At 40.6% G+C, this 72,089-nt stretch overlaps 3 protein-coding genes across 5 annotated transcripts in view; 1 reads left to right on the forward strand and 2 right to left on the reverse strand.

Moving 5' to 3' along the window:
* Window positions 1–930: 930 nt before the first annotated feature.
* LOC116694722 (UPF0687 protein C20orf27 homolog) lies at window positions 931–28,094 on the reverse strand. 3 transcript variants are annotated; one of them, XM_032524589.1, is made up of 6 exons: window positions 27,869–28,094; window positions 26,755–26,827; window positions 25,575–25,711; window positions 17,883–18,036; window positions 9,616–9,741; window positions 931–1,843 (listed from the first exon to the last, which is right to left on the reverse strand). In XM_032524589.1, the coding sequence occupies exons 2-6, from the start codon at window positions 26,771–26,773 to the stop codon at window positions 1,755–1,757; spliced, it is 525 nt and encodes a 174-aa protein (XP_032380480.1). In that variant the 5' UTR covers window positions 26,774–26,827; window positions 27,869–28,094; the 3' UTR covers window positions 931–1,754. The 3 variants fall into 3 exon arrangements, with proteins under 3 accessions (XP_032380480.1, XP_032380478.1, XP_032380487.1); XM_032524587.1 differs by having other exon boundaries at window positions 26,755–26,763; window positions 27,869–28,065; XM_032524596.1 differs by lacking the exon at window positions 27,869–28,094 and having other exon boundaries at window positions 26,755–27,273.
* A 5,037-nt stretch (window positions 28,095–33,131) lies between these two features.
* Window positions 33,132–58,277, reverse strand: LOC116701335 (dual specificity testis-specific protein kinase 2). The gene is made up of 10 exons (XM_032534979.1): window positions 58,098–58,277; window positions 56,713–57,531; window positions 53,473–53,594; window positions 50,949–50,997; window positions 47,446–47,592; window positions 45,061–45,143; window positions 44,079–44,169; window positions 42,389–42,472; window positions 40,638–40,748; window positions 33,132–36,168 (listed from the first exon to the last, which is right to left on the reverse strand). Exons 2-10 carry the CDS (start codon window positions 56,917–56,919, stop codon window positions 34,879–34,881), a joined length of 2,184 nt encoding a protein of 727 aa, XP_032390870.1. The 5' UTR covers window positions 56,920–57,531; window positions 58,098–58,277; the 3' UTR covers window positions 33,132–34,878.
* Window positions 58,278–69,939: 11,662 nt separating this feature from the next.
* LOC116694706 (thioredoxin-related transmembrane protein 2-B) overlaps window positions 69,940–72,089 on the forward strand; it is a 6,775-nt gene continuing 4,625 nt past the window's right edge. The window contains exons 1-2 of the mRNA XM_032524563.1: window positions 69,940–70,236; window positions 70,679–70,739. Of these exons, the coding sequence (XP_032380454.1) occupies window positions 70,048–70,236; window positions 70,679–70,739 (250 nt within the window). The 5' untranslated portion in view covers window positions 69,940–70,047. The remainder of the gene's footprint in view (window positions 70,237–70,678; window positions 70,740–72,089) is intronic.

The raw sequence follows: 72,089 nt of genomic DNA on the forward strand, positions 1-72,089 counted from the left end.
TATTAGATTAATTTAATTTTGTCCATATAGTTGTGGGGGGAATTCCTATTCTTCTGTCTTATTTTCAGCAGGCTCCACAGCCGGTGGAACAACTTTGCACAAGTCAAAAAAGTTCTATTCTGTTGAAATGTTTTGGGGTTTTCAATCACATATCTTGTTGGATCACTTTATTTAGTAATCAAAAACTTGGTTTACTCCTGAAATAAATAATTGTGGTTGCAGCCTCCCTATTCTAAAGTTACAAATTCAATAAATAGCAGACAATATAGTAAAAAACAATAACATTGACACATTTCTGTTGCCACTATGGTCTATTATTCATCCAACCTGATTTGATTTCATTTCTTGACATACAATATAAATGATGCTAATAAAGGAAAAAATCTTTTTCTCTGTTAGATCATTAACAGTGTATAAAAACAACAATACATATACGTACAATACGTATTATTATGACAGTATCTGCTGCCTCTTTTTTATGTTAAACAGTCATATTGTACATATTTGTTTCTATATTTGTTTATTTCATTTTAATGTTTAATATGTTTACATATGCAGTGCTCCAACCACCAATGCAAATTTCTTGTAAGTGTTACTTGCTTGGCAATACACAATTTCTTATATACACATAACAAAAAACAGTCAATAGAACAGATGCTTAAGACAAACGGCTATTAACGCTCTGAGAAATTAACACGCTTGTAGCATCCATGCTGTTTCCATATTGTGACTTAAAGCTCATGAACACACTGAAGTTGGTAGGAATGACTTCCCAACTGGGGAAATGGGACCATTTAAGTTGCATGTGAATGCACCGTTGGTCTGCACTTTCCAAGCGCCATTCTAGTATATTGGGATTTGACCTTTTTTAATAATAAAGATTAAATACACTGATTATTGTGTCATTACCATTGTGCATGTCTTATGTTTTTTATGTATCTGAATCACAAACAATTTATTGTACTGTGTTTAATGAGTTTTCATGGTTCTTGGCTCCCTTCTATGGTAGGTGTGTTAAGGGACAGTTACTTTACAGTCTACAACTAAATGTGTGGTGTTTATCATGAATTTTATTTGCAATGACTTGGTGTATAATGTAAATAATAATAAGAAGAAGAAGAAGAAGAAGAAGAACAATAATAATTGTTTTAATAATTTAACATTTGTCAAATGACCATCCAGAGCTGGTCATATTATAAGCTTTTTTGGGGAAAGGTCTAGTTATAACACATATTTTAAACATTTAAGCAATAGCTTATGACAACAAGGGGCGTTTTTGTTGAAGGATGACATTTTAAGTTGAAGTATTGCCTTGTCTCCCGCTCCATCCTGCTCACACCATGAGTTTGAAGCATGCCTGCGTCACGGGACGAAGAGCTTCTTAAGCAAGGAGGGGAAATTTTCTCACTCCACGCTGCCTACATCCTCTGATGTCATGTTCCATGTGTTTCCACTGTATCTGGGGGATCAAAGGGGATTTTCCAGCCTTGGCTAGACAATAACAGTGTATTCTATTGTTTTCTATGATACTGAATTTTTAAACCGTTTCAGTATTTGTTTGACCTGTCTTTTTCCAACAAATATTTAAAAATTTCACTATAGCAAAACATAGTACCACACATTATTTACCAGTCAAATTAAGCTGTTTTCAATTTGGGGACCATAGTTTAGTGTTTCTATACTATCACGGGCCAGTCACTGAATCATTTTAGATACATATGCATGACATCTGAGTATCTTTTCATCATATCTTCTCACAGACGCTGCTGTGCTTTGTGTGGGCGTCTTTCCGAGGACTCAGGCACCACCCCCTCCAGCAGCATGGGAGTCCCGTGTTGTGGGTCTGTACAGAGGAAAACAAATAGAAGAGGACAGTTTGCAGTCACTAACAGTATTATACTTGTCAGGTGTCAGGCTCAGTCAGAGCTGAGGTAATACAGTCTTTGTCCGTAACCCTATAAATCAGGACACTGATATCCACAACTCAAATTTCTTTCATTTACAAGGAGCAAAGAAACTTTAAAATTTAAGAAGCTGAAATTTTACTTTTTTTGTTAAAAAATTACTCAAACCACTTAATCAATTATCGAAATAGTTTAATAGTAACGATTAATTTAATAGTTGACGACTAACTGATTGATTGAATAATCTTTGCAGCTTTACTGCAATACAATCTTTTTGAGTTTGTTTGTTGTCAGTTTTGTTAGGTTGGTTTTTCGAGTGAATTTAAAATGTGTTGACTTTTGAGTGTGCTGTTAATGCATTTGTAACATGCATAAAGGGCATTTGGGAGCTGCCCACGGCTGGAAAACCTTTAAAGGGGTGATAGAATGCAAAACCGATTTTACCCTGTCATATGTGAATACCGACAGTTTGGTGGGTAAATAGGACATACAAAGAAGCTTTAAATCCCATTGACATGCCTTTCCTCTGAAAATCCCACATTTTGAATCTGCCGCTGAAAACGGGCGAATCTCAACAAAGCCAAAAGATGACGTCAGGATCTCAGAACCATTAGCTTTGTCACGCCCATTACCGTATAAGGAGAACGGTCCAGCCCCAACATCTACACACAGGCCTGACCTGAGACCAGCTCCTAATGGAGCTAGCGTTAGCGCAGTTAGATGTCCGACTGAGAACGCTGCTTGTGTACTCTGACGGGATTTACTAAGAAGAAAGTTTGGAATATTTCCCAGGATAATGACAATGAACCAGGGTCGTAAATGCAGAGTTCCAGGCTGTACAAGGAACGGTGACACTTCTCATAGCCTTCCCAAGGAAGCAACCACTTGACGGGCTCGGCTGCTGTTTTATAAGGAGATCCCAGGGAACGTTTTCACCAAAGACAGTTTTCAAAACTTTGGACAATTTAAAGCAGGATTTGCTAAGCTGCTGTTGCTGTTCCGACTGTCTGGTCATCCCAACCACAAGCTGTAAGTAGGATTTCGTCATTAACAGTAACATTGGCAATGCTAAGGTATCCTGTAGCTAGCATAGGCTGAATGTGTGTTGATAACTGTATGGCAAAGGGGCTAACGTTTCATTTTCCTAACTGTTCCATTCGAATAAATACCCCGTGTTGTCATGTAGCTCCATCTATAGTTCACCATGCATGTTTGTCCACTTTGTCAGGTTCATTTTTATTGTATTTCAGCAAGAAAGCTAACTGCAGCTGAGTAGAATCATGATCGTTTGGTTGCTAGCTAGCGCTAAGCTGTAACGTTACTCAGCTAGCTAGCTAGCTCTGTTATCCCGTTTGCTTCGACAACAGAACTGGAAACGTTATCATTTCATATGATATCTAGTCAATCTCGTGAAAACAGTGTGTATATAGACTGCAATGTATTGATTTGCAGTTTTTTTTTATTTCAGAGCAACGCTATGTCACAAGGACAAGACGCGAAAGATGCAGCTTGCCAAACAGATGCTCCGAGTGTGTCATCTCGGGGGACACAACTGTCTCATAAGACATCAAGACCGCACATATCATACAAGGTAACCTTTCTAATTATTCTTACAAACCAGACGTCTTATAGTGTTTGTGTAGCATTGTGACTGGGTAGCATTTAGCAGAGCAGTGTTATCTAATGTTATCATGATGAGTGAGTGACTTTTATCAAATATGTGAGCCATTACCAACACATTAGTGAATTATTTAAAGTAGGAATAAACTATTCATCTGGATTATCACTGATTGGTCTGATCTCAATCAATTGCATTTCCTTTGTGGGGGGGGGGGGGGGCTGGTGAAAATAATTTGGACAATAGGCAGGAATGTGTTTGTATACAACAGGTATGACTGATGCTAGATGGTGTGTGTTGACGATGCCTTTTGCAGGTATGTACACGCCCTATGAACTTTGTCATTCAACAAAACAAGTCTTTAGAAAAGGCAAATGTGAATGGGGACAAATTGTCTGCAGAAACTGGTTTTGTTCAGTGAAGGAGTGAGACACAAACATGGTCTAGAGACATCAAGCCTGATGGCCGGCCATATAAATGTAAATCATTTCAGATTTAAGCTGCTCCCACTGTAAGACACTTGTAACAACACTGGTTAGAGTCCTGCTTTGGCACAGCTTAGAGGTTTAGCAACTGCTTTTGCTATGAGTCAACTGGAGTATTTTGTTGGTGTGTGTAAAAGGTAATACAGTTATGTTACAATATTTATGTTTTTGTTTGATTGTATCTTGCAGCCACAACGGAAGACAGCCAAGGGAAACTAATGTACAGACGTCTGTTCCCAAAGGCCAACAGGGGAGGTTACACCGTCAAAGAAGTGAAGACAGAGACAAAAGTTTGTAAGTTTAAATATTTTTTTTATACAAACAAAAAATACTAAATTGCATCTTATCGGCACTCAAAATAACTTTTCACACACTGCAAACAACAAATCTGAATGTGCAATGATATAGGTGCTAAAATGACTTTTCACACACAACAGGCTATGTCTTAGACCTGATGCGACTGGTGTTTGAGGAGATCATCCACGACCCCCTTCCTTATCTGGAAGCAGTCCTGTGCCCCAGGACCTGTGTGCTCAGCTCGACAGGCACCCAACCCGACATACTGCCCTGAAACATCCAGAAACTCCCTCCACGCTGCACGACACAAGAGGGGTCACGGCACGGACACTTCTACCAAGAAAACCCAGCACCAGCTCACAAAAGTCCTATAAGCCCTGTGTCTGCATTGCCTACAAAGAGAACAGGGTGTAGTGGACAATCACATTTTTTAGATTTAAGAGTAATGATGATTGTTTTGAAACAAAATAAAGTAATTTTGTTGTCTTGATAATACTGTGTTTTTGTAATAATGCTGAATCAATAATCAATGCGTATTGTTATAAACATTTTATTTAGATACTTGAACTGCTAACAGTGGTATCAAATTGGCTTCACCTTTCCATCCATCTGATTCTCAACTGGCCATGGTCAACTCTGTAAATATTCATTGCATTTTGCAAAGAATATATATTGAGGCACGGATGAAGGCCAGGATGGTGAGCCATACAGGTTATCTCCTCAGGAATCTAGGTCATTCTTATTCTTCTGACCTGTAAAAACAAACAATGAGCCTGTTGTTATTTCATAATGTTGAATGAGCAGAAAGCATAAAGTAGCTTGAGTTAATGTATCTCTAGTTTTATTTAACTGAGGTATTTATTGGCAACATATTTTCTCTCTCCTGGGGCATGTGTGCACAGTTTCCACAAGAACACCTGCCAAGGTAAGATACTACATTAGATTACTACATGTTAAGAAGGTAATAATCTCATAGTCAGATGATCTAATCTGCATGATAGTAGTTCCAAGATAACATTAGACGTAGCATACAAACTGAACAGAAAAAGGCTCCTGTCCAGCTAAATGGACGTCCTGTTGTAAGATAACATTACTTCTGGGTGGTAAAGAATGTACGTAACTCATAATCACAATCAATCACTATTCAGCAGGAGAGTATACGGTAACAAATGTTACAATGTGACTAAGAGACTTTCGTTGAGAGCAGCTCTATGAACTGGCCACTAACTTTTCTGCCAACTGGACATCTTGACTGAAATTGCGAGGGTACAAGTTGTAAAATTTGTCCATGTGCAATTAATAAGTTATGTTGCTTACAATACTAAAAACAAGGCTAATACAAAGTTATTCTTAGGCTACAACATTGAAGTGGGAGCATTACACTAGTGTGACAACAAACCTCTAATGTTGAAAAAGCAAGTAAATGCTAAATGACAAAACTTACCAGTCTGAAGAAGTAATTTCCAATTTACTGGCAGGTTGCTCCTCGATGTCAGATCCTTCCTCTGATTCAGGCTCAAACAGATACGGTAACCATGCTATCGCCACCTTGGATGTTTTAGTCATGTTTGTGTGCCGCAGCAAAGCTCGTTGCACACCAACCAATCAGCGCGCAGCTTATTTAAATATTCATGAGCAGACCATATAAGGCAGAAAAGCTCTCGTTTCAAGCCAGGTCAATTTAGCAGGGTGGTGTGAGGGCCAAAAGAACAGCTAAAACAACATTTTTAGCCCAACAAATGTTACATACCCTATCAGGAGACCTCAAAGAACAGCGTGATATACTCTATACAACCATTCTATCACCCCTTTAATTACATGGATGCCTTTGTGGATTTTAAATCAACCCTGTGTCATCTTTGTGTGGAAAGTGCGTGCAGATGAATCAGGCAGACCTTGAAAGACCTGGGGCCTCATTTAGAAAACCTGTTACGCAAGAAAACGTTGCATTAAGTTCCTTGCAAAAGTTGGGATTTATAAAGAATTTCCATGCGGAAAACTGGGCACGTATTTACGCAAGGAAATTCTTCCTTTTGACCATGCGTGTTGTGGTGCATAACGCTCCCAAGGCTTTGTAGACTGGGCTTTAGTGACCTCCGGTGGTAATACAAAATATCACATGGACAAAATACTCTGGAAGCAGAGCACACAGCCTGCATCCAAAACACCTGCGCCACTTAACCCTTGTGTGTTCATATTTTTGTTACACAGCCAATGTTCCTCGGTCTGGTGGACCCACCACATTATTAGGCTTTTAAATCAATACAGACATAACAATTTATGTAAAAATGATGTTTACTTTAGCTCAATTACCATCATTTATGGTTTATATTTGCGATTTACCCCTGTGAGATTATCAGATGATTATTTTTGATTTTTGAGAGAAAACAAGAAAATTAAACTATAAAAAAGGTAAAAATAAATAAATAATAGAAACAAGATGTTTGATCATTATTATTATATTATTATTATTGGTGCTTATTTCTTAGAAGTTAATCAGAACAGGTGAAAGTGCTTGAAATGTAACAATTTTGTAACTTTGTGTGGTAGTACCATTTGCAGAAGGACAACATTCCTGCACACCTACACTCAGACACGCCATACTGTACAGATGCACAGACACACACACAGCAGGCCCAGTTAGGAGAAGGACACAGTTAAGTTTAATAGCACCTAGATTTAAATACACTAGGGTCCAGTAGACCCGAACACCTCATGTGTAACAGTTATGTGCAGTTTGTGTGCAGTCATTAAAAATAAGTTATGTTTTATGTTCTTTACAGAAAATGAGCAAAGGTCAATGAGTTTGAGTTAGAAGAAATAGCATAATGTTTCTGTTGTAGCCAATTTTGATGTGTGTTCTCGTTAGTGGAAAGTTGTATAGGGGAGATGCTCTTCCACCTGCACACTAGGGAGCATAGGCAGGAAATCACAGTGGTTACGGAACGCTATATGAAGAAGTCACAGGTTTAATAGCGTGAGTGGAGTTACGATCTGGGAAGCCACACAGTTTTTCAACTGTGCATGCGTGCATGTGTGTATTTTCTGGATGGATTTTGTTATGCCCCGTCGTTAGCATCGTGTTTATTGTTTTTGCATACGTGTGAACTCAATTTACATCAGTAATGCAAGCAGCAATGTTTTTAAAGTAGCAGACATGATTTTCAAATTACTTCAAATTCCCTCAAGTGGCTTTTTTGTGGTACGATCGCCATTACAAAAGTTGAAAAACTACGCTTCAATGGACGGATTACGCGGATGTTGGGAAGGCAGAAGCACAGCGCCCCAGCTGATTCCACTCAATGAACATCGACAGGAGAAATTGGACACTGATCAATGAAAGTGGGCTAAAGCAACACCGAAGAATAACGGTAGGATTGTTTTGGAATTGTTATTAAGCTGTGTGGAAGAGACTGGACTTTTCACAATCAGGATACAGGTAAATCCTGCTTCAATTCTAAAATAAATCTTTCGGTAGCTTGTCTAAATCATTATCAAAATGAGTAACATGCATTTGAATGCACTTGTCAATCAAAGTGAAACGGAGAATGAACTAGTATATAAAGACCAGTTAAACTCACGGTTAAAGCTTTGGAAGTAAAAATATTATCATCACATCAAAAAGAAAGGAACCTTAGGATAAAGAAACTCAATAAACTAAAAAAGGAAGATGAGCAACTGATGCTTTCAAAAAAAGTGTCCAAGGTAAAGATCACATGATACTTTTCTAAAAAAAAAAAATGAGTGTGGAAACAGAGTTGCATGATTCATTGAAATCATTGCTATCAAAGGAGGATGTGTCAAAACAAACAAATGTTTTGAAACCAAATGAACAGCAATACAGAAATAACTAAAAGGATTAAAGAGTGGTTGCTTGACACTAAGGAGCAATGCTAACATGATGATGATGATGATGGTGCTGATGACAATGAAGTTGACAATGCTGCGGTACACATGACTGTGATCACTGATAATATTGGTCCAAATGACAGTGTGTCTAATGTTGGTGGTAAAAGGTACACATCAGCTTCCTGCTCCAGCCACAGGTCTTTAAAGTCATCAACCTCCTCTGCATACCTCAAAGCAGAGGCTGAAAGGGCCACTCTTCTTGCTATGGCAGTTACACTAAAAGAAAAGCTTGAACTGGAAGTACAGCAGGAACAAATTAGACAAAGGAAGGAGGTGCTTGAATTGCAAAGTCAAATTGTTGCTACAGCAAAGGTTATGGTGCTTAAGTACAGAGGTTCTGATCTGCACATTCTGATGGAATTAATTCATATTTTAAAAGGTCCAAAATACAAATCCTCTCTCAGATTCTCTGCTATGGAATTTGTTCCACAAAGTTCAAGCCATCATTTCAATCATCCACCAAAAGGAGGCAGCAAAGCCACAGTGTCAATGGGGACACTCCCCAAGAAACCAGTGTACAAGGTGGAACAAAAGCTAATGCTCTGGATCACAAATCAAGCATGCCTCAATAATCTCAGCAAACATATTATACCACACATCACACACCCTTTAAGAGTTTGTTCCTGATCTCAGCTCATACATGTATAAGGAGCCAGAAACCTTTTGTGATTGAAAGGGGGTCAACTACTTATTTCCCTCTTTAAAATGCAAATCAGTTTATAACATTTGACCTGCTTTTTCCGGATTTTCTTATTATTCTGTCTCTCACTGTTCAAATAAATCTACCAATAAAATTATAGACTGATCATTTCAAAGTCAGTGGGAAAATGTACAAAATCAGCAGGGGATAAAATACTTTTTTCTTTGTACTTGTATGTACTTTCTGCAGTCTGACCAGTTCACCACCTCACCATCTGTGTCGCCAATTCCCAATGTCTCCAAAATGTGCGTACGCATGGGTCAGTTTGCGTGGAGGACCGCACATTTTCCCGTCAAGTTTTTTTTTTTTTTTTATATAAATATAAATAACCTTTGTGTGAGAAGTGGCATATGCACATTTTCAGCCCTGTTTTGTGCATACGCCCCATTTATAAATGAGACCCCAGAGCCTTTTTTGTCAAAATAAACTGTATAACTGTGCTATAAATGGGCAATTCTTTAAAGCAAGTGCCTGACTGAATTATGGGTGGAGGTGAAACAACAGAAACAAAATAAACATTGGTAACATATCTTTGGAATAACATTTTGCTGTGTGTTTGGGAAGTTAATCTGGCAGTGGCATTTAAAACTTGCCGTTTAAATAAAGTTTGTGATTTGTGAACTCATAACCCGAATAGAATATGTTTATGAAGAGCACTTTGAGTGTGAGTGCATGCATGCATGTCTGTGTGCTGGTACATACCAATGACCTTGGCCTGGAATCTGACCTTCAGACTGCTGCCCTTTCTCCCTCTGGTTACCAGAGTGATCTCCTCCTGCAGCACCCCCTCTTGGTGAGTCCTGTACTCACATGTTACCTTAACTCCTCCTATGAGGGGAGGAATCAACATCTGCATTATCCAAGTTTACCCACTGTAAATCTCCACTGGATAACTTGCTACAGAATGTTTGGAAATCAGCAACTTTGCCCCTTTAGTGTTTAGCACAGCCGCGTCATCCTCCCCAGCTCCACCGTCAAAAAACATCACGTCTGATTTTAAAAAATAAAACAAGATGGCGACATCCACATTGCGAAAATTCAAGGGTTCAAAACAGCTGTCCACAAACCAATACGTGAAGTCTCAAACACGCTGCTATATCTGGCTTGATCATGTCTTTGCTCAGAAAATTGATGATGGCACTAAATAAAAACCAATGGTGAGTGCGTGTGAGAATATTTTCTTTTTTAACAAGATAAAAAGTAAGAAGTTTTCCTATTCTTTACCATGAATTGTCTGGGAACGGTGAATGTTTGTACAAAATGTGTGCCAATAATCTTTTTTTGTTAAATAACAGTTTTCGAAAGCTTGGTAGCTAACGCTACTTTAGCTTCGCTGTTAGCGACTTTAGCTTAGCAGTTAGCCATATCTGGTTAAGTGACTGGAACTTGAGAAAAGGGTTGTGCTACATTTCCTTCGCTTAGAGCTCGCATCAACGGGGCATAGGCATAAGCATTTGTGTTACGTCTTTCAGTGACTTTCGTTAAATAATAGTTGTTTTGAACGCTTGGTAGCTAACGCTACCGTACTTTAGCTTAAAGCCCATGTTGCAGGTTTAATTTTCCAACGAATTTGCACTTATTGATTGTTGGTAATAAACATTCAAACTGTTATCCACTGTATATGATATTGAAAAGTATCACATAACATAAAATAACACGAAAAAGTAGGTCATATTTTACAGTGGTTTGCTTTTCTCCCACAATGCATTGCATGACTTCACACAAGGGAGACGATAGGCCAGCCAGCTTAGAGAGACCATTGAGAGTTACGAGAGAGATAGAAGACAACAGTGTAAGAAAGAGTGTTCAGCAACAGATTATAGATAATACATACATATACATAGATAGCCTATATATATAGCTGGACATATAGACAGATAGACAGTATTGATAGATATATTTAAAGAGAGAGAGATAGATAGCTATAGCTAGCATACCGGTATAGCTAGCGAGCAAGCTAGCTGTAGGTTAGCTAGCTAGGTAGGAAGGTGGGTACAATTTGTCCGTGTTAGGCGGGCTGATTTTTCAAAGACGGACGTAACCAAGAATTCAAAGATCTGAAAGTGAAACACAGCTTAGACGGGGGATGTTGTTCGGCTTTTCACAAGTTTAGAGCTAGCTAACGCTACACCGCCTATATATGCGTCCATGTTGTCAACATCATACATGTGGCATTAGTGCACCTTTTGTACCATAATTGTATTGAATGGAATAGTAAGCATCGCTCCTACGAGATGGGTGGGTTTTTGTTACGTTACACACAAAGCTAACTGGCTATAGTTAGCCTGTACGGATGCTAGCGGATTAACGTTGTGTAGCCAGCAACTTCAGCAGTAGAGTTTCGGTAAGCTAACCACGACAGCGTTGTTGCCCACAATCAACCTGCAGTGATGTTTGAAATGGAGACACGCATATTGTTTCTTTCCCCTGAGATCCTGGACATTATTTTCATTTATGACGTTAAAAATAAATGAAGAGTAGCCCGAGTGTGAGCTGTAAGAGCTTCCCGACCGGAGGCTCACTTGCCTGCAGCACCCGCTCTCCAACGCAGCTTCGCCGCCACACACACAAGCACCGGCCAAACAGCGACACGTTTTCACCGGAGGTTAGAGGTAAACACTTAGAAATAACACTCGGGGATGCCTTGTATTCCTATATCTAGATAAGTGTACCAGTACTTATCTGAACTAACAACATGATCCCTGTCAATAGATCGAGAGAAAACGTTGACGTTCACTCGGTGCTGTTCACTGACAGTAAAAAGTAAAGTCATTGTATGCACTGCTGCGTTGCTAAGTAAAGGAGATAAATGAAGGAGACTTCCCCACAATCTTGACAATTCCTCATTTGCCCTCTCACGTCTGGCAGGTTCGTAATTATTCGGCTGCTGGCCGTTCCTCCTCTTCCTCATCCCAGTCAGTCACCGTAGTTCTAGTGCCGGGCTGAGACTTAACTCCCTTGAGTGACGTCATCGCCGAATTGACTCCATAAACCCGCGAATACCAAAAATGACCAAAAACTAACTTTTAAAACTATTTGGAGACATTTTTAAAAATGATTTACATATCTTGAGTGCTTTTTGTACCCAAAAACAACAGTGGGGGGTTAACTTTTCCAAAATGGGGTTTAAGCAGTTAACGGGTTGCTTTTGTCATTCTCTCTCTACTTTTTCCCCGGGTCGATGTGTGGATGTTTTTGGGTTTCTCCTCTGCATCCTTTTTAAAGGGAATGGATGTGAAACCCCCCCCCCCCCCCCCCCCCCCCAGGTTTCGGCCCCGGGGGGGCCTAAAAGATTTAGCCTCTGGTTTGCCGTCCCCCGGGACCTCCTGAGCCGCCAGGGCTAGTCCTGGGGGGAAAGTGGGGACACGGAAAGGAAGGGGATGTGTAAGCTTTCCCCAAAGGCCCCGGGGCCGCCACCCGCCCGTTAGCGTTTTTAACAGTTTTTCCCCCCCCCCCCCCCCCCCACACCGCCCCAAAAAAAAACCCAATCGATTATCGGGGCTCCATTTTGAGAAACCCCTGAATTTTGCGAAAACCCGGGAGCCATAATTAAAGGGGGGCCCGGGGGCAAAAGGGGGCGACATTGAGTCTTATCAAAAAGTGGGGTAAGGATAAAAGTAAAAAACAGCAAAATTGTTTTTAAATTTGACAAATTTATTAGTACATTTTCCTTGGGCAACCAAATTGGGACCAGGAGGAGGGCCCCGTCTTAAAACTTTTCTGCTCCCCCATTTCCCGGAGTCACCAGTAAAAAAACCCCCCCAAAAATCAGATCTCTCTTTTTTAAAGGGGTAATAGTAAATGAATTAATTCAGATTTAAATTGATTTTTTTGTCCCTTTCAGAAACCCCCTTTTGGGGGGGTGGAGGGTATTTTAGTCTAAAAGGAATTCCCTCCCCCCAGTCATATTAATACTCCTTTCCTCGAGGGACAGGCCCAGGAGGGGGGAGTTGCAGCTATCTTTGATTCTTCTACTAATCAAACTCTAAAACCCAAACGAAATTTTAAATCTTTGAAAATCTTGGGTTTTTATTTTTCCCCACCCAAGTTTGGGGGAAAACACTGCAACCCCGTTTATTTGTTTAGTGGGACCGGGGCACCCGGTCCATACCTGAATTCTTTTCCGAATTTGCAGAGTTTTTGTCAAAAATTTTGTGCTAAAAACGGGCAAAAAATTATTGTAGGAGATTTTAAAATTAAAATGGACAATGAGAATGTAGCCAACACGGGGTTTATCTCTCTTTTGGATTCTTTGGCTTCTCCCCAAAGTGTCATAAACCGACTCCCGGGTTTAAAAACCCCACCCCCGATCGGGGCTGGGAAAAGGTGGGTTTAAAATTTAAATTTTTTAGTGGGTTTCCCCCCGAAACCCCTTTTTAAACTGGGCCCCCTGTTTTTAAACTTTTGGGGTTTTACGCTGAAATTTCCAAAAACCCCTTAGGCAAAACCTTCTATACAAAAGGGCTGATGTGCTTTTACTAAAATTTAAAGGGTGCGATTCCCTTACATTTAATTCATTTCCCTCTGCCTGTTTCACTAAAAGTTTCTAGAACAATCATATTTCCCTCGTTTTTGGGGGTTTAGTTTTTGTAATCGAACTCTAAAAGCCACACTTGATAGGACAGTTTTAACTCGTGTCCCCGACTAGTTTGTTTGAGAAAAGAGTCTGGAAAAAAATAGAGGTCAGCACAGTGCAAACAGCGCTGGCAAAACATCAAAGGGGACCAAGAAAAAGCCCAACCAAAAGGGGTATCCGTGGGGTGAAAAAATGTTTGCCCACTTCCCCATTTTCCCTTCCTTTGCATGTTTTTCACACTTAAGTGTTTCGGAACATCAAACCAATTTAAACAATAGTCAAGGACAACACAAGTAAACACAAATGCAGTTTGTAAATGAGGTGTTTATTATTAAAGGTGAAAAAAAATCTAAACACATGGCCTGTGTGCAAAAGTGATTGCCCCCTAAACCTAATAACTGGTTGGGCCACCCTTAGCAGCAACAACTGCAACCAAGTGTTTGCGATAACGTGCAATGAGGCTTTTACAGCGTCCTGGAGGAATTTTGGCCCACTCATCTTTGCAGAATTGTCCTAATACAGTTACATTAAAGGGTTTTCGAGCATGAACGGCCTTTTTAAGGTCAGACCACAACATCTCAATAGGATTCAGGTCAGGACTTTGGCTAGGCCACTCCAAAGTCTTCATTTTGTTTTTCTTCAGCCATTCGGTGGTGGACTTGATGGTGTGTTTAGGATCATTGTCCTGCTGCAGAACCCAAGTTCGTTTCAGCTTGAGAACATGAACAGATGGTCGGACATTCTCCTTCAGGATCTCTGGTAGACAGCAGAATTCATAGTTCCTTTTATCACGGCAAGTCTTCCAGGTCCTGAGCAGCAAAACAGCCCCAGACCATCACACTACCACCCATATTTTACTGTTGGTATAATGTTCTTTTTATGAAATGCAGTGTTCCTTCTACGCCAGATTTACTTGGACACACACCTTCCAAAGAGTTCCACTTTTGTCTCATCGGTCCACAGAATGTTGTCCCAAAAGTCTTGGGGATCATCAAGATGTGTTGTGGAGAAATTGAGACGAGCTTTGATGTTCTTTTTGCATCAGCAGTGGTTTTCTCCTTGGAACTCTGCCATGCAGGCCATTTTTGCCCAGTCTTTTCCTGATGGTGGAGGCATGAACGCTGACCTTAACTGAGGCAAGTGAGGCCTGCAGTTCTTTGGACGTTGTTGTGGGGTCTTTTGTGACCTCTTGAATGAGTCGTCGCTGCGCTCTTGGGGTAATTTTGGGCGGCTGGCCACTCCTGGGAAGGTTCACCACTGTTTCCATGTCTTCGCCATTTGTGGATAAGGGCTCTCACTGTGGTTCGCTGGTTTCCCCAAAGCTTTGGAAAGGGCTTTACAAACCCTTTCCAGAACTGATAGATCTCAATTACTTTCTTTCTCAATTGTTCCTGAATTTCTTTGGGTCTCGGCAGATTGTGTAGCTTTTAAGGATCTTCTGGTGGACCTTACTGTGTCAAGCAGCTCCTATTTAAGTGATGCCTTGATTGTGAACAGGTTTTGGCAATAATCAGGCCTGGGTGTGGCTAGAGAAATTGAACTCAGGTGTGGACAACCACAGTTATAGTATGTTTTAACAAGGGGGCAATCACTTTTTCACACAGGGCCATGATGGTTTGGATTTTTTTTCACTTTAATAATAAACACCTTCATTTACAAACTGCATTTTGTGTTTACTTGTGTTGTCCTTGACTATTGTTTAAATTGGTTTGATGTTCCAAAACACTTAAGTGCCAGATCCTGAAGGAGAATGTCCGACCATCTGTTCATGTTCTCAAGCTGAAATGAACTTGGGTTCTGCAGCAGGACAATGATCCTAAACACACCAGCAAGTCCACCACCGAATGGCTGAAGAAAAACAAAATGAAGACTTTGGAGTGGCCTAGCCAAAGTCCTGACCTGAATCCTATTGAGATGTTGTGGTATGACCTTAAAAAGGCCGTTCATGCTCGAAAACCCTTTAATGTAACTGTATTAGGACAATTCTGCAAAGATGAGTGGGCCAAAATTCCTCCAGGACGCTGTAAAAGCCTCATTGCACGTTATCGCAAACACTTGGTTGCAGTTGTTGCTGCTAAGGGTGGCCCAACCAGTTATTAGGTTTAGGGGGCAATCACTTTTTCACACAGGGCCATGATGGTTTGGATTTTTTTTCACCTTTAATAATAAACACCTTCATTTACAAACTGCATTTTGTGTTTACTTGTGTTGTCCTTGACTATTGTTTAAATTGGTTTGATGTTCCGAAACACTTAAGTGTGACAAACATGCAAAGGAACAGGAAATGAGGAAGGGGGCAAACACTTTTTCACACCACTGTATATCCCTGTTTGGTTGGCTTCTTCTTGGTCTACCTTGATGTTTTGCCAGACTGGCTGTTTGCACTGTGCTGATCCTCTATTGTTTTTCCCAGACTCTTTTCTCAATCAATCTAGTCGGGGACACAGAGGTTAAAACTGTCGCTATCAAACGTGTGTGCATTTGTAGAAGTTCTGATTACAAAAGACTCAGACCCACAAACACAGAGGTAAATATGAGTTGACTTCTAGAAACTCTTAGTGACACATGCAGATTGGTAATGAATTAAATGCTAACGGAATCGCATCCTTAAATTTAGCTACAGCACTATCAGACATCTTGTATAGAAGGTTTTGCCTAATGGCGTGTAATTCAGCAGTATAAACTCAAAAGTTATCAAACAGTGGTCAGATAGAAAGGGATTCTGTGGGAACACTATTAAATGTTCAATTTCAACACCATTTACCAGAACAAGATCGAGGGTGTGGTTAAAACGGTGAGTCGGTTTATGACCACTTTGAGAGAAGCCAATAGAATCCAAAAGAGAGATAAACACAGTGTTAAGGCTATCATTCTCATCGTCCATATGAATATTAAAATCTCCTACAATAATAATTTTGTCCGTTTTTAGCTCTAAGTTTGACAAAAACTCTGCAAATTCGGATAAGAATTCAGAGTATGGACCAGGTGCTCGGTACACTATAACAAATAGAACTGGTTGCAGTGATTTCCAACTTGGGTGTGAAAGACTAAGAACAAGACTTTCAAATGAGTTATAATTCAGTTTAGGTTTAGAGCTGATTAGTAGACTAGAATTGAAGATAGCTGCAACTCCACCTCCTCGGCCTGTGCCTTGAGGAATGTGAGTATTAATATGACTGGGGGGAGTGGATTCATTTAGACTAACATATTCTCCATCACCCAGCCAGGTTTCTGTAAGACAAAATAAATCAATATTAGAATCTGATATTAATTCATTTACTAGTACACCTTTAGAAGAGAGAGATCTGATGTTTATGGGGTTTTTACTAGGTGACTCCTGGAATGGAGGAGCAGAGAAGTGTGTTAGACTGGGACTCTGCCTCCTGGTCCCAACTCTGGATTGTCAAGGATAATGTCCACTAATAAACTTGTCAAGATTTCTAACAATCTTGCTGTATTTACGTTTATCCTTAGCCAGCAGTTTCAGATAAGACTCAATGTTGCCCGCTCTAGCCCCCGGGATGCACTTAACTATGGCTGCCGGCTTCGCTAACTTCACGTTTTTCAAAATGGAGCTGCCGATAATCAGAGTTGGTTTCTCAGCGGGTGTGTTGCTGAGTGGGGAAAATCTGTTAGAAACGCTAACAGGCTGGTGGCGGTCCGTGGCCTTTGAAAGCTTACAACTATCTCTTCCTCCGTGTCGCACATTCACCCAGGCACTATGTCCTGGCTGCTCAGGAGGTCCTGGGGGACGGCTACCAGAGGCTAACTCAAGTTTAGGCCGGCCCGCGCCGACTACCGGGGGGGGGGGGGGGTTACACATACCATTGCCGTTAAAGGATGCAGAGGAGTAACTAAACATCTCACACATCGAGCAGGAAAAAGTAGGAGAGAGAGATGACATAGCTAACAGTTAACTGCTTAAAGCCCATGTTGCAAGTTAACCACCACTGTTGATTATTGGGTACAAAAAGCACTCAAGATATGTAAATCATTTTTAAAAATGTCTCCAAATAGTTTTAAAAGTTAGTTTTTGGTCCTTTTTGGTATTCGCGGGTTTATGGAGTCAATTCGGCGATGACGTCACTCAAGGGAGTTAAGTCTCAGCCTGGCACTAGAACTACGGTGAGTGACTGGGATGAGGAAGAGGAGGAAAGGCCAGCAGCCAAATAATTACGTACACTGTACTGTACACGGGAGTCCTGTGTGTGCACTATACGCTATAATAATAGGAGTGTTAAATATGTTCCTCATTTGAACAAAACTTGTTTACATTTTTATTTTTATAAGTTGTTTTGTGATCAGATGCCAGGGTGTGTGTGACTTTTTCCAAATTGGCACACATGTTCTGCACTATTAGGGTGGCAGTAAACAGTATTAGTACTACACTTACTCTCTACTATTGAGTCGATACGATTGACCCGGAGGCTGGGGAACCTCCGAGTTGGAGAGGAGGAAGGAAGACAGGAGAGCTCTTTGCCCAGTGTGGGGACATCTGGGATGGTGAAGACAATCTCATAACAGTGGTGGCTCTTCAGGAAACCAGCCTGGAGAGAAAAACGACAGGAGGGGGGAGAGAGATAAAAGGAGAATTAAAGCAAATTTTGAGTTTAATAATAAGTTAACGTGTTTATTTAGTAATATGTCAGATTTAAACTGATTCTATGAATACATGGATTAAAGCAAAAAAAGAAAATCTTCAGTTCCCCATCTAAAATTTGCAATTGTAATACAAGTTACATTGCATTATCTACAAAAGATTGTTTTAATTTTCATAATTTTCTTGCATTAAAATTTGACGGCTTTACATCTTTTTTGTCATGTAGTATGAAAAAAAGGTAATCTTTCATGCAGCTGTGGTTTAGTGGTACAGTGGTTGCCTGCCAATTGGAAGGCTGGTGGTTTGATCCTTGGCCCTGCAGTCCCATGTCAAAGTGTCCTTAAGCCGAGTTGCCCCCTTATGCTGTAAATGTGTGTGCCTGTTTATCTGATGAGCAGGTGGCATTTTGTATGGCAGACTTGGCTACAGTCTATGAATGTGTTTGAATGGTTCCTGATGATGGATTCATTATGTATATTTTTGATATAAATAACTGTTCCTGACATGTGTTACAATGTGTTACATCCCTGTACACTCTGGGACGGTTGTACATAACAGTGGAGAGACTTTGTTAACATATATGTTTTTGCAACCTGTATATATTTCATAAAACCACTTAAATATACATTGTTTCAGCAGTTGAAAGATTAAAGTTTATAACATAACAAATTGGATATTCCAGTGTAAATAGTTTTTGATGTACTGCTAAAAATTGCAAAAAGTGTTTTACATAAATTAAGAGTGGCCCCCAGTCTGTCTGTGTGCCGACTGTATCCTGTGTCCGACGTAAAAGGCATGCCGACATAAGGACCGGCAGCGAGAGCTATGCAGGAGAGAAGGACATTTTTAAAAGTTTCTGTGTTCAGCGCTTAGTACATTTGAAGCTTGTAATGGAAGCTCTGTGGTTTCAAATTTTGTTTATATTATAAATGCTTTATTTCAAGTTTTATGTTCGATAGGAGTCACATTACGTTGCTGCTGATGAAGACCCAACATTTACTGATGTTGCTTCATAATAAAAGCATTCAAATACCAAAATAACAGGGGACTTTTATTTTGAAGAGCTTATAGGAAATGAAACCGTTTCATTTCACCGTCAACGACATACAGCGCTGTGTAGCTCTGGCAATGTGAGACAAATTTACAGAAGGGAGATGAATAGTAGCAGGACGTTTTGTAGAAATGTCCATATTGGTGAATTCAGGGACATTTTATGAAACAAAAAAATTTTATTTTCAAGGCAACAGAGCTGCAGAGAGCTCGAGACAGCCGGGAACACATCACTAACTGTAATACCATCCAACAGACACGGTTCCCTCTCAATGGTTTCTGTGACATGAGTTATACTGGTGGTGAGTGGTACAGGGGACTGTGCTGTCTTCTTTTCTGTTCACCTTATACACCACAGACTTCCAGTACAACTCAGTGTCATGTCACTTACAGAAGTTTTCTGATGACTCTGCAAATGTTGGTTGTATAAGGGATGGATAGGAGAGAGTACAGAGCACTAGTGGACAACTTTGTGGAGTGGGCTGATAAGAATCACCTGCTTAATGTGGATAAGACCAGAAAGATGGTTTTGACTTCACGAGGAAGGGAATGGCTCTGCAGCCCCTTTGTACTCCTCAACCATCTCCACATCTCCACCCAGAATGCAGATACCTAGGTGTCAACATTGACAATAGGCTGAATTGGAAAAGCAACAGCATTGCTGTTAACAAGAAGGGGATTGGCAGACTCTATTTTCTGAGGAAACCAAGATCCTTTGTGTGCAGCAGAATGTTCTACCAGTCTGTTATGGCCTCTGCCCTCCTCCGCAATCTGCTGGGGCAGCAGCATCGGAGCCAGCGGCACAAACAGACTGAACAAACTGATCAGGAAGGCTAACTCCATCATTGGCTGCAAACAAGAGACATTTGAAGCTGTGGTGGACAGGAGGTCGCCATACAAACTGTTATCTATCATGGATAACCCCGATCACCCTCTCCCACCCCACACTGGTCCAACAGAGGAGCATCTTCTCCAATAGGCTCCGACAGCTTCTGTGTTGCACTGAGCGCTACAAGAAATCATTCCTACCACACAATACAAGTTTTTTATACTTCATCACTAAATGTTAGATAATACATGACATGAAACCTATGTTTGTGCAAGTTGCACAAACATAGGTTTTACTTCCATCTGTATTAATACTATATAAGTAGTTGTACATTTTTATTCTCAACATGTATATACTTTTAAATTCTTTCCTCTGAAATTATTAGGGGTTGCGGCCCAAAGAGGCTGGCGGCTGAGTTTGCAAGGCAACGTGGCTCCCAGTACAAGCGCTTGGAACCCTAACATAATCGTAAGGATCATTATTTTTCCGGAGGTAAAAGTGGTACTGTAACCTACACCATACAAGTTACGCAAGTGAAACTTTTAAGGATGGTATAGAGCATGGGTCTCAAACTTGCGACCCAGGGGCCAATTGCGGCCCGCGGGATGATATTTTGTGGCCCCCTTCTTGACGTCAAAGTTAAGTCTTAGTGCAGCCCGCGCGTTCTGAAACTTTTTGTCATTGCGCTTGTCACTTTTGGGCTACCATAGTAGTCTTCTGACAGAGGCGTAACGGTCAAGCTAGCTAAGTACCTGGGAAAGTATCAACGTTGGTCACTTGTTTGAAACGTGTTTCGGAGTGACGGAAAATATATTACATCACCCAGTTCCAATCATGTGTCTCTCATAAAGTGCCGTAAAGAGAAAGGTTGGCGACGAGCACAGGCAATTTCAGGGAAAGTGGGAGACGGAATATTTTTTTGTTGAGCACAGGGGCACCCTTAAATGTCTCATATGCACAGAGAAAGTTGCGGTGTACAAGGAATACAATAGCAGACGTCATTACTCAACTAGACATGCTGAGGAGTATACAAAATACCAGGGAGATGAGAGAAAGAACCAGGTCTAATTGAGGCAACAGGATTTATTCAAGAAAGCAAACAAAGAGAAGGAAGCAGCAATTAAAATATGCGGAAATAATGAACAAACAACTTTTTGTATAACTCAATGTGGTGATGATTGGCCCTTATAATCAAGGTAGACGCATGTTGGCCTATAATTCAATAAATGTAAATGGGACAATATGCAATCCCATTTTTTGCATATTGTCCCATTTACATTTGGAGCCCAAAGGGCAAGGTTTGCAACTGCAAGGTTGGTGCTCCACAAGTCATCGTGGGTGACTCGCATCAGAGAGGCTTGGACCCCATCAACTGCTTGCAGTTCTAGTTATCTTTCTTTTGGAATATTTGTTCTCATACTCTATCCTATTTAGCCCTAAAATTTCCAAATTTGGGATCAATAAAGTCTATCTAATCCAATCTAATCTAATCTAGTTCATGTGCACTGCTTAAAGATGCTCGCAATGCCAGACCTTCCCCCAAAGGGTTGTGGCATAATTTCTGGCCACACCACAGATACATCCCAGCATAGGAGAAAAAAAACAATCTGGGTTGTTAGCATTTGTTTAAACCAACCACAAATGTCTTGGGCGCTGCTAAACTCCAGACGCAGCAACAGTGCCTCGGTAGAATAGGAGAATTTGAAGGAACCTGTTTTGGTGGAACATTTGCAAGCTGCAAAAAAAAAAAAAAACGCCACAAACAATATTACATGAAGTTAGCCTTTACAAAACCCAGTAACATAAGCTATTTAAATTAGCTGGATAAATGGTTAAACTGTTGTTCCCAGTGTATCAATGTCTGTACTTCCGTCCACAACAATCCCACCAATCGGTCCCAAAACAACCCAGACAGATAGTAAATGCCATAAACATATTTTTTGTAAATCTTTACTATCATTCACCAAAAGAACCATGCAGGCCTGCCTTGTTGCAATTTTCAAAACTTTCCATTTTCAGGGTGTAGCTTGCTAGCTTGAAGTTTGTTGTTATCCCAAAGCGAGGGTGGGTTGATATTAGGGATGAGCGAGTACAGCATTATCTGTATCTCTATCTGTTTACCACATGAATTATCTGTATCCGGATCTGCACTCGGACTGGGCGGGGCCTAAACCGGAAGTGGTCAGATTTAACCCAGAAGTGGGTCGGGTTCTCTTGAAATGTGCGGGGCTTTAACCGGTATGTTATTTAAGCATGCAATTGATATGAGTTGATCAAAAATTGTTATATTTATTGCTGATTTGAAAACTATTTACATGACAGCATCAAGTTTCAGATCAATGGTGTTGTCATGGTAACAAACAAACTATAAACAGAACGTTTTGCAACAATGAATACAACACATGCGGTTGCAATTATGAAGTAAAATGTAATGAACAAGAGTTTTCATACTCAATATAACTTTCTTTTTTTAACTTTTTATTTTTTTATGATCAGTGTGATTTTTTTTGTTTTTGGTTCTTTTTATTTTTTTTTATTTCTTTTATTTCCACACAAGGTAATGTGTGTGTGTGTGTGTGTGTGTGGTGTGTGTGTGTGTGTGTGTGTGTGTGTGTGTGTGTGTGTGGTGTGTGTGTGTGAGTAAGAGAGAGACACAGAGAGAAGGGGCGGGGGGGGGGGGGGGGGGGGCAGCTGAGAGCCTCCAGTCCTCTGACCCTAGCAGCACCTCTGAGCAGGATGAGGTAATTCCTGTCCAGGCTGCTGTCTGGTGAGTCTGAGTTTTCCCTTTGTGTGCCTCCGGGGTTCAGCTGCTGTGCCCGCCCCCCGCCGAAGGGCTTCATTACCACGGCAACTTTACCAGAACCTCAACGGTACCATAACCAGTGGCAGCGCTTCCTTGTCAACCACAGCTGCCCAGCAACCAAGCTCTACTGTGTCGGAACCCACATGGACTCGTAGTGCCATGTGAGCCTGGCCGGTCCCTGCCGGAGGCCCAGACGTAAGCCTGCTGACGGGGGATGCACCAGCACTAAATTTTAGCGGACAAACTTCTAACACTAAGGGCACTTTCACACCTGTAGTTTGGTATACTCGGTACAATTCGGGGGGAAGTTGCGCTGTTGGTTGCATTTTTCATTTGGTTTGGTTGGTTCAGACTGCACTGTGTCAAGCGCACCAAACACTGTTAACAAATGTCACACAGTTGAAACGGTCGCTGGTCTGTTGGACAGAGGTCCCAGCGACTAGGTTATTAAATGGGGGTTCTAGTACCCATAGAGATTTTTTTAAATGTTAATAAAATATCAGTCATGCATAATTCCTAAATAATTAAACTATAATAATTTGACCCATTTTCAAAGTTTCTAAATCAGTTATAATGGCTTTCTTTCAACCAAGTTTCACAAAAATAGCATGGATGGCTCCAAAAACTTACCGATGACACTACTTTCATGGTTTATTTCGGTCAAAATCTGTGATCATTCAAGAACATATGTTCTATTTGTAAAAACAATTAACTTAAAATATTTCTGCTTATTTTACGCAATAATTTCATGTAAATTAGGTTTATGGCCTCAATTCAAAAATAGTCTAAAACTAGTGGTAAAAATGTATAAAGCTGGCTAAGAAGATGTAACACAGAATTGAGTGATAATTTATAGGCTAATTCAGGCTTATAAACAGACAAACCAAAACGGAGGACAAGTGGATGGGCCTCGACGGGAAGACAATACAAGGGTTCAGGATTTAGCATTTGAAATGTAGTGTTTTTCAGTTACAAGGTTGTTGTTGTTTGATAAATGAACACTGATGGCTCAGCACTATAATGTAACCTTTACTTTGGCATTTTTCTACCAAAATGGTTTGCACTGGTTAAGGGCTGCTTTGCTAAACAAGATATTTCCAAGGGGGAGTACATTATTGACAAAAGTTTGAGAACCACTGTTTTAAAAGAAGGCAAACAATATGAGCAGCTGATAGACACAGAGAGAAGGAGACGACAAGGTGTTTTCCTCCAGACGATGAACAATATGTGGTAATAATAACTTAAGTTATAGATTTTAAATTTGTTGTCCCTTAAACCATCTATAACTCCATGAATTGTGTGCAAAGTTGAAATTACCGGCTAGTTTGTGCACTATTTTTGGTTTACATCCTATGTTTTGGGTCTGATATGATTCAACCAGTTAAAGTGAAATGAACTCTGGTCCACTTGAAGGAGGTCTCGGTTCCCTTCCAAGTGCACTAAAGTTTGGGTCGGCACCAAAGTTTCAACAACCTTTCACACCGACCCAAACAAACCGGATTAACTATCAAAACGCTCCAAGGTTCACTAAAAACGGACCAAACAGCTGAGGCGTGAAGTCACCCTAAATGGTCCTCCATAAATACTGAGAACCCAATACTGAGCCCAGTATCTGTGTGTCTTAAGTCTGGGTAGTCACAGCAAACAGTAGTAGGTTGGTGGTTAAAGTGCCAATAGATGCAGGGTCAAATGCAAAACATTCTTGGAAATTACACCATATATTATATATATAATATATAATGAATTACAATGATTTACTTCTTAAATGTGTGTGGGGGGCTTGTCATGTAAATTCTTTATTTTTGCACATGCAGGAAGACACCAGGCTTTTATTTAATGGTGCTTTATTTAAATCTGTGCTACTGGTGTTTTGTGGTGTGTGTGTGTGTGTGTGTGTGTGTGGTGTGTGTGTGTGTGTGTGTGTGTGTGTGTGGTGTGTGAGTAAGAGAGAGACACAGAGAGAGGGGGCGGGGGGCGGAGCTGAGAGTAAAAAAATAAAAATCTCCGATGGCAGAGACGCAACGGGAGTCACATTTAAACCAAGCAGCATGTCTGAAACCCACGTTCACCAGAACTTTACTGGTTACTATGTAAGGACTACAAACCACACGTTCACCAGAAATCTACTGGTTACTATGTAAGGACTACAAACCCCACGTTCACCAGAAATCTACTGGTTACTATGTAAGGACTACAAACCCCACGTTCACCAGAAATCTACTGGTTACTATGTAAGGACTACAAACCCCACGTTCACCAGAAATCTACTGGTTACTATGTAAGGACTACAAACCCCACGTTAACCAGAAATCTACTGGTTACTATGTAAGGACTACAAACCGAAGTTAAAAACCAACCTGAAGCTGAAGAAACCCTAAACGTTAACGGAACAGATCCGCAGACCCGATTGACTGACGGAGAGAGAGAGAGAGAGAGAGAGAGAGAGAGAGAGAGAGAGAGAGAGAGAGAGAGAGCGCATTTCTCCATGTTCTGTGTGTGTGTGATAGAGCCGAGCGGGTTTGTAGGCGGGGGGGGCGCTGTGATTATCACAGAACGCAGCGCGGCCAGTTGAGGAGTTGTATTCAATCCGAGCACGGATATTGACTCATATTACTCGGATAATACTTGTACTCGGCAAAAGTGCTTTATCCGTACCGGATACTCGTTTCAGCCGGGTACTCGGATCACCCCTAGTTGATATGGTGACCTTGTTAGCGAACTATTGCTTATTTACGGACATGATGCATATAACGGGCCACAGAACAGCCTTTCCATGTACACACACTCACACACATGGACACACCTTGACCAAGTAGCTGCCATCCTTCTCTGGGATAGCAATGAGAGTAGAGAGGTTTGACTCATTGTCTTTTCGTGTTGGAGAGCCAGGAGGCTCGTCATCGTCAGGGAAACGGACCCCACCGGCCTTCGAGGTGGAGCCTGTTGACGGAGAGAAAAAACAGGTTTGAAATCATCTAGCAACCACTTAGCCACAATGATGACTTGTAGATGTGATTAAAAACAATGGAACAAAATCTATCTTGAAGCAAAAACAGCAATGATTATTTTAAATTAATTTAAAGCAAACTGAAAATGCAAACAAAGATGAATGAGGTCAGTAAGTTAATTAAAACATCTGGATAAGTTAACAGCACGCCTACTACCTGCTGCTGGACAACACCACCCTGACTACTACAACAACTACTATTTCTAGTCATAGTTCCATTATCTTTATTGTGACTATAATTGACAAAATTCATCACACCAAAAATCGGCATCATCAGACACCGCCTATCAAGAGCCTGGGTCTGACTGAGGATTCTTCCTAAAAGTTTTCCTCACAACCTCGCCACTGTCTAGCACTAAATGCTTGCTCTTGGGTGAATTACTGGTATTGTTGGGTCTAGACCTACTCTATCTGTAAAGGTTCATGATAAACTCTCATTATGATTTGATACTATAAATAAAATTGAATTAAATTGACATAGAAGTGGTAGATTCAGCAGAGGCACAACAGTCAGATATTAAAAATGCATTCCTTGGTTTTGTTGTCTCTGAATTTTTTCCCTAGCTAACTGGTGACATGTTGAATTTATGAAAAGCTTATGTGATAGTACTATTGGAAGCTACAACATAGTGAGGCGAGCATGTGTGCGTGTGTGTCGGTGAAACACAAGCGGCACACCTCTCCAATGACATGCGACATAAACCGCCAGGGGATTAGCTTGTGTCACTATACTACTGGTGGCATACTAGTGGCACACTATCATCCACGTTTCAGTCTCGGGGTCACTCTCACATTTTGTCAACAAGCTAGACAAAGTCTCAAGTAATGATAAAGTAAAACAAAAAATAATTGTATCTCATAGAGGTTCATTTTTAGTGCATGCCTACTATATTAAACAGAAAAAAAGAGGGGAGCCTAATGCATGTAATGTCCTTCTGTCTGGGAAGGCTTTTTCCACTTTTTTCCACAAACTTACCTTTTCTTCCTGTTGCCATGGTAATGTGGTTAGGGATTGGGAAGTGTCAGACAATACCAGAATGATGTCATCACTGACCTCCCGAGTATGAGGACAGATAATGGCACAAAGGAGAGAGACAGGACCATGACTGTTAGGTGTGACATGTGGCATCATTGTCTAAAGTAAGTCTTCAAGCTGTCCTGGGCTTGAGAAGAGATGGTGCACAGCATATTGATTAGGGTAACCAACAACTATTTTCATTTTCGATTAATCTGTGGGTTATTTCCTCGATTAATCAATTAATTGTTTGAACTATAAAATGTCAGAAAATTTTAATCAGTGTAGAGCTGCAAAAATTACTTAGTTGTCAACTATTGAATTCATTATTAAATATTTTGATAATTGATTAATCAGTTTGAGTAGTTTTTTATTTAACAAAAAAAATCTTAAAATTGAAAATGTTCTAGTTTCTTCACGTGGGAATAAACTGAATGTATTTAAGTTTAGGATAAAACAAGACATTTGAAGCCATTCTAGGGCTTTGGAGGACAGTGATTAACATGTCAGAAACTAGTAAACAATGTCACAGACCACACAACTAATTGATTAATCAAAAAAACTAATTGACATATTAATCGACAATGACTATAATCGTCAGTTGCAGCCGTGGATCTGTGCTTTTAAAACCGAAGATGACGTCCTCAAATGTCTTATTTCTAAGAATGCGAAACAAGAGAGACCCTCGGCTTTTGCTAGCCCAAATAAGTCTCTTATCACATATTTGTAATCACATATTCAGAACATGTTACATAATGGCGCTTTTGGACATACCGACATAAGCAATGTGACAGAGTACGTTAATGTGAGTCTGGTCCTCTCTGAAGTGAGATGAGAGAGAAAGGCAACACCCCTGGTTAGGCTACAATGAATGAGCATCCCTCCTTCTCAACTGTAGGCTACTAACATGACCGTCACCATAACACTTAATGGTTAAAATGTTTTAAGTAAAATAAATTAAACTGTCTCCACCAATAAAAACACAAGTAGCGTTCCACGCCTATCAGTTTAGCGTCCTGCAGCAATCCTAAAAGCTTTAATAGCCAATGGATTCCACCACATGGGACATACGTACCGCTCAGTGCAGATGTGCTGGACGTTTGTAGTAGGCTACCTTCTTCCATGCCGTTACTCCCCTGGAAGCATTTGTCCCGATTAATCACTCCCAAAATGCTACTGTGTTGTCCAGACATAGAGAGGCTCCAACATTTTTCATGCGTAGGCGTGTGCCTTATCAGCGGACACGCGCGTGGCGTCGGCACACTCAATACGACTGGCTATTTATAGTTTATAACCCTAATTTACATAGGGACTGCATGTCCAGGTCCTGCGGGCCAGAAGGTGGCGTTGTTAGCTCGTATTTCTCCAAAATGGAAAAACAAATGAAATGTGGAATATACATATCTATATTTAAAATACAATTATGGATATTGCCACTTTCCACTTTAAGAATACTAATATATTGCCCTGCCTTACAAAACTAATATGTTATGATCAAATAATGGATTTACACACATATAATAGCCACATTCCTCTCAAGGCATTCCTTTTCCTTCCATTACATCACAAGAAAATACAAATATTGATACAACTATTAAGTGGACAATTTGTAAGTCTATAGTAGCTCAAAATACAGTGTATTGCAGATCACATCAGACATCACATCGTCTGTGTAATGTTTTACACTCTTTGACCAGGTAGTGTTGTGAGCACATGAAGCATTGAGAAATTAACCCTTTTGTCAACCAATTTCCTGGAAAGCTTCAATGCTTCATGAGACTTCATCTCGCCATCATGGGCGATGGGCACAAGCACATAACTCCCTAGCTCACAATAGATTATTTCATACAGTATTGCCAAGTTCAAATAATACAAAGTAATGCTGCAGAAAAGTTAAGAAATGGTTAAGGCCATATAATCACACATGAGCTTTTAGCATTGGTATTTAGTTCCATCCGATTTCTACAATGCCAATATTACACAATATTGCACATGTCACAACTCCCAGCCAATAGCAGACGTGTGCTCTTGGACGGTCCCATTGTACGGTGGGTTGTTTGGACAGCAACTTGGAAAGTCACAAGCTATTATATATCCAAGCACCTCTTGGAGAGCGGCGCCTTGATTGATTGATTGATGATTGATTGATTGATTGATTGATTGATTGATTGGTTGATTGATTGATTAGAAATAACTCAACGGGTTTGTTAAATCTCCGAAGAAGGAGAGGCTTGGGTTATTAATGAATATGAATGATTAATTCAGTATTATTAATGAATAATAATGAATTAACAAAAGGTTTAATGAAACAGAATGATGAAAATGCCATGACAAAAACAATAAAGCAGCAGACTGACAGACGTGCCTCCCCTTCTGGAGTCACACCAGTCAGTTCTGAATAGGTTTCAGAATTATATTCCCTGCACCTCGGGCAATAAGAACATAGAATAGAATAATCATTTTATTTCATTCTTTATTTCTTTTTATTTTATATCTTAATTTATTCTTTTATTTAATTTCAAGGTTTGGATATTTGTGAACTCTTATTTGCAAAGTAAATCGATTCTGACATTGTTGTGTTGTGGATTTTCTGAGGCCGAGTTGTCAAATCAAAGAATATTCTGGATGGTGCAATAATAATATATTATAAAATGAAAAGACCCTAAGTATGTTCTGTAGAAAACGACTGCCCTTCTTTCAGCATTCGGTCCTTTTATCCATAGCCACAAAAAAGACCCACTTATCCCATTAGACATCCCAGCAAATAACATCTCCATATAAGGCCACTCAAACTCCTCAAGATCTTCACCATCTACACCTTTTCAATTTCTCATTAATGCAATTATTTAATCAACCAATCACACGGCAGTTGCTTCAATGCATTTAGGGGTGTGGTCCTGGTTAAGACAATCTCCTGAACTCCAAACTGAATGTCAGAATGGGAAAGAAAGGGGATTTAAGCAATTTGGAGCGTGGCATGGTTTTTGGTGCCAGACGGGCCGGTCTGAGTATTTCACAATCTGCTCAGTTACTGGGATTTTCACACACAACCATTTCTAGGGTTTACAAAGAATGGTGTGAAAAGGGAAAAACATCCAGTATGCGGCAGTACTGTGGGTGAAAATGCCTTGTTGATGCTAGAGGTCAGAGGAGAATGGGCCGACTGATTCAAGCTGATAGAAGAGCAACTTTGACTGAAATACAACCAAGGTATGCAGCAAAGCATTTGTGAAGCCACAACACGCACAACCTTAAAGCAGAGGGGCTACAACAGCAGAAGACCCCACCGGGTACCACTCATCTCCACTACAAATAGGAAAAAGAGGCTACAGTTTGCAAGAGCTCACCAAAATTGGACAGTTGAAGACTCGAAAAATGTTGCCTGGTCTGATGAGTCTCGATTTCTGTTGAGACATTCAGATGGTAGAGTCAGAATTTGGCGTAAACAGAATGAGAACATGGATCCATCATGCCTTGTTACCACTGTGCAGGCTGGTGGTGGTGGTGTAATGGTGTGGGGAATGTTTCTTGGCACACTTTAGGCCCCTTTGTGCCAATTGGGCATGGTTTAAATGCCCCGGCCTACCTGAGCATTGTTTCTGACCATGTCAATCCCTTTATGGCCCCCCCAGTCACCAGATCTCAACCCAATAGAGCATCTTTGGGATGTGGTGGAACTGGAGCTTCGTGCCCTGGATGTGCATCCCACAAATCTCCATCAACTGCAAGATGCTATCCTATCAATATGGGCCAACATTTCTAAAGAATTCTTTCAGCACCTTGTTGAATCAATGCCACGTAGAATTAAGGCAGTTCTGAAGGTGAAAGGGGGTCAAACACAGTATTAGTATGGTGTTCCTGATAATCCTATAGGTGAGTGTATGCTCAGTTAATATCAAAATTGACAAGCCAATTTTTGGGTAACATTAACAGTTATTCAACTATACGTTAGCACACAGAACAACTACCAGGGCGTGGAGAATTAACTATGCTGTTGACAAGCCTCTCCCGGCAGCACATTGTTGAAGCCCCCATCTGTCGACCTGTTCGTCCCAAGGGTGTAAGTCTCTCCTCTCTAAGCGGGCGGCTGTGGGTCAGTGGTAGAGCGGTTGCCTGCCAATCGGAAGGTTGGTGGTTCGATCCCCGCCCCTGCAATCAGTCGAAGCAGTCGAAGTGTCCTTGGGCAAGACACTGAACCCCGAGTTGCCCCCGGTGCTGCGCATTGGAGTGTGAATGTGTGTGAATGTTTATCTGATGAGCAGGTGGCACCTTGTACGGCAGCCCCGGCCACAGTGTATGAATGTGTGTGAATGGTGAATGTTTCCTGTAGATGTAAAAGCGCTTTGAGCAGTTGTTAAGACTGGAAAAGCGCTATATAAATACAGCACATTTTAAGCGTCCATTTTAATGCTACAAAGACATCACCTGCAGTTAGCATCCCATTACCTGGCCTTCTTTGCCTTTCTGCCCCACAGGCTATACTGTTTCAGAACATCAGTGGTTGCCACTCGCCGTAGAATGCATTACAGATGGCATTACATCCGGTTGATCCTCCAAGGCTTGTAAAACATATAGAACACACAAATTATACATGTGGAACAATAAAATAATTTATTTATTTCCATAATATGAACTGAAATCAATCCATTGTTTATTTATTATTGAATACTTTGTTTTTTATGTTTAACCATACAACATTTCAGCTGTGTACTGACCTAAAAACGTCCTAGGTCACACTAACAGTAAAATAGAATGAATTCTGAGTCTACGTCTTGATAGCCTTATACAAAGTCACAAAATACGTGGTCCTTTTTTATGAAATATCTCGGAAATTATGAATATTTACTAAACAATAATCTACCTGTAAAATAAAGCATGATTTGTGAATGAATTTCTTTATTAACTATGATATATATTATTATTTAGAAAAAAACTAAGGCAGGATCTTCAATATGCCTTTGATCAGTCCTGTTCATCCCACTCGACTGCTATATCCACCCCACCTGCATAACGATAACTATAATTCCTCACTCTATCTGCTGCTCACCCCTCCCTTCACCATTTACAATAACTGGCAATACTCAGCAGAAAATAGTAAATGTAAATGGACTGTTCTTACGTAGCGCTTTTCTAGTCTTAACGACTACTCAAAGCACTTTCACAAGACAGGAACCATTCACCATTAACACACATTCATACACTGTGGCCAAGGCTGCCGTACAAGGTGCCCCCTGCTCATCAGATAAACACTCACACACATTTACAATCCAAAGGTGCAGCAGTGGTGCACACATCTGACATCTGACGGAATAAGAATGGAACTACAATTGCTCGATATGTTCTATGGAATTATAAATCGGACCCGTTTGTGATAAACCTTTGTTATGTGACAATGAGGTGTCATGACCAGAGCGGCAACCTACCTAGGTCTGATCTGTTTAACAAATAACTTATTGTCCCAGTAGAGCACTGGGCTCCCAGAATGCAGTTACTTGTGGTTCCCAGAGTCTCTAAAAGTATAAGGGAGCCAGAGCTATCAGGCTGCTCTCCTGTGGAACCAGCTCAGAGTCTGGGTTCAGAAGGCAGATGCCATCTTCACATTTACACGTAAAACTCTCCTCTTTGAGAAAGCATAGTTAGGGAGTGATGAGTTACAGGGTTTGCAGAGGGCGGCACACTTTCACTTTCAGTTTCAACTATTAAGTAAATGTAAAAAAAAAAAGAAAAGAAAACCGCACAGGGTTATGTACAACCAATTCTGTTTATTACCAGATTATTGCAAGCAGTTGTATAGAAGAACAGCACATCGAAATTAAGCAAAAAAATCATGGTTTAACATCAGAAATTAAGGGATAAAGGTTATCCTTCATTTATACATCACTTTACCCTTTGCTCAAAAGCACATATACACACACAGTGTGTGAAATGATCTGTACAATAAATATGCATACCTGCTCCACATACCATTTTTTGTTACAACAGTGTGATCAAAATGCACATGTCCATACACACGATGAGGGGGAGTAGATGTCAAAGGATAACTGGTGTTAATGTGTTGGGCCAAAAAAACACACCACACACCACACACACACACACACCACACCACACACACACCACACACACACACCACACACACACACCACACACACACACACACACACACACACACACACACACACACACACAAAACACCAGTAGCACAGATTTAAATAAAGCACCATTAAATAAAAGCCTGGTGTCTTCCTGCATGTGCAAAAATAAAGAATTTACATGACAAGCCCCCCACAACCATTAAGAAGTAAATCATTGTAATTCATTATATATTATATATAATATATGGTGTAATTTCCAAGAATGTTTTGCATTTGACCCTGCATCTATTGGCACTTTAACCACCAACCTACTACTGTTTGCTGTGACTACCCAGACTTAAGACACACAGATACTGGGCTCAGTATTGGGTTCTCAGTATTTATGGAGGACCATTTAGGGTGACTTCACGCCTCAGCTGTTTGGTCCGTTTTTAGTGAACCTTGGAGCGTTTTGATAGTTAATCCGGTTTGTTTGGGTCGGTGTGAAAGGTTGTTGAAACTTTGGTGCCGACCAAAACTTTAGTGCACTTGGAAGGGAACCGAGACCTCCTTCAAGTGGACCAGAGTTCATTTCACTTTAACTGGTTGAATCATATCAGACCCAAACATAGGATGTAAACCAAAAATAGTGCACAAACTAGCCGGTAATTTCAACTTTGCACACAATTCATGGAGTTATAGATGGTTTATGGGACAACAAATTTAAAATCTATAACTTAAGTTATTATTACCACATATTGTTCATTGTCTGGAGGAAAACACCTCGTCGTCTCCTTCTCTCTGTGTCTATCAGCTGCTCATATTGTTTGCCTTCTTTTAAAACAGTGGTTCTCAAACTTTTGTCAATAATGTACTCCCCCCCCGGGCACCCAGATAGCTCAGTTGGTAGAGCGGGTGCCCATGTATAGAGGTTTACTCCTCGACGCAGCCGGCCCGGGTTCGAATCCAGCCTGCGGCCCTTTGCTGCATGTCACTCCCCCTCTCTCTCCCCTTTCATATCTTCAACTGTCCTGTCAAATTAAAGGCCTAAAATGCCCAAAAAATAATATTTAAAAAAAAAAAATAATAATAATAATGTACTCCCCCTTGGAAATATCTTGTTTAGCCTTAACCAGTGCAAACCATTTTGGTAGAAAAATGCCTAAGTAAAGAGTTACATTATAGTGCTGAGCCATCAGTGTTTCATTTATCAAACAACAACAACCTTGTAACTGAAAAACACTACATTTCAAATGCTAAATCCTGAACCCTTGTATTGTCTTCCCGTCGAGGCCCATCCACTTGTCCTCCGTTTTGGTTTGTCTGTTTATAAAGCCTGAATTAGCCTATAAATTATCACTCAATTCTGTGTTACATCTTCTTAGCCAGCTTTATACATTTTTACCACTAGTTTTAGACTTATTTTTGGAATTGAAGGCCAATAAACCTAATTTACATGAAATTATTGCGTAAAATAAGCAGAAATTATTTTAAATTAATTGTTTTTACAAATAGAACATATGTTCTTGAATGATCACAGATTTTGACCGAAATAAACCATGAAAGTAGTGTTCATCGGTAAGCGTTTTGGAGCCATCCATGCTATTTTTGTGAAACTTGGTTGAAAGAAAGCCATTATAACTGATTTAGAAACTTTGAAAATGGGTCAAATTATTATAGTTTAATTATTTAGGAATTATGCATGACTGATATTTTATTAACATTTAAAAAAATCTCTATGGGTACTAGAACCCCCATTTAATAAACCTAGTCGCTGGGACCTCTGTCCAACAGACCAGCGACCGTTTCAACCGTGTGACATTTGTTAACAGTGTTTGGTGCGCTTGACACAGTGCAGTCTGAACGCAAACCAAACCAAATGAAAAATGCAACAACAGCGCAACTTCACCCCCGAATTGTACCGAGTATACCAAACTACAGGTGTGAAAGTGCCCTTAGTGTTAGTAAGTTTGTCCGCTAAAATTTAGTGCTGGTGCATCCCCCGTCAGCAGGCTTACGTCTGGGCCTCCGGCAGGGACCGGCCAGGCTCACATGGCACTACGAGTCCATGTGGGTTCCGACACAGTAGAGCTTTGGTTGCTGGGGCAGCTGTGGTTGACAAGGAAGCGCTGCCACTGGTTATGGTACCGTTGAGGTTCTGGTAAAGTTGCCGTGGTAATGAAGCCCTTCGGCGGGGGGCGGGCACAGCAGCTGAACCCCGGAGGCACACAAAGGGAAAACTCAGACTCACCAGACAGCAGCCTGGACAGGAAATTACCTCATCCTGCTCAGAGGTGCTGCTAGGGTCAGAGGACTGGAGCTGGGAGCCACTGTAACCATTTGCACGCTGTCCTCCACCCAACCGCACCTGCTGACCAATCACACGGGCTGACTCGTTGTTGTTGTCCAGTCGTGGCAGAGCAGGCAATGTGAGCGGTCCGTTGGAGATGGGGAGTCGCCAGCCATTGGTCTTTAAGGAGGAGGAGCAAGTGGAGGTGAGCAGGGATCTTCCAGGTGAGGAGTCAATGCCTCCCTCTGCTGGTTCAGGAGACTTGGTACAGTCCATGGGTTCTGTTGGACATACACTCTCCTCTTCCTCCTCTACCCGCTCCAGAGACATCATCTCCAACTCCACAGAAAGACATGACTCCTCTTCCAACCTATCCTGCTCCGGTAACAACTCTCTCTTGTCAGTTATCTCAATTTGCTCTACTGCCTCCTCTGGTGCCCCTGTCCTCTTCCTCATGTGGTCCCCCACATCCTCCCTCCCTCTTGTAATTGCCACTCTTTTGTCTTCTTCGTCATTTTCCTCCTCCTTCCCCTCCGTGTCTCTTGGAAAGCCTACAGTTCTGCTGAGCTCTGGAGTACAGGGGAGTGACTGGCATCTCCTTGGCAGCGCTCGCATCCCTGGCATCCCTCGGAGAAGGTGGGGGGAGGAGCAAGGGTCACGAAGTGCCGGGAGGGTAAATGTCAGGGAGATGACGGACTTGCTAGGTGTGTCTAAGAGTTTACACCGCCCCCCATTTAGGTCCTGTCTGAGAGAGAAGGGGTTGACCCGCGCAGGTGTCCCGAGGAGAAGAGGCGTCTGGGTGCCCGGGGTTAACATGTCCGACTGGCTCCTTGCCAGGCCTTGGAGTTGCTGGCTGTGGTCACCCGGGTGACAAGGAGAGCTGCGGCGCCGGTACGGGCTGACGTCTACTGCCACTGGCTCTGAGCAAGGGAAGGAGGGAGACAGACATGAAAGTGAAATAGAACATGAAAACAAAGACAAATGACACAGAGTTATTATCTGGTGTATAATATGGTGTTACGGTTGCCGCTGGTACCTTTCCCTGTCTTTAAATCTGTTTGTCATTATTTGTAACATGCCAAGTAGATTGTGCTTTCTCCAGTCAGAGACTGGCCCAGTTAGTTTAATACCTTCCCTCTTCTTACTTGATCCTAGAGGACACTGATTGGAGCGGTACCCCGTTTCACCTTTTTCATTGACAGAGCAATCAGGCTCCTCGATTGTCACTGGCTGCAGCTGTCATTTTCCTTGATCCGCCTGCCAAGATGACTCTGTTTGTGCTTTGTTTCTAGGTTTTGTATATTTTAATGTTTTTTTTTTCTCCGTGGTTGTATTTGTTTCTTTGTTTTAAAGAGGACCCATGCACCCTTTCTTTCCTTTGTAGTTTGTGCATCTGGGTCGTAACATTTGGTTATGCTTTTAGTATGTTACATGCACACTAACATTCTACTATTATTGTGACTATGACAATATTCCAAACTTGACACGGGTCACATAAACAGCATATTCCGTTTGGACAATCCGAATAAAGCCTTTTTCCAAATAGGGCATTTTTGGATTACAACATGTGGGATATATGCCAGTTTTAGTCAGGTTTTAGAAGCATTGTTAGGACATTTAGACAGCACATTCGGAATGTGTTTTACTTGCGACAGTTTGTGGTCAGTTCACGGTCTGTATGTTTTGCACGCAAGCCAACCAGCCAACAGTTTGCAAGGCTGCGGTAGAGATGCATGCCCAAAAGAAAAGCCACACTCAGAGGAAGAAAGACACCTACTTTGGAACATTATGAAAGACTTACTGTATGTTAGGGTTAGCAGGGTGCCATTTAGTAGTCTTTAGTACTTTCTTCTTTTGTTTTGGCTGGCTGGTAGTGGGATTATCAATTAACCACAGGTGCTCAGAGTTAATAAGAAGATTGAGTCTTAGCGAGCTAAACAGACTCTTGTCGCAGAATTACGGATGTGAAAGAGACATTTGATTTTTGAGCACCTTTGACGGTGGCCTTGAAGCGTGAACGCCTTTTTTTGACAGCTTTCTTTTCTTTTTGACCAACCACTAATAAGAAAAACTTGAACGAGACACCAGCAACAGCAGAAGATGGAGGTGGTCGCTTGTGTGAAGCTGCTGACAGAGTTAGCGGAGGTTGTGGTTCCAGGTAAGCCCTACTCAACCCACTGCCAGCACACTTTATGTTAGGGAATGCATTGTTATCCTAGACATCTTAAGAGCCGTTTTGAGTCATTCCCGTAACACAGGTTTTAGAATATGTGCTAACGGTGAACTTTTCATGAAGGTGGTTGAGGAAATAAAAGAGGGAGGCTGTGTTCACACAGTCCAACCACCAGTGGATAACTTAGAAAAACCCTTTTTTGCATGGCTACATTTAAACTGGAATATTAGTTTCATTAGCCATGAAATGAAAAAAGCTTAGTCAAAATTTTGTCTTTTTTGGAATAGGGACAAAAACCAAAAAAGCCACTGTTAATGAGGTTGTGGAGAAGGTGTCATGCTTAATCACATGCTAAAGATTCCCAGTTTGGACAATTACCATTAAATACCGGAATCTTATTTCCCAGGATTCAACGCTAGTCTGTCTGAGTCAGTAAGCTAACTCTCTAGGGGAAACCCTGAGAGGGGGAAACCATCTGACGCAACAGTAGCAACTACTCCAGGTTCCTGTGTCAAATGGCTTGTTCTACTTTTATTCAAAGTTTGCTTGGAAATATTCACCACTAATATTACCTGACATCAGAGATGGGAAGTAACGGAGTACAAATACTTCGTTACTGTACTCAAGTAGATTTTTCTGATATTTTTACTTTACTTTACTACTTATTTTTGTGGCGACTTTTTACTTCTACTCCTTACATTTTAACACAAATATCGGTACTTTCTACTCCTTACATTTTACAAAATTGGCTCGTTACTTTAGTTTTGTACAAGTGGTCGTCTTTTCGGAGAATAGCGCGGACACGCGCCACACACCGCGAGCGGGTGCGCGCGCCACACGGAGAAAAAAGTGAGAGAAAAGAAAAGAGACAAGCTGTCCGGAGGATAACCAGCTGAGATTGTGTGTGTGAGTCTTTGAGAACTGTAAGTCGTCTACTCATGTTGTCATTCACTTAAGCCTGTTACTGGTCTATAGTTCTTGCACTTTAAAGTAAGTTAGCTAGTGGTTCTGGTGTGCTCTTCACCTGTTAGCTCGTGGTTTTGGTGTGGTCTTCACATGTTAGCTGGGTTACACGTTACCAGCTCTATTCGCATGAGTTTTTTTTTTATTTTATTTTTTTTACCAAACTTCAGATTCTGTAATTCAATTGACAAGTGGATGGAACCTTAGCTAGAGAGAAGTTGTCTCCGTCTGTTTTAACAGATACACCTGGGGCCAAGTTGGACACCAGAATCAGCTTTCCAGTCCTAATCTAGTCCTCAACTTTCACATCATTTCACTGGAGTTTTTGTTATTATTGTTTATGTCATCAATACCATATTCAATCTAAATGGATGGGAATATATCTACTGTACGTTGCATTTGACGCACGACTAAGACAACTCAACAGATTCTGCATTCATTCACAGCAAATCATTGAGGCTTGATGGCGCTAACGTTAGCACATGGTAGTATGGATGGCGCTAACGTTAGCACATAGTAGTATGGATGGCGCTAACGTTAGCACATGGTAGTATGGATGGCGCTAACGTTAGCACATAGTAGTATGGATGGCGCTAACGTTTAGCACATGTATATGGATGCGCTAACGTTAGCACATGGTAGTATGGATGGCGCTAACGTTAGCACATGGTAGTATGGATGGCTATTCCCAAAAAAATTTTTTTAACCCTTTTTACTTTTTTTTGGGGTTTTTACCATCCAAAAAAAAAAAGGATTTTTTTTAAAAAAACAAAATTGGTGAAAAAAAAGGGGGGAAAAAAAAAAGGGGGGGGAAAAAGGAAAAAGGGGGGGGAAAGGAAAAAAAGTGAGAGAAAAAAAAAAGACAAGGGGAGGAAAAGGGGGGGGGGGATTTTGGAAAAATGGTTTTTAAACCCTTTTGGGTTAAAAATGTATGGTATGTTTTTGAATTTAAAATATGGGGGTTTTTTTCTTATGTTATGGGTTTTTTTTCCACAAGGGGGGAAGAAGCATTTGGAAATTTTTTTTTTTTTTTTTACAAATTAGCGTAAAATACAAGGGAAAATTTTCTAAAAATTTTTTTGGTTTTTTTAAAAAATTCCCCGGGGGAATTTGGGAACAAAATTTTTTACCAATCCCAATTTTTAAAAAATTTCCCCTTTTTTATATTTTTAGGGGCTCCCTAACAAAAGGGGGGGGGGGGCCGTCTTATTTCCACGGGCCCCACGTTCGCATTAATTCACGCCCAATCATTGAGGGTTTATGGGAACTTAAAAGGGATGGGGCAATCCCAAAAGTTTTGAGGCTTAAGTTCAAATGGGGTTGTCCAACGAAATTATTGGAGGGGAAAGGAAATGGTATTCCAACTTCAATGGTTTGGGGGCCTAAGGCCCAAGGATTGGATCACGATTAAAAAAGAAAAAAAAGGGAAAAAAAATTTTTCCCCTTTTTAAAAAGATGTAAAAAATAAATCAAAAAGTCCCGGAAAGTGTGGGGAATTCCAATGTAGTTTGTTTTTTTTTTTCCATTTCCCAAGGGCCCAATTAACCAACCAAAATTTCAAACTTTAGGGGGGAAAAAAAAGAAAGTCCTTAAAATAAAAAGTTATTTGAAAATTTTTACATTTTGGTATTTTTCCAAAAAATTTTATTTATTTTCTTGGGGGCTCCATTTTAAATTTTAAGCCAATAAAAACGGATTGCGGTTCCTTTTTCATTTTTCCGGGTTTTAAAAATTTGTTTTTTAAGGACTTTTATTTTTTAAAAAATTTTTTTACGATTTTTTTTTAAAAGAAAAGGGTTTTTTAATTTGACTTTTACCAAGTTTTTTTAAAAAAAAATCGCTAAATTCCACAGATTTCCATTCTGGATCATCGCTGAAACCTGTAAATGTCCGCAGATTCCGTTATGCTTATGGATATGCTTATGAGACTGTAGCCCAATCCCAAAGTGAGCCCTGAGGACTAAAGACTTAAGACTCAGACTTAATTGATCTCAGGTGCTAAGTGAGTGTGTGAGGCCACAAGGGCTCAAATAGGTATGAATGGAATTGGGACAGCAATTCACGAGATCATGTTACCTTGGCAACGTTTAATAACAAAGATGTTACTGACACTTGCCGGTTTGGGATTTTCATTTTAAGTTTGTTGCTTCCCACACGGCCAAGGCCCAGGAGACGGCTGCCTGATTTCAAATTTATTCAAACACTTGTTTTACAACTCCGTTCCGTGGTCGTGCTGTTGTTTAACTTTGTAATTTCCGAATTTCCCTATGGTCTCCGCAGTAAACGTCACAACGCTTTGAACGTGAGTCCGGACTTTGGGATTGGGCCTATGTGTGTCTGTGTGTGTCAGTGTGAGTGTGTGTGTACTTACATTACAACAGGCAACAGCAAGACTAAAGAACGCAGCTGGACAATCTCCAACCATGTTCTCAAATGCATCCACGTCCAGACCAAAGTCCTACACACACACACACACACACACACACACACACACACACACCCCACACACACACACACACACACACACACACACACACCACACACCCACCACACACACCTTGTTGCTATGTTGCAAATATTAAATCACTGCATATCAAATATCAATACCTATAGAGCAGGAGTCTTCAATGATTTATAAGCCAAGGGCCCCTTAAAGCAACACCAAAACACTATTCCTCTGCGGTCCCCCTAGAGGTTGGAAGTGGAATGGTCTCATTCAAACTACAGTTCCGCTAGGCTGTCTCCACACTCCTACGTACTTCCGCCCAATTTTCATTTTCCTTTAGTACACTGTCTGGGTTTGCGGTATATTCTTGGATTTCCTCCAGCCAAATCTTTGGCAGTTCAATCAGCAAACAGAGGGAGTGGTTGAGAACAATGATGTTGAGGTTGTGCGCTAGTTTGAGTTGTTGTTGCGAACAAAGCCCTTCAGTCGGTTGTAGCAACGCTGCCGAATATCCTGAAGTTAAAGCCTGAGCGAGAAAAATCTTTTCTAAGTTTTGCTGGTGGCCATAATAAAGAGCAATGCTAAGCAGAAATCTCGACCATACGTTAGCGATTGGTTATGGAAGATCCAGAGTGGCTCTGGGCAGTTCCAATAGTTTTAAACTTCAACAGAGTACCCGCCTTTAAGGAAGTTAACACTTGTCGATGGAGATTGGCCAGACTCTCTGTACAAATGAAATGTACAAGAGTCTGGTAGCACCAGGCTACAGATCCGCTACCCGATCTGGCAAGCGAATGTAGAAGTGCCGTTTACCCTGTTACGAGTTGATGAACCACTGAAACAATTTTGGAAACATTACTTTATGGTACAAAAGAATCTTCGTTGTTGTTTTAACTAAAAGAAAGATGGCTCAGTGACCCCCCCACTACATATATTGTACAAATTAAGTTGGATATTAAACTGGTCCAACAATAACGTGTAACGCGGTCTAAAGCATTTATACACACATTTTTTTGTGCGTTTAGCTAAGCTTTTAAAATATTAATTGTTGTATGACTATTTATGACTATGACTATATATATGAATATGTAGAATGTTTAAGATAACGCAAATGCTTGTGTGGCATTGCTGTGTGTGTATATATATATATCTGTGAGATTTGTGTTCCGTTTTGATATTTTGATCTAACGTTTGATCATGTAAATGATGTACATAGACTGGCTATGGACAACAGGGTTGATGTTTTACAAGCTTTATAGAAAATAAAACCAGACGGACCAGAGGTTGTCAAAAAGGGCTCTGGGATTAAGGGCTATGGGATATTTGCAACGGCAATGTATTGCAGACCTTGCGGCTCACACCTCTCAATATTTCTTGACGTTTGCCTCCCCACCGTTACACCTACTCTATCTGTAAAGTGTCTCGAGATAACTCTTGTTGATTGATACTATAAATAAAATCGAAATCGAAATCGAAACTTTGGGTCCCGCTTTTGCATGGTCGTCAGGGGCAACTGGCTTAGACCCCGTCATAACTGCTTGCAGTTCAACTTATTCTTTCCGACATGAATATTAAATTAGTAACATGTTTCTGTCTGTAAGGGAGCGACATAGCACTACACAACCAGAATAAATCACAGGCATGAAGGCTACCTCTGTCCTGGGTAAGAAGTCAGGATCAGCTTCAATCCGGGCAATGATCTCACACAGGATGATGCCGTACGCAAACACATCCACCTAAGCAGAGGAGAAGAAGTGCACACAGGTTAGGGTAGGCCTTAAACTGCAGCCTTATGGGTAGTAGAGGATTGATACCAACACAGATAGTTTGGGGTTTATAGCTTCTGGTGTTTGTGCTAATACTCAGTCATAAATGTGAAAACGTGGGAAGTTGATCGGGGTCAGCACTCTAAATCCATCTTATGCAAGCTCACTGTCAATGTGTTTAAACCAGGGGTTTAAATGAAGCCAAACCATCTGGATTGCCCACCTGGTGGCTGGCTGCAGTATAGGTCATAAACAAGGCCCCCTCCATGTTAGTGGATGGGACATGGGCCAAACTAATAATAATTGACAGCTGTGATTGACTCGCGATTGGTTGGGCAGGTGTATTAGCGGAACTTTGCTACCAGGGGTCCACCACTTGAACACTACTGCGCAGACTCCAGCTCCAAAATAACAAGACTGCAGCGCCGCTATCTGGGATATTTTGGCTTCACCTTTGTACAGTGGGAGGAAGTGTAGATGTGCTGTCCATCTATTTTCACAGTCTATGGTTGAAACCCAAAGGGAGATGTTGTGTCTTTATTTGAGGTACTGTGTGTCTTGTTTCACTTTTTCTGATTTCACCTTTGACACATTTATCTGACTGCTATAACATAGTATAAAATTAGCACAAGAGAAGAGCCAAGAGAAGGGGCGGCTGTGGCTCAGTGGTAGAGCGGTTGCCTGCCAGTCGGGAGGTTGGTGGTTCAATCCCCGCCCCTGCAGTCATTGTCGAAGTGTCCTTGGGCAAGACACTGAACCCCGAGTTGCCCCCGGTGCTGCGCATCGGAGTGTGAGTGTGTCTGAATGTTTATCTGATGAGCAGGTGGCACCTTGTACGGCAGCCCCGGCCACAGTGTATGAATGTGTGTGAATGGTGAATGTTTCCTGTAGATGTAAAAGCGCTTTGAGCAGTTGTTAAGACTGGAAAAGCGCTATAAAAAGTGCTATATAAATACAGCACATTTAAGTGTAATATCTATCTAAGGCTAAATCTACACTACTACATTTAAATTTTTAAGCGTAGTTTTGAGACAAAAACAATTTCTGTCCACACAAGCTTTAGTTTTAGTAACACAACTAATCTGTCCATATAAACACGTCTGCCAACACATATCACATGGGCATGCACATGCCACTGTAAACAGAAAGCAGACACATTACTCTGCGGTTGTAAATTATGGATAGAAAATAGAGAAAATACTTTAGTTGCTTGGACCGACGATGAGGTGGAACTGTGCCTTAAAAAGGTATGTAAGCCTACCTAACAGATAAGACTGATCGGCATTGGTGTTTCCAAATGTCTCTGTTTGTACCCGACTAGACAAAAAAGCAACCCTGGAGTTTTCAAACGTAAAGCAGTTTTTTGCCGGACTAATGTCAAACTGAGGCGTAAATGTGGCAAAAGTTTTAAAACCAAAACGTAGTAGTGTGGATTTTTTTTAATGTTTTCTTTTTTTTAAGTGAAACTTTGTGTGTTTTACTGCCTATAATTCAGCTTTTCTTTGTAAGAGGAAGACTTACGTGGTCATTTAATAATGCACTTACTCCAGTAGGGATAAAGATGAAGCAGGTTTACCTTCTCATCATACAGCTCTCCTCTCAAAACTTCAGGGGCCATCCAATAGGGGGAGCCCACAATGGCCAGGGGCTGCTTCCCCACACCATCACTGCAAAGAAAGAAAGCTTTCCCGTTAGACACATTCTCATTCAGATACACTGCCACACTGGTCCAAATTTGCTGTTAGCCAGCGCTATGATTTTGTTTATAATATTTTGTATATTTTAGATACACTATTATGTAAAACTAGACCCCACTGTACACATAATGCAATCCAAAGCAACAGTCCTGCAACACATCTTTGTTGAACCTGTAATGTTGAATTGATTCTTTTCAAAGGTTTGTTGTTGTATTGGTTTATATTATATTGATAATATGAACTGAGCTCATAGCACGTCAGCAAATAAAAAATGGAGAAGGAGGGTGGAGGAAACAGGGATTGCTAACAGCTGTAATTGCAACAGTGCAAACATTAGTAAGCTCCATGGTAAGCTCATTCACCGGGATGACCTAGCTTCTGATAGAGAATGCTCATTAGTGGAAAATTTACCTGTCCCGGGGGTTAACCTCTGTATGAGTTGCCATGGTTTGAGCCATTATCGGGAATTAGAAACCCAACAAGACAAGTCTTGTTGGGTTTCTAATTCCCGATAATGATGGGCTGACCCTTGACCCCAAGCATAGATACCTCTAATACTGACACAGAATTGTTATCAGCTCCTCAATGGATACAGATCTGTTTAATCTTTGTTAAAATAAATCACCCATCAGCTCACAACACTTTGACCTTTATCCATTTGAGTTAGACTAAATAACTGATAGTCATCTATTACACAGTCTCTGCCAACACATTCTGTAAGGATTAGGTATGGCACAGATGGTGATGCCAAGCTAAGAATGACATCAGCATGAAATTGCTGACCACAATTCTTTCATGAAGGGTGTGTTATTAAACAGAGGCAAGGACATCAAGATTCAGGATTCCCCCGCCCCCACTGACCTGTAGTTAGGGATCTTCTCTGCCAGGCCGAAGTCTCCCACGACAGCTGTGAACATACCATTATCACAGCGAACCAGACAGTTCTGCACAGAAAAACAAACAACTCTTGGTAGAAAAAAATGTGCCTATTGATTCTCATTTCCAGCCATGCAGATAGTTTTGCATGGCATGGGAAGTGTTATAATATATATATATATATATTTTTATATATGTATAAATATTATACTCTTCAACTTTATCACAAAGACTTGTTTGGATATAATACAGTTCAGGTTAAATCTTATCATATACAGTGGTGTGAAAAAGTGTTTGCCCCCTTCATCATTTCCTGTTCCTTTGCATGTTTGTCACACTTAAGTGTTACGGAACATCAAACCAATTTAAACAATAGTCAAGGACAACACAAGTAAACACAAAATGCAATTTGTAAATGAAGATGTTTATTATTAAAGGTGAAAAACCATCATGGCCCTGTGTGAAAAAGTGATTGCCCCCTTGTTAAAACAATACTATAAACTGTGGTTGTCCACACCTGAGTTCAATTTCTCTAGCCACACCCAGGCCTGATTATTGCACAACCTGTTCACAATCAAGGCATCACTTAAATAGGAGCGGGTTTGACACAGTAAGGTCACCAGAAGATCCTTAAAAGCTACACATCATGCCGAGACCCAAAAGAAATTCAGGAACAATTGAGAAAGAAAGTAATTGAGATCTATCAGTCTGGAAAGGGTTATAAAGCCATTCCAAAGCTTTGGGAATCCAGCAAACCACAGTGAGAGCCATTATCCACAAATGGCGAAGACATGGAACAGTGGTGAACCTTCCCAGGAGTGGCGGGCCGCCCAAAATTACCCCAAGAGCGCAGCGACGACTCATCCAAGAGGTCACAAAAGACCCCACAACAACGTCCAAAGAACTGCAGGCCTCACTTGCCTCAGTTAAGGTCAGCGTTCATGCCTCCACCATCAGGAAAAGACTGGGCAAAAATGGCCTGCATGGCAGAGTTCAAGGAGAAAACCACTGCTGAGCAAAAAGAAACATCAATCAATTTCTCCACAACACTATTTGATGATCCCCAAGACTTTTGGGACAACATTCTGTGGACCGATGAGACAAAAGTGGAACTCTTTGGAAGGTGTGTGTCCAAGTATGTCTGGCGTATAAGGAACACTGCATTTCATAAAAAGAACATTATACCAACAGTAAAATGTGTGGTGGTAGTGTGATGGTCTGGGGCTGTTTTGCTGCTTCAGGACCTGGAAGACTTGCCGTGATAAAAGGAAACTATGAATTCTGCTGTCTACCAAGAGATCCTGAAGGAGAATGTCCGACCATCTGTTCGTGTACTCAAGCTGAAACGAACTTGGGTTCTGCAGCAGGACAATGATCCTAAACACACCAGCAAGTCCACCACAGAATGGCTGAAGAAAAACAAAATGAAGACTTTGGAGTGGCCTAGCCAAAGTCCTGACCCGAATCCAATTGAGATGTTGTGGTATGACCTTAAAAAGGCCGTTCATGCTCAAAAACCCTCTAATGTAACTGAATTAGGACAATTCTGCAAAGATGAGTGGGTCAAAATTCCTCCAGGACGCTGTAAAAGCCTCATTGCACGTTATCGCAAACGCTTGGTTGCAGTTGTTGCTGCTAAGGGTGGACAACCAGTTATTAGGTTTAGGGGGCAATCACTTTTTCACACAGGGCCATGATGGTTTGGATTTTTTTTCACCTTTAATAATAAACACCTTCATTTACAAATTGCATTTTGTGTTTACTTGTGTTGTCCTTGACTATTGTTTAAATTGGTTTGATGTTCCGAAACACTTAAGTGTGACAAACATGCAAAGGAACAGGAAATGAGGAAGGGGGCAAACACTTTTTCACACCACTGTAGGTACAGTAGGTCTGGTGTATACTGAAGCTGTCCCCGAGGGCCATAATGCCTGTGTAGTCAGGGTTACCTATACCGGCCGAAATTATAATTTAATTTGCAGCAATTCCCAAATATCTGAGAGTTTTTTTTGCTTTTTCTTAGCCAGTCGTCATGATTTGGCATCACGGAAGAACAGCTGCCAGGGTCATTAACATACTTCAGCATTCACAAAGTGCTTTGCATTGACTATTTTTGGATAAAAATGGGCATGTACAGGACAGGATAAGAGGTTGATTCAAGTACGCACATTTATGGGTAATCTGTGGTTTATAAAAGGTAACATTGCTTACAGATATGCGTTAGCACGGTTTTATAAGTCTGATTTTGTTTTGGGGTACGCCATTTTTGGCTTTTGGGTGTACGTACACTTCACAGTTTTATAAATGAGACCCCTGGTCTCTGTATATAGATTAATATAGCTGACTTAGTACTCATGATAAATGCTATACCTTGGAGGTGAGGTCTCTGTGGAATATGCCCTTGTTGTGCAGGTACTGTAACCCTCGGGCGATTTCCAGAGACAGATCAATCCTGACGCACCACGACAGGTACAGATCGCTGTCCAACAGCTGCTCCAGGTTGCCTCCGTTTATATACTAAGGAGAGAAACCGTAACATGTTTCCAATTAATCTGCCTTTACACATCCTGACACACATAGACACCAAACAAATAAGGCTGCAATTAACAATTATTTTCATAGTTGATTCATCTTTTGATAATTTCTCAGTTATTGGATTAGTTGTTTGGTCTATAAAATGTCAGAAAAATGGTGAAAAATGTTGATCAGTTTTCCAAAGCCCAAGATGATGTCCTCAGATGTCTTGTTTTGTCCCCAACGCAAATATATTCAGTTTACTGTCATAGAAAAATGAAGAAACTGGAAAATATTCACATTTAAGAAACTGGTTCAAAATAAAATAAAAAAATTAAACTGACTCATCTGATTCATCAATTATCAAAATAGTTTGCAATTAATGTAATAATTGACAACCAATCGATTAATCAATTAATCTTTGCAGCTCTAGATACAAACACAGCTTCTAATGTTGCCAAGCTCATCTATGTCACTCACTAAGAATGCTTAAATCTGTCTGAACTGAATGAGGGAAAAAGTGATCTGAAACAATGTTTTCTGAGTTGCTCAAACATGGATTTGTCAGTCTGGCTTTGTTTATTAATCTGACCCATTGTTTATTTTGTGGAAATGCAGATTATTGTCCATTTATTCTCTACTCTACTTTGACCTTGTGATGTGTCATTTTCTATTTAACATGATATTCACTCACCTAAAGGATTATTAGAAATAGGGATGAGCGAGAACAGCCTTATCTGTATCTGTTTACCACATGAATTATCTGTATCCGTATCTGTACTCAGACTGGGCGGGGTCTAACCCGGAAGTGGTCAGATTTAACCCGGAAGTGGGTCGGGTTGTCTTGAAATGTGCGGGGCTTTAACCAGTATGTTATTTTAAGCATGCAATTGACATGGGTTGATCAGAAATTGTTATATTTATTGCTGATTAGAAAACTATTTACATGACAGCATCAGCATTGAGCTTCAGATCGATGGTGTTGTCATGGTAACAAAAGAACTATATACAGAAAAAGAAAGAGAAACAGATAACTGCTAGTGGCTAGCCCAGTAGCGTACCATGCTGGGAAGCAGGGCGATCCCTGCCATAAAAAAAAAAACAATATGGGCTGTATATTGGCAGTGTGTGTATCTTTCCCATGGATGTATTTAGAGAACAATCTTTCCTCAGCATCTCTCCTTTTTTGCCATGTTTACATGTGCGCCAGAGAGAAAGGGAACACTCTCTCTTGTTATTGGTCAATGTCAAGGAACACATCGTAGAACATGTCTCACTACGTGGAAAAAGACAATCCAATCTGACATGCTAGAATTTCTGCATTGCGACCCAGACGTTGGAGTGCTGATCTTTGACTATGTCACACTACAAGAGGTAAAGACATGTTTGTCGGTCCCGACCTTCATAATATAACACTCTGAACGTTTGTCTGCAACGTGTCTGTCAGGACAAAATCAGGCTGAATTTGTGTAGTATGATCCAGCCATTAGAGCATGTTGTTCATTCTCATTTCAAATTTATATTTAATTATAATCATTATTTAATGATTTGTTGAGGTATTTGTTAAGTATCTTGGAATTTTATTGTGTAGTTTATTTTATTTATCATATTGCTATTGTTTCCTGCAGAAATGTTGTTGCTGCACTGGGCCTCCTGAGTTGCCGTAGCTTCCGTTTCCTCCTCAGCAATACTGTCTTGTATTGCTAAGGTAGGTTGTGTGGGAGATGCTGCTGTGCTATTTTACTGTTTTCCTTGAAAATCGTGTTATTACTTTTTAATATGTATTGTCTCAATGTTAGTATTGTGATATTTACTAGCTGTTTTGTGTCATTTTTACAGTTAAATATAAGTTTTAACGATACTTTGTTCAACTCTTTTCACGCCATTTTTGCGCCCTACTGTGTAATGAAAATAACAGAGACTCTACAGTCCATTTTGAGTGTGTAAATTCTGTTATTTAATGTTTTGGAGCTGAAGCAAATTAAAGGAGAATTCCGGTCCATTCCAACACGTAGCACTGTTGTTTGTAAATTTGGAGTGCTATCAGTAGAGCATAAAACGAAACCAATCGGTGCTGCTTAACACCGTGTTATCCCCTGCTTTCGTTAGCGTCTAACAGGCTTAAACAGGGAAAGTTTTAAATGTGTTTTTAACCTCTAAACATGTTCAAAATGTCATTACAAGTGCCTACTCACGTGAAGTGATTCCTACTGAGTGAACACAGTGAATCGGACTGCTGTAGATGTTAAAGAAATGCATGAAATTGTGCTAATTCAGCTGTGTTTAGTTCCGGTGTTGATACTGCAAGGAGTGCTTTGTGACCATCTACAAAATACAACACTGAAAAGAGATGCAAACATTATAACATTAAACAAGTTATAATTAAGTTTGGTTAGTTAAGGTAAGTTTGGAGGCACTATCTAATTTAATCATTAAATTGATAGCCTAGATATTTTTGTTTTATCTCTTTTCTGTGTTGTAGTTTGTAAACGGTCCCTAAGATGGTCCCTAAACACAGCTGAATTAGCACAACTTTCATGCCTTTCTTTCACATCTCCAGCAGTCAGAATCACAGTGTTCACTCAGAAGAAAATCACTTTACATGGGTAGGTACTTTTAATGACATTTCAAACATGTTAAGGCGTTTAAAACGTGCCCTGTTTAAGCCTATTGGGTGCTAACGCTAGCAGGAGGATAAGACGGTGTAGGTAGCACTGATTGGTTTCGTTTTTCTCTCTACTGACAGCACTCAAAAGTTACAAACAACAGTGCTACGTGTTGGAATCGACCTGAATTCTCCTTTAATGTAATATTGTCTTCTGCAGGTATGTGTATCTCTTAGTTAGACATTATATCATTTTTGTTATCTGTGCAGTTATCCAAACCCACGTACATACAAAAGTATAAAACAATGTTTCTCATGTTTTTCCACATTTATTGTTATGATTCAGGTAAGGTTTTCCCGGTCTATTTAGCCACTGGCTAGTAATGTGCACATTAGGAGTTGAGTAAAACGCTATACTGTAATTTCAGCTGTATGTATGTATCGTAGAAAATTAGATAACTCAGACAATACCGTCTTGTATTGCTGAGGAGTAGAGATGCAGATAGAAAAAACATAGACCAGAAGCCAATTAATGTATTATTGTCTTCTGCAGAGCAAAAAAATTCTGGAAACCGTCAGTTGAAGTTGTCTTCTCCCATACGCTGTCCACATCCATCAACATATAAAAGAAACAGATTGAAGGACAAAAAGGAAAGGCCACAAAGAATGGAAGAGCGACACTCAAAGTCAGATTTTGAAGAACTGAAGAAATCTGACAATATTAAAAGAATAGAGATACAAGTGATGGTTTTACCTCAGTCAGAGCGTGGAGTTGACCTTCATGCACACAAACCCCAAGAAACCTGGGAAGAAGAGGAGAAGAAATAGGATTTATTTTTCATTCTTAAGGACGTATTCTGGAATCAGGGTTGCCCAGGGTTTGGAAAGTGCTTGGATTCAAAATAATAATAATCAAGGCCTTGAAATTAATTGTATTTACTGAGTAATTAAGAGAAGCTTAAAAGTGCTTGGAATCTCTGACTTTGAGCCTCGTGCAATCCCTTATTCTAAAATTCACCTAGCTTGTTTGGATACCAAAACGTATAACCTAACAGGTACTATCCACAACTTTTGCCAATGGAAAACCAAAAAAAAGCAAGTAGACCCGTGCTGTACCATGCAGTGGAAATGCAGCATAATGCAATTTTTATACAACATCTGGAGCACTGGGCAAAGCTTGATACAGTTTCTTCCTAACTATCACTCTCCAGGTATTACTTATTACAAGTATAAAGCGATTTGCATTTCACTGTGCTGTGTCATTGGTTGTTGTGCTCTTTCATAGAGAGATTTTTTTGACCTGATAGTGAGAAAGGAGAAGATACTGCATGAGTGAGTTACTGAACTGTTAGCTGAATGACAGGTACATTATGATTAGAGGTAACACCAAAATCCAAAGACAACACAACATTTCAAGTATGACCAAAACAGTAACAGACAACCATCAAAAACCGTCTTGCCCATTTATGATGCAATTAGCATTTTTGAAAACTAAAGAAACAGTGGAAAAATGCTAAAATACAGACAGTGCTGGAGGTGCAACTAAAGCGGAACTCTGGTTCTTACCTGAAACTTTAAAGAAGTGAATTATAAGATATTGCACACCACACTGTTACACATCATTACACTTAAATTAACTGATGAGTCTGAATCAGAAAGTAAACGCCCACATCTCAATTATACAGTGAGGGAAAAAAGTATTTGACCCCTGCTAATTTTGTACGTTTTCCCACTGACAAAGAAATGATCAGTCTATAATTTTAATGGTAGATTTATTTGAGCAGTAAGAGACAGAAAAACACTAAGAAAATCCAAAAAAAACGCACGTCAGAATGTAATAAATTGATTTACATTTTAATGAGGGAAATAGGTATTTGACCCCCTCTCAATCAGAAAGATTTCTGGTTCCAGGTGTCTGTTATACAGGTAGCGAGCTGAGATTAGGCGCACACTCTTGAAGGGACTGCTCCTAATCTCAGCTTGTTACCTTTATAAAAGACACCTGTCCACAGAAGCAATCAATCATATTGCAAACTCTCTACCATGCCCCAGACCAAAGACCTCTCCAAGGATGTCAGGGACAAGATTGTAGACCTACACAAGTCTGGAATGAGCTACAAGACCATTGCCAAGCAGCTTGGTGAGAAAGTTGGTGCGATTATTCACAAATGTCAGTCTCCCTTGGCCTGGGGCTCCTTGCAAAATCTCACCTCGCGGAGTTGCAATGATCATTAGAATGGTAAGGAATCAGCCCAGAACTACACGAGAGGATCTTGCCAATGATCTCAAGGCAGCTGGGACCCCAAGAACACCATCCCCACCGTAAAACGTGGAGGTGGAAACATTATGCTTTGGGGGTGTTTTTCTGCTAAGTGGGACAAGTGGGCTAAGTGGGACAACTTCACCACATCAAAAGGACGATGGACGGGGCCATGTACCATAAAATCTTGGGTGAGAACCGCCTTCCCTTAGCCAGGGTTTTGAAAATGGGTTGTGGATGGGTATTCCAGCATGACAATGACCCAAAACACACAGCCAAGGAAACAAAGGAGTGGCTCAAGAAGAAGCACATTAAGGTCCTGGAGTGGCCTAGCCAGTCTCCAGACCTTAATCCCGTAGAAAAACTGTGGAAGGAGCTGAAGGTTTGAGTTGCCAAACGTCAGCCTCAAAACCTTAATGACTTGGAGAACATCTGCAAAGAGGAGTGGGACAAAATCCCTCCTGAGATGTGTGCAAACCTGGTGGCCAACTACAAGAAACGTCTACCCTCTGGGATTGCCAACAAGGGTTTTGCCACCAAGTACTAAGTCATGTTTTGCAGAGAGGTCAAATACATATTTCCTTCATTAAATGCAAATCAATTTATAACAGTTTTGACATGCATTTTTCTGGATTTGTTTGTTGTTATTCAGTCTCTCACTGTTCAAATAAATCTACCATTAAAAGTATAGACTGGTCATTTCTTTGGCAGTGGGCAAATGTACAAAATCAGCAGGGGATCAAATACTTTTTTCCCCTCACTGTAATCTCCCTGACAGGCATAATGTGTGTCCCTGCCATTAGTGGACTAGTACAACAGTAAATGTGTAAAACCAGACTAATAGGTGTATTAGCAGTATTTTTTTAGACTGGTTTCACTGCCTCTATTGTAACACTGAATGATAAAAGGTGGATTACAATAAAAGTGGTGACACTGACTAAACCTGATCAGAGACAAATAACACTCATTGTATTGATCTAAACTCACCTGGCAACATATTATGTAAATTAAAACCTACTTGAGTATGTTTGGATGGCAAAGCCTGTTCATGAGCTGCACTTCTCGTAGCATGTTAGCTTTGTTGCTAGCTAGCGTGTTCATTTTCAGGGCCATCACCTGCCCTGTGATCCGATGCTGCACCTGGAAAACAACCACAGAAGGTGTGAGTTGCTGAAGTTCCCGATTGCATTTATTTATGCGAGTTCAGTTTTATTCATAAAAGTAAAAAAAATGCAGATATGTGAAATGGAACAACCTGGTAAGCTATTTAAAGCTTGTGTGGGGGCCCAGACACTAGCAAAAAATACACATTATAAATATTACTATATATACATAGTATATATATATATTATATATACATATAACAATTTACATATACACACACACACACACACACTATATGCTGTTACAATATGTTTGGATAAAAAAGGAAAATATATTATACAATAAAATGTACAACTCACAAAAAAGAACTTAAGTGGTCCCAGGCCATTTATTCTTCAAATTGTGTCAGATGCTGCATTGTGTCACAATATTTTCATCTGTATCATCTTTTAGTTTAATTTGTTTAATATGTAAATAGTTATTTCTTTCTAAATTATCTGATAATGTTATGTGGTCATTGTTTTAACCTTTGTTTAACTAGTTTATAACTGAACCCATTGTTACTACACCCAGCCATTATGCGGCGCGTAATGGCTGGGTGTAGTAACATCCCACGCTACACATCACCCCAAGTAAATTCTCAACCTGTGGGAAACACTGGTGTGTATATTAATAGCATAGCACTAATAGGCTTTCTGGATTTCCCACCACTCCTCCTGATCTGCACAAATCCACTAGGCTATTACTGAGGCCAATATACACATGCAAGTGCACATACGCATGCACGCTGAGGTTACTCTCCTGAAACTGTAGTTCCACTTTCTCCCCATAGTCCCATTTTGCCTCCTTTACTGCTCTTCTCATATTGTAGACTGCTGCTTTGTAATTCTCCATGTTTCTAGACAGTCCTAATTTGTATGCGGCGGTCAGTGTGTAGGCACACGATTGGATTGGTTCTGGTAATTCATGTTTTTTAGTTGTGTAATGATTTACTGGGAGTTTTGGGTACACAACTATAGTCGTTTTGGGGATGGGTTAAACAACAATAAATGCAATGTGAAGTGATATAACCAAATTACCTGCATCTCTCTTTTGTTACATCCTACGGAGACACTCAGCGCTATGGATACTTAGCATACTGGGCCTTTTTATACATTTGGAATTTCCCCTAAAATTCCCAATTTTTTAGAAGTCTAAAGCTGGTGTCAAGTTGCCGCTCGGACACTGCTCTAGCTAAAAAGCGCGCACCACCAAAAAAGCAAAGCAAGGTTTTTAAAAGCGGTTGCTGCTGTTACGGTCCTACCAGAAGATCAGCATGGAGAAAAATCTGTGCGTGTTCATGGGTTAGCAAGTGCTTCATACCCTTACTATGGTGATCGAAACTGATTCCCAGCCGCCCCACGTCATCTGTAGAGAATGTATGTATGTATGTATCTGTGAGGTTATTGCATTATACAATACTGCATATCATGTTTGGATATTCAGATTATACTTTTTTAAAAGGAAATTAAAGAAACAGAAAGATCTTTTGGGAAAATATCCTTGTTTTGGATCTTACCCACACTCCTCCATCTAGAAAATCAATATCAGTTTCATTGTGAGTGACACAGTGGTGCTTTGGGCTAAATGTTAGAATTGTAACTAAAGGTGAAAGTAACTAAAGAATAAAGGTGTGGTTAATACTGGAGATCTCTTATCTACAAGAAACAGAATAAACTGAATGAAGACTATATTGTTAGTTTTCTTGAAGCAGTTGGGTAACTTTGCAGTTTCTGAAGACACTAACAAAGAAACAGAGTATCTACTGACACTTTTCAGCACTGGATAAACTTAATTAACCCACTGGCTGTTACCAGAAATATTCATATCATTAAATCATATGAGGTACTGAAAAATTGTAAGTATGAAGTTATACCAACTCCCCTGGTTTTTGGGTGTGTCGAGCTTTGGTTATTTCAGATAACAGCAAAGGAACGTGCACTGGAATCCATTTTGTATGAACCCTAACCAAATACTCCAACAACTTACTGTACATGGTCAAGACTGGGGTGCTGTCTGGACTATTAATTTAGCCCCCCCCCCCCCCCCCCCCCCCACAACACACACCACGCACACACCACACACAAACCAACAAAACACACAAACACACACACTGAAGGAGACAAAAATGTGTGGAGCAACTTTCCACACTGTACTGTAGCACTATGAGGAAGTTGTGGCAGTTACATTTTCAGTTGGATGAAGATGAGGGGATCTGGACCAGTGAAAGTACATTTGCAGGATAAAGCCTGACATCCTGCGTGTGGCTTACGCACAGGATGTCCGCTCTGTGTCTTGCCGTTCTCAAAATTCCTTCTTTAGGGGACACAACAACAACAACAACCTTCGAGCTAGCAAGTTACACTTTAAAAAAGGGCAAGTTTAAAAAAATTAAATGGATCGGGCAACAAGGCAGGCTTGCTTGGTTCTTTCAGGGAATGGTTGTAAAGATTGGAAAAAATATGTTAGCATTTGCTCTCTAACTAGGATGCTTTGGGACTGATTGGCAGAGATTGCTGTAAACAAAGTACACACAGCCAAAAACCCAAAGAGGAAGAATTGCTAAGAAAGAAAAGCATTTGTATGTATTCTTAATCACATTTTTCTCATAGAAAATTACGTTTAATCATGTATCTAGCTAATTTAAATAGCTCACGTTACTGTATTGTGTGAACAGTTAACTATATTTAATATTATGCGGTGTTTTCTTCTGCGGGGTGCAAACGTTTCACCAAAACAAGTTCCTTCCCGAGATTATTTTGCAGAGCCACCATTGCTTTGTCCAGAACTTGCACCCAAGACAATTGTGATTGGTTTAAAGAAATGTAAACAATGCAGAGTGTTTTTCTCCTATCCCAGAATGCATCTGTGGTGTAGTTGGACAAAGTGCTGTGGAGAAAGAGATGACAACGCCAGCTTAACATACCAGTGGCAGAAACATTGTATTTAATGTGGATCTGTTATTTCATGGCGATACCTGATCCACAAAATAATGTCCAATAATAATAATATACCCCATACCCATAATAAACCAACAATGATTGTTTGACATTTTGACCAGTAATGATAAACTCACAGAGGTTTGTTGTAGTTAAATCAGTAGATGGTCACATACCTTGAAGACTTCAGAGAAGAAGCCTGAACCTATCTTCTCACAGAAAAAGTCGTCGATGCGGGCCAGACTGGACACAGCGCTCCTCAGGGCTCGGTACGAGGACGGGCGGATCCGGTTTGGCGCGTGGATACTGTGGAGCGGCGGCTCATCCGAGCCGTTGTGACCCTCTTCCAGATCACAGAACAAGCACTCAGCGTGGTAGTCCATGGTTCTGGCAAACCACAACGTTCCAGTTATTTCCCACAGGGAAACCAAAACTTCTGTTAGACCGCAGTAGTCCTGAGATACCAGGTAATGGTTGCTCCCACCATCACGATGGCAGAATGACCAAAGGGTCTCTTCTGGGTTATATGGATAACCTAATGACTTGATAATATATCTGTTTTACACAATACTGCAACTCTTTCCAGGTTCCACCCAGATGAAGGCTGCAGTATTAATACATAAATATAAAAAAATCTATATTTCTACTTTAGTGAGCCATCTTTCTAATTAGTTCAGCATCTTTTCTTTCAACTCATTTGAGGTAAAGGATAGAGTCTAGCGTTCCTCCCATCCACTCTGCCAAAGTACCCCCAAGCAAGACTTTAAGTTCCAACAGCTCCAGAGCTTCTTTGTGGCTCACCCTACCCTTTGACGTACCAGGAAAGATTGAAAAAGTCCTTTTACATCACCAAGTCGCTGCCACAGCGGATCTAGGAATTCCTGCAGCCCATGAACGTCGCCTCACCGACGTGAGGAGGCTCGATTCCCTCCGTCATCCCGTTATATTGGAGGCTGAGATGACGGATGCTACAGCCGGCTGCCATGTAAAGGTCCCTGTGGCATGAAGTGTTGCAAGAATATTATAGGAAACAATATAACACCACCGACAGGTTTACATCAGCTATATTTTACGTTATATGACAGGAATGACAGAATGATCGATGTTAACACCATTGTGTTATAATAGAGCACATATGTCGCATTTAGGTTACTGCTTGAAAGCCTCCTCTGGAGGCGGCCTGTCCGCTGGCTGTGTACGGTGTAAACGGTAGCCATGAGGCTAGGAGCCACAGCGAATCTAACAGGGCGATAAGCCATAACCTCCTTTGGATAACATCGACCTGCACAGCTAAAACGGACTGGCTTACAAATAATTACAGGCCTCATTCAACCATGTTTTTGATCTACTTTTTCTTCTTATAGTAAAATCATAATTTGACCGAGGCTACATGAACTGGAGAATGTAACGTTAACGTTCGCGTTTCGAAATCCCATATTTTCCTCGTTCCAATTAAAAAAAAAAAAAAACACTGTTAATGCTACTGTTCATAACGGGAGCTGTCAATGACAAGCGGGCTGCAGAGGCACAGTAAGTTAGATGGCTTAACGTCTTTACTCACGTCGGTTGAAAGGAGAGGTCGATGCGGTCCAGTGCGCGAGGCAAATTGAAGGCAGAAATATCGCTCGGCGGTGTCTGCTGTTGATAATTCTGTCTGGAATCCTGCTTCACGAGCCGCTTGTGGAACGACTACCTCAGTGAAAAGCGCGGAGTCAAGCTAGCGAGAGTGATTGACAGAGGACTTCCTGTTTTCACAATAAAAGCTTTTCAACACACTGTCAACGTATGCAGTATGCATACTATATAAAGTTCAGTGTAGAAGCCACATATTATACGTTTATGGTCTCATTCATGTTGTTTGTTGATTATTGTGTTGAGCGCTGATAGGTAGGTAGCGGGCGTTTTAATGACGGTTTGAACGGAAGTGATATATTTGTTTGCTTCACCTGTGCACCCGGGGTTCTTTTGGGCTTTGACAGAGAGCGGGTGAAGCTGGGAGCGAACACTTTTGTACAAAACATAACGTAAGGGTTCCGTTCTCTAAAGGTTGCAACGTTCCCAGAAGGTTAAGAAAACTTTCCGATTAACCAACACACAACCAAAACACAACCGAACACAACCAAACCTAACCTTCAGTGAACGTTCCCGCAACCAAAAACGAACGTTCCCAGAACGTTCTGGGAACCAAAATTTGTAAGCTGGGGTTGACCACAACACACAGTATTAACGCAATTAGTTCTACTCCTCAGGTAACAATTGGTAACTGCAGTGCTAAGTGTGTTGTACAGATAGAAGAAGAAAAAAAATAAAACCATTGCAATACAATCTCGAGCGCGTCAGTGTTCATCTCTTACCGTACATACACACCGCCAAGGACGCTTGTCAAAAAGTACGGGGAAGCTTGTGACGCTTTAGCCGCTCTGACGTGGCGGCGTTTTCTGTTCGACCGGGAGAAGCTCACGCAGCCACGGCCAATACACTGACACTAGAAACCTTTATAAATTACATATATAATGACAGAAGTTGTATTAATTGGTCACAACGGAGTCTGTTAGCAGTTAGCTCGCTCGTTAGCCATGAGCCATAGCGGCGTGCAGGCAGAGCGAGTAGCCGCCGTACTAATCTAGGGACCCGTGCCGGACTTCACTGTGAGCGGATGTGACCGGCAGGTAACGTGAACTTGTGCCTATGTACAAACAACGTTATATTATGTTAAGTTTTAACTAACTACGTGTTCGTTGAATCTCTGAAGAAGAAGGATTGGGTCCAATGGAAGGTTAACACAAAGATTTATTAAACAAAAATGATAAGTCAAAGCACACAGAATTACGCTGCAGCGGGCTTGAAATAATTGTTACACCCAAGAGTTTCACATCTATTTTCGCCCCGAGTGGTGGTAGCTCAGTCCATAGGGAGTTGGGTCCGAAACCGGAGGGTTACTGGTTCAAGTCCCCGTACGGACCAAAGTATGGTGGTGGACTGGTAGCTGGAGAGGTGCCAGTTCTCCTCCTAGGCACTGCAAGTGAGCAAGGCACCGAACCCCCAACTACTCGGGGCGCCTTTCCATGGGCAGCCCCCTCACTCTGACATCTCTCCATTAGTGCATGTGTAGGTCCTGAGCATGTGTGTGTAATTCAGGCCTGTGTGTAATAACAACAGAGTGAAAAGTGTAGTTTACTACTTTAATAAAGTATAATAAAATTAAAAAAATCTCGTCTACATCTCCCCTATATTCTTTCTACTCCAGGGGTGGCGCTGTTCCCCCCTTGTGTGTAAAGTCCCTCCTTATTGGTTATTTGTTGCCATGGTCACAGGTAGGACGAGTATTGTTGGTTTCTTCGCTGTCCAATTGGGAAGGACATGCTCTAACCCCCCCCCCCCCCCCCCCCCCTTTGGCGTCGTTTTCACACACATAGATCAAAAGTGAATTATCATGTTAGTAAGAAGGTCTAACATAATACAGTAAATCAGCATTCCAGTGTCTTGTCTCAGTCTGAGACACCAGGTGGTGGGAGACAGGAGGTTTCTTTCTTCTTGTGGAGCAAACGGTATCTTTCTATATGTTAATAGTCTTTTGATCTAAACCATTTGGCAGAGACCGTGGGAGAGAGGGGGTTAGGTGAGAGAACAGAAGGGCTCGTCTTGATCTACCTTTCTTGAGACAGACAATGGTTATTACACAGCATGATATGGCGCCCACACCACTGAATCACTGATTAAAATCATCTTTTCAAACCCCACTGCAGCATACATCTTAAAACATAAAAACATGTAATTACATAGTAATGAAACATTTAAACTTTATTTTATTCAACAATTATAAACGAAAGGTAACCCAGCAAGGCGATTATGAGCTTGTCCTTAGAATTAATGTTTTCGTAGGAACGAAAGATTACATCGTATGTTTCTCCAGGATCAGCCAGCGTGAAGGACGTCTATATTCCGATTGGCTGCTGGCGTTAGCCGCTGCTTGCTGCTGAACCGCGAAAAATTTTAACTTTCTGATTGACGCTCAACACGCTCAAAACGCCCAAAACGCGACGCCGACAGATTTGCCGCTTCTTGCAGCTGAGAGAAGCCGGCTTCCATTGAAAATGAATGACTTCCGGTAACTTTAGACGCTCAAGTCGGTGGCGGTGTGAACGTACGGTTAGTGTTAAGTCCCTCGCGGCAACACTTTTTTGGACTGCATACAATAAGGCAAAAAAAGGTGATAAATGAGAGTGGATCTACGGAAGTGGAATAATCACTGCGGGTTCCTCGTATCACAACGGAAAACATTTAAATATCAGAGGAGGAGCAGAAGCATACATATAAAAAAAAATTAAGCAAACATTTGAGTGAAATGTAACATTTTCAAGATGAATGTCATATTTAGTGAGAATATGATGTGATGTGATGGTAATAATAATAATACTACATTTTATTTAAAGCGCCTTTCATGACACCCAAGGTCACTTCACAAACAAAAAAGGACGTTAAAGTTATAGTCATCTCATAAAGGTGCTGAGGTTCACACTATGACATGCAGTAGGCCTGCTGAGAGGATCTCAGTGAGCGGCCGTGGTGTAAAACTTTCAGTTCTCACGATAGAGTAGTGCGAGGTAATGGCATGACGATGGTAATGACGTGGCTTTTTTCATGAATCTTGAGGGCACTTTTATATAATGATTCAATTGGCCTAAGGGCAGTTTTACATGCCTGAGACCAACTTGAAATACAATGTAAAAATGTGGAATAATAATTGCGTATAGGAGTATTTACTTGATGCCTCAACAGTAAGGACATTTCTTATGTTTCTGTAGTTTGATAGATTGAATTTCAGTGTGTTGCCCAGCTTTTTGAGACTTTTTTAAAGCTGAGAGTTGGATCAAGGGTGACTATGACTCCCCAATGTAAGTTGAATGCAGATTTGAGTCACTCATACTCAGATCTAAACGGTTTACAGCATAACGCATCATACCTGATGAGAGTCAAGTCATTACAAGGCACAGCAGGACGTAGCTGGGCACCCCAGAGTGTAGCAGATGAACATGGCCCCGCAGAACGTGTAGCGGGACCATGGCGACAGCTGCTACCATGATTTTGGAGCATCTCTGATCAGAGGGAACATGCTGGGGAAAAAAGAACATAAGGACTCTGCGGAATGATTCCCCAGAGCTAGGTTAGTAACACGCATTTCTGGGACATGGATGCTCATAAATGAAAAGATAGGAAGATAGAGGAGAGAGGAGCTCAGTTTATCAAAGGATGTCCCCAGCTGTCTAAAACCATTACAGCAAAACCAAGAGAGACAGGGTAAAGAGAGGAGCCTGGTCGGGCTAGAACTCTCCCCAACCGGATCGGGCTGTATGCCAAGTCTCCCTTTAGTTTTATTATATGCTTGATTATATGATAGATAAATCTGACAACTATGACGAGAAGCAGGTGGGCCGGGTTAGGCGGACGGTGTGACTCCTCACTCCCTAACAATATTCAATTTTATGCCATAACAATAAGTTTTATCAAAGAGGAAAGTCTTAAGCCTACTCTTAAATGTGGAGACGGTGTCTGCCTCCCGAACCCAAACTGGAACCTGGTTCCACAGGAGAGGAGCCTGATAGCTGAACGCTCTGGCTCCCGTTCTACTTTTAGAGACTCTAGGAACCACGAGTAACCCTGCACTCTGGGAGCATAGTGCTCTTGTAGGGTTGTAAGGCACTATGAGCTCTTTAAGATAAGATGGTGCCTGACCATGAAGAGCTTTGTAGGTGAGAAGAAGGATTTCCAATTATATTCTAGATTTTACAGGAAGCCAATGCAGGGAAGCTAAAACAGGAGAGATGTGGTCTCTTTTCCTGGTTCCTGTCAGAACACGTGCTGCAGCATTCTGGATCAGCTGAAGAGTCTTTATGGATTTTTTGCAATATTACGTAGGTGAAAAAAGGCGATCCTTGAAATTTGCTTTATGTGGGAATTAAAGGACATGTCCTGATCAAAGATGACTCCAAGATTCTTCACAGTGGTGCTGGAGGCCAGGGTAATGCCATCCAGAGTAACTATCTCTTTGGATAATGCGTCACGGAGGTGCTTGGGTCCCAGAGCAATAACTTCAGTTTTATCTGAGTTCAACATTAAAAAATGACAGGTCATCCAGGTTTTAATATCCTGAAGGCACATTTGAAGTTTAGCTAACTGATTAGTTTCATTCGGCTTGATTAATAGACATAATTGAGTATCATCTGCATAACAATGAAAGTTTATGGAGTGCTTCCTGATAATATTGCCTAAAGGAAGCATATATAAAGTGAACAAGATTGGACCGAGCACGGATCCTTGTAGGACTCCATGACTAACTTTGGCGTGCACAGAGAATTCATCGTTAACATGAACAAACTGCGATCGATCTGATAAATAAGACTTAAACCAGCTTAGAGCAGTCCCTTTGATGCCAATTAAATGTTCCAACCTCTGTAATAAGATATGATGGTCAATGGTATCAAATGCAGTACTAAGATCTAATAACACCAGTACAGAGATAAGTCCTTTGTCTGATGCAATTAGGAGGTCAATTAGTAATTTTCACAAGTGCTGTCTCTGTACTATGATTAACTCTAAATCCTGACTGAAAATCCTCAAAAAAGCTGTTGTTATGCAGAAGTCACACAGCTGTTTGGCGACTGATTTCTCAAGAATCTTAGAGAGAAATGGAAGGTTGGATATAGGTCTATAGTTGGCTAAAACATCTGGATCAAGGTTGGGCTTTTTTAGAAGAGGTTTAATTACAGCTACTTTAAAGTGCTGTGGTACATAGCCTGTTAATAAAGATAGATTGGTTATATCTAGTAGAAGTGTTGACTAATGGTAAAACTTCTTTAAGTAGCCTAGTCGGGATGGGGTCTAAGAGGCAGGTTGATGGTTTAGATGAAGAAATAATTGAATTAAATTGATAAAGATCAAGTGAAGCAAAGCAGTCTGAACATATATTTGGTTTTACAGCTGTTTCTGAAGTTCCTGAGTTTAGAGATAAGTCAGTGCCAGTTAAAGGCAGGTCTTGGTGAATTTTGCTTCTAACAGTTATAATATTATCATTGAAGAATCTCAAAAATTCGTTACGACTAAGAGCTATAGGAATACTTGGCTCAGTAGAGCTGTGACCTTCCGTTAGCCTGGCTACAGTGCTGAAAAGAAACCTGGGTTTGTTCCTATTTTCCTCTATTAATGACGAGTAGTACGCTGCTCTGGCATTACGGAGGGCCTTCCTATACGTTTTAAGACTATCTTGCCAGATTAAACGAGAATTTTCCAATTTGGTGGAACACCAAATCTTCTCAAGTTTCCGTGATATTTCCTTTAATTTGCGAGTTTCAGTGTTATACAATGGAGCTAACCGTGTTTGTTTTATTATCTTCTTTTTTAGAGGGGAAACAGAGTCGAGTGTCGTTCGCAGCGAGCCTGCTGCACTATCAACAAAGTGATCGATTTGGGAGGGACTGAAATTAGCATAGGAGTCCTCCGTTACTTTGTGACTTGGTAATGAATTAAATCCTAATGGAATCACATCCTTAAATTTAGTTACAGCACTATCAGATATACATCTTGTATAGAAGGTTTTGCCTAAAGGCGTGTAGTTCAGCAGTATAAACTCAAAAGTAATCAAACAGTGGTCAGATAGAAAGGGATTCTGTGGGAACACTATTAAATGTTCAATTTCAACACCATATACCAGAACAAGATCGAGGGTGTGGTTAAAACGGTGAGTCGGTTTATGACCACTTTGAGAGAAGATAATAGAATCTAAAAGAGAGATAAATGCAATGTTAAGGCTATCATTCTCATCGTCCACATGAATATTAAAATCCCCTACAATAAGAACTTTGTCCGTTTTTTGACAAAAACTGCAAATTCGGATAAGAATTCAGAGTATGGACCAGGTGCTCGGTACACTATAACAAATAGAACTGGTTGCAGTGATTTCCAAATTGGGTGTGAAAGACTAAGAACAAGACTTTCAAATGAGTTATAATTCAGTTTAGGTTTAGAGCTGATTAGTAGACTAGAATCAAAGATAGCTGCAACTCCACCTCCTCGGCCTGTGCCTCGAGGAATGTAAGTATTCAAATGACTGGGGGGGGTGGATTCATTTAGACTAACATATTCTCCATCACCCAGCCAGGTTTTAGTAAGACAGAATAGATCAATATTAGAATTTGATATTAATTCATTAACTAGTACACCTTTAGAAGAAATTGAATTGGTTCACATGTTTTATCATTTGCCCATTTACAAAGATGTCAGAATATTCTCTAAGTTTGCACCTGTTCGTGAAAAACATTGTAGCGGTCAACATTTAATGTAAGACAGGAATTGTGCAGCCAGTCAACAACCCTATACATTGCCTTTGTAAGTTTTATAGAAACCTTTGTTGCATTTTTCCCATGAGTATATAAAACTGTATCATCAGCATCAGCGGATATCAATGTCACCGCATACAGATGGTAAGTCATTAATATATATACTGACCCTAAGATTGACCCTTGTGGTACTCCCAGTGTGCATGGTTTAAGTGGTGACAAAGTGTTATTCACCCTCACACACTGGTGTCTGTCACTCAGATATGATTTAATCTAGTTTTTAGTGTTTATTGAGAGGTCGTAGCTGGCCAGTTTGTTCAACAGTATTTTATGACTGACAGTATCAAAAGCCTTCCGTAAATCAAGGAAATTGCTCCACCACTCCTCCTTGATCTAGGCTTGTTTTTGTAGCAGGTTGATTGGTCGCTATGTTTTCAATCACACTCAATCTCTGGACCAATCAGGAAGTATCTGCATGCCATATAGACAGCAGTTTGCCCTCTTGACACGCTCTACTCTTGTTGCCGGAGTCACATTTCCGCTCTGTGTCCCCTCGCGTCTGCGGTGCGGTCATGGTAATTTGACAGGTAATTTGTTTGATAGAATTGTTGGTACTTTATAAATGGATAGAGTGTGGTCTAGACCTACTCTTTCTGTAAAGTATCTCGAGAACTGTTATGATTTGATACTATAACTGCAATTGAGTTGAATTGTATTGATACCTGTAGGCCTTGTTTGTGTTAGAATGGGCATTACAGCGTGCATTGTCTTTTGCAGTGTCTCCTTGTCACAAAACCAACTACTACTCCAACATAACTGGGTTGAGTTTAGCTGCTGGTAGGTTGGGCAACACATTTATTTTATTGGGTGTTTAAGTAACTGGCCATTCTATTGTAGGCCCGTGTTAGGGTTTGGGTTAGTACTGTACTATCGGCACTATCGGTGGTGTATTGGTGCAAAGCTCCCTGACGGGTATGTTATCATTTGGTTGGCATTTCATATTTTGTTTTGTTAAATCATAAACTGTTACAGTTTGTTGTGTGTATATGCCAGGATTGTAAACTGCTTTGCCGGCGCTGGTATCTGCACTAGCCCCTCCCTTCCCTGCCATGCTGCTGTTTTGTCTCAACAAACTTCTGTTTAAACGGGCTGTACATAAACTCACTCCACGTACCTTTCAGTGTCAAGATCTATCTTTTGCCCAATTGGGTAACCTCCAGGGCAGTAGCCTATTAGATTGACTGACTGATTGTGACACAGGCATAGTTTTGCCTTTCTTTGGCCTGCCCATGTTTATTAATGTGTGTGGAGATTAGGGTCTCTGTTTATGGGTTTCTTTGGTTAAATTAGGAATAACTGATTTTTGGTTAATTTCTATTTCTTTTTGTTTAAATTTTGATGCAGACTTTCATTTCTGTTGAAACTTTATGGTTTATTTTTTGTTTTTTTTGTTTGACCTCATAAGGAGCAAGAGTCCAGACTGACCCACCTGAGCTTTCATTTTCTCAAAGACAAAGCAGGAAACGCAGGGCTCGGTTTACACCTATCGCCATTTCTAGCCACTGGGGGACCATAGGCAACCTCACCTCAAAGTGAAATTTTCATGCCATGGGACCTTTGACACAATATCCTGAGGAATCACAGGGGATTCCCATTACATCCTTGTGTTGCATTCCAGTAAGGTGGTAAATAGGGATAATAAATGGGAGGAATCACATTCCCATCTACAAATTAAGGTTTATCATGGAGAACACTCCATTTCAATTTAGGAATCAGATCATCCGATCAGAAATGGTCAAATATTACATTACATGTCAATTAGCTGATGCTTTTATCCAACGTGACTGTCACTTCCCAATATAGTGTATATGTATATATATATATATATATATATACTTTTTTAAATTAAAGCTGTAGTGTGTAGTTTCTGACGCCCCCATGGAATTTACTGTAATGACAACGACACTGTTGGTGACACAATCCTTTGGTGATAGTGCACCGCCCCCACACATCCTCCCAGTTGTACAGTCCCTGACAAAAGTCTTGTCGCTTATCTATTTTGTAGAAACACCTGCCATTAACCTGACTTTTAATTAATAAAAGCTAAAACCCTCCCAAATGATGTTCAATGCACTGAAATAAATTAGTTTCACTGAAACTAGATTTATCAATTTCTTAATATCTTGTATGACTTCCATGAGCTTGAAGGACTGCATCCATGCGGTTTGGCAAGGATTCATACAATGTATTGATGAAGTCATCAGGAATAGCTAGGAAAGCAGTCTTGCATGCCTCTCAGAGTTCATCAATATTCTTTGGTTTGGTCTTCCATGCTTCCTCTTTCATCCTACCCCACATATGCTCCATGATGTTCATGTCTGGTGACTGGGCTGGCCAATCCTGGAGCATCTTGATCTTCTTCGCCTTGAGGAACTTTGAAGTGGAGATGGAAGTATGCGATGGAGCACCATCCTGCTGGAGAATTTAGCCTCTTTTATGGTTGGGAATATAAGAGGTAGCTAAGATTTCTTGGTATTTGAGACTGTTGATGTTGCCTTCCACCCTGCAGATCTCTCCATTTCGAGACAGAATCCGACAAACTGTTCTGGTTGACACAGGGACTTCAGGTGACCAGGTCTCGTGGAGCTCTGCTGCAGTGGAAAATGGGCTGGCCTTGGATTTTCGAGCCAACAAACGGTCCTCTCGAGCAGTTGTCTTGCGGGGTCTGCCTGATCTGGGCTTGTCAAAAACATCTCCAGTGTCTTCAAATGTTTTTTTAATCCTCTGTACTTGACGCTGCGACACATTGAAGGAGTCTGCCACATCAGCAGTGGATCTGGTCTTCAGCCTCTTGATAATCAAAACTCTATAGTCTCAGGGTGAATCTTAGGCATGTTTGCAGATGTCTAGTTGCAGTTGATGTGAAGGTCTAGTGTACTGGGGTTGTTTTTATACACACCTGAGACCTAATTGATCCATTATTAGTCACAGGTGAAGCTCATAAGACAAGGCGACAACACTTATGTCTTTGAGCCCATTGAGTCAAAAATTGACTCAATGGGCTTTACCAAGCTGTGAATATTAGAATACTTTTTGACAGTTTCTTTTTGCACTGAAACATTATTACAAAAGCTGTTGGGATTAAAATGAGCCATTTCTTGTAAATAAATCTTGATTAGAAATATATTTCAGCGGCACTTCAGGTCAATTTGTACACAAGCGACAAGACTCTTGTCAGGGACTGTAGTGTTTATCAAATCAAGGAGGAAACGGAGGATTAAAAAAAAACACTCTTCAGAAGATGTAACTAATTTGGAATTTTTCTGTCCTCTTTGTTTCCGAAGATGAAAATTACTGTTGTTTCACAGTGACTCTGTGACGTAAAAAGCACTACTCAAGCTTCTGCATTCGAATGTCACCAGACCACACCATTTGGTAAACACAACATAACTGAGAATTACAGAGAGTTTTGTAGACCTGATAGCCTTAATTAGCTTTGTATCGATATCACTTATCAATATAAATGTATTTATATAAATATATATATATATATATATTTATATATATACACAATTATTTTGATATAAAATAGTTGTGCATCACTGCTTTAAAGTCAAATTTATGAAAAACGGTCAACCCTTTGACAAAACACATTTCACTTTGTACATCAGCATCTTGACTTTTGATAATTCTATTTTTTTTGACTTACAGTAGGAGTCATTTTAAGATGAAACTGTGAGGTGGTGCAAATAATGTCATTGTAATTTATCATACATTTAAAATGTCAAATTTCGGCCTTTCCACAAGTAGACCTACTTTTCTGTTGACTTTCTTCTTAGAGTTAAATTTTTTTCCTGGCTGATTTGATGATCAGCAGGACATCATGTCTGTACACAAAATGACTGACAGTTGAACTTACAGTTTAGAAAGATCAGTCCATGTAACGGCTAAAAGCAGCAGCCAATGCAAGTCCTCTGTAGTTTGGTGTCCTGCACTGCCTGGTTGGAGGATGGAGGATCTATGCAACCTATCTTCTATTCATTCAACCCATCCCATTCACCCTGGTTTATTTCTGTTCATATAGTCGTAAATGGCACAGTTTACTGCTTACAAACGTGTATGTATTGCCCAAAATACATTCCTCCAAATTGAAGAAGTTGAAAAAATAACACAAAGAACAATAAATAAACATTTAGATAAATCCTTCAAAGACTAATTGCTTAATTTACCTTTATATGAAACTGTATGTCATATACAGAGGTTTTTCTTCTACGAGGATAGGTTTTTCTCTACGCTCGTTTATATAAATGGGGTGTACAGAAAATGTGAAACATCTGTCAGTATAAAGCCCTGATGTCTTATCCTACTGATTCTGACATGTCAAAATAAATTCAGTTTTGTAGAATGTGTAAAAAAAAAGCAGCTTTAGAAACAGCAAAATTTTAATGCAAAATTGTATGGATTTTGGACAAAAGCATGGAACATGTCTCTGTATCTGTTCATATCTTACATGATGAAAATTTGAAACATCTGTCAGTATTATACATTGCAGTTCAACAACACTGCTTACTACCTCTTCTAACATTATCATATTAGAATCTATCAATTCATTGCAGGACTGTCTATTACATTATATCACATTGAACCAATCATCTGACCTGTTCTTTGTCTTGACCAATCAGCGCACGCTATAACACATTCGTCCGGATTGACCTCTACAGTCCTCACCTTTCCGCCCCTTTAAATCCGGATTTTTGTAGAATTTCGCCGATTCGAACCTCAAACTGCAAAGCCATTACAAGCTAACCACAGTTATTCAGGAAGTTACGTCTTCACCTACATATTAAAAGCGAATTTATGTTAAACTGAATGAGAAAACGCGCTCGTGGGTGTTAAGAAAATAACTAAATAATGTATTAAATGTAAATCGCAATGTTATATTTTAAAATAAACTTTATCATACAATAAAATGCTTTTAAATGTAACACGGTTTATGGCATGTAATAATAAATTCTTTTATTGTTAGTATCTAAGCCGGAAGTTGTTTCCGGCTACTGTTATTACCACTACGTTACGCTTAGACAGCTAGTGTCGAGCCATTCATTTTACCTAACCGTTAAGCTAACTGCTTCATCACAGCCTGGCAGTTTTACTTGTAGTACGACAGTTCAATAGAAAATGGCTCTGCTAACGCCATTATTCGCATTCCTGTACCACCTGCCGCAGGTGTACAAGTGGCTGCTGAAGCCCTACTATGTAGCCTCTCTCTTCATGTCTGTTGCCTTTCTGGCTATCCGCAAGACCCCTGGCATCTGTGACCATCTGGCTACACAGCGAGAGGACGGCAACTCCTGCGATTTCGACTGGGTCAGTAGAAAATGCTAGTCACAAATTCCGTTTTAATAATCGGTATCGATAGCTAGTTGGTCAGTGGATACAGTTGTGGATTGTTGGCCAGGCTGACCGCAAGGGCTAGCTAGCTAGCTGGTAGGGGACATTAACGTTAGCTAGCTGTTCTTAGCCATTGGGAGATAATGACAGGCCAAACTAACGTTACGATGGAAATTCATACTGAATCAATGCAGGAGAGTAGAACTAAGTTGTATTCTTCTGTATTCTTATTAAAACACAATTCAAACGTGTTTTGAATGTTGTCGATCCTTACTTTACGGTTAAAAGTCGAATTTCTCAGACATCCAAGACATGAATCTACGTTAAATCGACCTGCAAAATGTCTTAAAACAAGACTGATTGACAAAAAAATCAATGAGCCGACCGTAGTTAAGACACGCCATGTTTGTGTTCTCAGAGGGAGGTAGAGATCCTCATGTTCCTCAGTGCCATCGTCATGATGAAGAACAGACGAGCAAGTGAGTAATTGTCTTCTTTTCTATTTTTTTCTGAATTAATTATTTTCCTGAACAGCAATATGATAAGACACGTTATAATCTGATGCAGGGATGAAGAACCAGTTATAGGAAGTGTATGATACAAGTGGGAGAAATATAGAAAAATAACACTCACCAAGGGCTGTTTTGAGGTGCTGATCACTGGAGGTAGACTTGAAAATAAAAATAAATCCATATGCATATCTCTATTTGTTCCGACGACACTTTGGCCCTCAGGCCTATGGTGACAACTTATGGAGCCAGAGTGTGACACTTTTTACTTATTTCCAAGTAAACTAATGCACTGGGCCAAACATGATTCTTTTACTGTCCGATATCTGTCTTTCATGTCATTCTCCTCTGTTCCCGACATCATCTCCCAAAATCCACACTGGTTTAATCTTAAGCCGTTTTCACATATGAACTCTGGACTATGTCTGAGGAATTAGAAATTTTATGTTAATTCCTAACATAGTCCGGAGTTTCCCTTTCACACATGTAGCACACAACATAAGATTGTTAAAGTTAGATGTGTTCTCACTCACTGGAATCACTCACACATGTTGGATGTAGCGAGGGCTGGTGCAGGGTACAGCGTGCAGCAGACAGGACGGGGCGTGGATTACACTGTGTCACGGAGTAGTTCACAACTTGGTTATCAACAAACGAGTCTCTTGCAATTCCTAAATTTGTCTGAAGATTTTGGTGTTGGCCCTCAACAGAAGTTCCCAAATCTCATTGTCTCTCCAGTTAGACATTTTTGTTGCAGTCTTCATCAATCAAACAATTTCATTTGTCACAATCAATTTGTATAAAATACAATTCCAGTGAAATGTTATGGATCCTCCATCCTCCAACCAGGCAGGGAATTGTTACCAAATATTTATTCACCAATATTCATTCAGCTTCTTCAAATTGTGCAGGATTTATCTTAAAGCAGAATGTGTCCGTCAGATTGGCGCACAGGAAAAGGGTTACCAGGTTGAATGGAACCGGCCCTCCAGGATCCAGCCTGGAGGACACCACAGCTACTGACATCCCGCTGGAAACAGCCGCAGGCACAGAGGCCACCTAGCTCACTGTCCAATGCCTGTGCCCCCTCTGATGTAAAGATGGGAATGGACATGCAGATGGTCCAACCCATCCACGTATACAGGACTGAAGCCATAGGTCGTAGGCGATAGCTATTATCGAGCAGTCGTCCTTTTGTGCCCACTCTGACAAACACACTTGACAAAAACCTTGAAAACTTTGGCTGGCCGGGCTAGCATAGTTGGCAGGAAACTGGCTTGTTGTTTCCTGACCCTGATGAGGGACTCATAGCCACATGCA

Source organism: Etheostoma spectabile, chromosome 2 (genome assembly GCF_008692095.1).
Source record: "Etheostoma spectabile isolate EspeVRDwgs_2016 chromosome 2, UIUC_Espe_1.0, whole genome shotgun sequence".
NCBI lineage: Eukaryota > Metazoa > Chordata > Actinopteri > Perciformes > Percidae > Etheostoma > Etheostoma spectabile.

Excerpts from the sequence above, each read along its gene's own strand:
- LOC116694722 (XM_032524587.1), bottom strand. The coding sequence starts at position 27,986 with ATGTCTGGACAACACAGTAGCATTTTGGGAGTGATTAATCGGGACAAA. Across the intron at positions 18,037-25,574 it reads ATGGCAGCTACTTGGTCAAG|GCTGGTTTCCTGAAGAGCCA; the intron begins GTGTGTCCATGT and ends TTTTCTCTCCAG. Across the intron at positions 9,742-17,882 it reads TATCGACTCAATAGTAGAGA|GAGGAGTTAAGGTAACATGT; the intron begins GTAAGTGTAGTA and ends CTCCCCTCATAG.
- LOC116701335 (XM_032534979.1), bottom strand. The coding sequence starts at position 56,919 with ATGGACTACCACGCTGAGTGCTTGTTCTGTGATCTGGAAGAGGGTCAC. Across the intron at positions 53,595-56,712 it reads TCTTCTCTGAAGTCTTCAAG|GTGCAGCATCGGATCACAGG; the intron begins GTATGTGACCAT and ends GTTGTTTTCCAG. Across the intron at positions 36,169-40,637 it reads GTACACACACACTCACACTG|CATATTATACACCAGATAAT; the intron begins ACACACACAGAC and ends CAACCGTAACAC.